The sequence below is a fragment of the Amphiprion ocellaris genome, chromosome 12 (genome assembly GCF_022539595.1).
Source record: "Amphiprion ocellaris isolate individual 3 ecotype Okinawa chromosome 12, ASM2253959v1, whole genome shotgun sequence".
NCBI lineage: Eukaryota > Metazoa > Chordata > Actinopteri > Pomacentridae > Amphiprion > Amphiprion ocellaris.
In genome coordinates this window covers 4,023,274-4,095,362 of record NC_072777.1, presented here as the reverse complement: position 1 = coordinate 4,095,362, position 72,089 = coordinate 4,023,274, and the positions used below count along the sequence as shown (strand labels likewise).

Here is a 72,089-nt window from a genome sequence, read left to right as displayed (position 1 = left end):
GGAACATCAATGTATACCTAAAGATAAATGGAGGAAAATGGTACATATCAATGAAAACAAAGTCTGATCCTGCAGTAAATACATCCCAAAATCCACAGAATTCATACTGGTTTCTAAGAAAGGCACTGTGAACAGGAACTTGAATTTGCTTCCAAACTTTTGGCTTGTAGTGTAATTTAATGATTTTAACACATAAGTAACACCAGACCTCTACTGGGAGACGCCTTTCTGCTTGGAATCTCACTCATGTCGCTCTGAGGCAGGTTGTCTGCTGATGAGGACTTTATAGCAATTAAAGGCCCCTTGACACGATGAGATTTTGGGCAAACTGAGACATAAGTTGGCAGTTGTCTCAGTGAGACGCATCCATCAACGGCTGATTTGGAGCTTTGGCAGAAACAGAAATTTAGGATCAAGTTATCACAAAGTACCGGCTGCTCTGATGCCTGTCTACAAATGATGCAAAATATGCTACATCTGAATAAAGTCTTGGGGAAAAAACACACACATAAACTAGCGTTCAAAAGTTTTGAGTCACCCAGATTCGAACACAGGCGTGATGGTTGCTGGAAATGTTCCTCTGTACCCCTATGTAGATATTCCATTAAAAATCAGCCGTTTCCAGCTAGAATAGTCATTTACCACATTAGCAATGTCTACACTGGATTTATGATTCATTTAATGTTATCTTCATTGAAAAAAGTTTTTTTTTTAATAAAATAAGGACATTTCTAAGTTACCCCAAACTTTTATATATATATATATATATATATATACAATTGCCTCATCTGCATACAGTTGACATGTTGCAGTGGAGCACATTAACAGCAGGTCATTAATGAAAAGGCTGAACAGTAAGGGACCAAGAATGCCTATGTGAGTATTTAAAAATGTAATAATTAGTTAATAACTATTATGAAATGTTCATATATTAGTTCATATATTAAGTTGCATTCGAAGGCCAATCGGTGTCAAAGGTCAAGACAGAAAAGGGAAATCAGCAACCCAGCAGTGACTCTAATACTGTTCATGTTCATTCCTCAAGATGCCACACACACTTCCATGCACTGCTGCTGCATGTTCCCATCACATGCTCTTGTCATGTTCGCTGAAAGTGAGAAGTAGCAACAGCTGGCTTCACCGCTGCGTCTGGACGGGCAAGATGGATCTGGAAGTGTGACTTTGTGTGTGCGCTTTGCTTACGCTAATGGTATCTTCGTCATCTACTTACGCCGTGTGTGTGTGTGTGTGAGCGCGTGTGCGGACGGATTCTAATCTGATGCATTTGTGTCATGCTTGAGTGTGTGAGTGGTGTGTGTCAGTGTAGGCGCCACTCGCCCTGATAAAAGCCCTTTGACACTCAGCTGTTTAACAGCTCAAACTGTCTTTGCCGGGCGGATTAATCTCACGTACACACTCACACAGCTCCAGTGACCTCCACAACACCTCAAATACGCCCCTCCCCAATCTAACAAGGAATAACTCGTGAGTGTGTGTGTGTATGTGTGTGCAAATCGAAGCACTTACACACATATCCACCAGCCTGCTGAGGGCGTCCTTCTCCGTTCAGCCCCTCTCCTCTGCATTTTAACACTGTGGCGACAGGTGCTGGTCCCAGAGACAATAGAGCTCCTCCAGAGCTGGCAGCAGAGAGACACAGGAACAGAAGAGGCATTTGTAATTGTGTAAAGAGAGACTTTTCAAATCCATTCTTTCTCAACAGTTTAGAACTTAAAGGTGAGAATAAGAGGGTTTTTTGGGGGGGAATGGAGGAGTTTAAGACACCGCAGAGATGAGAAATGGAGCAAGTGAGCGGCACAAAAGAAAAGGAGAGGTCAATAAAAAAGGAGCATGAAAGATATGGAGCTACACCCTTCTCACAGTTCTTTCAGCTCAAAAGAAGGACTAAAAAAGGCTGTTGAAAGTTTTCAGCGAGTCTTTGATTCCGCCAGTTTGCAATGTGACTCCTCATGAGCACAAAACACAAGATGTCAGAGCACTTCTCTTTTTTTTTCTTTTTTTGCACCAGCCACACAATACAAACCCCTGCTGCCAAATTGGATTGGATTCAACGTGTTTGGTGGGTTTGGGCAGTGTATTTATAGCAGTAGCGTAATGTATGTTTCCTGGGTGAGAGCATATACAAATAAAAAGTTCCCTTTGACCTGCGGTCTGTGTCTGAATAAAGTCCAGAGACATAAACGCCTCCCTCCAAATTCTTAGAAAGCATTGGCCAATCAATGCACCGGTGTGCTCGGTTTGTTCCCACAGGGGTTCGTAAGCGTTTTGCAATATTTTCCAAGGCAGATGATAAGTGTTTTTATTTATAGAATCACAACTCCTTCAGAGATTGGGCTGGTTTTGACTTCTGGTAAAGTCTTATTACCTGCATTCACCACTATCAGTTGAAAAGCACAGACCAGAATTGAGGTATTTTGGGAGTTCATCAACTCATAAAGGAAACATAAAACACTTGCACTTTACTGCACACACATTAAACACCACAATTGAAGGTGTGACCAACAATTTTTGCAATTTTTTTGTAACTTGACTCCTCATTTTTCATTTATTTTACTGTCATTGTATGCATGTCGGCCTTGACTATAGTTGTATTAACCCGCCTGTTGTCTTCATTTACAAAAAAAAATCAGCAAAAAAATTCCCCAAATTTCCAAAACTTTACAAAACTTTCAGGAAGAAAATTCCGATAATTCCTTAAAAGTTTCCCTTAAAAGTTATATTTTTTTAAAAATCCCCCAAATTTGGCAAGAAAATTCTTGTAAATATTTTCAAAAACGAGTAAAAATCTTTAAAAAAAAATCCTAAAAATATCTTAAGTGATTACATATATATCAGTAAAACTTCTAATATTTTCTTTAAGAACATTCACAAAAAAATCAACCAAAATCCAGTGAAATTCGCTGGATTTTGGCAGATTTTTATGTGAATGTTCTTAAGAAACATTTTTAACATCCACATGGTTGGCAGGACTCAAGGTTTCCAGCAGAACAATACCCAAAGCATCATACTGCCTCCACTGGTTTGCCTCTATGTTTCTACTAGAGCCCAGAACAGACAAACCAAACATTTATTGCTCTGTTCGAAAGCTCTTTTGGTCAGGGTTTGTTGTTTTAACCTTGAGATGTATAAGTGGGTCAAGAATGACCCGGTGAGGTCGTTTTCTTGGAATATCTTTGTACTGAAAAGTTTTTATCATTAAATATTCCAGCTATTCCTCAAAAAATGTTTTTGATATCATTCTATTTAAATGTTTAAGTTACCTTTATACTTTTAAAGAAATTGTAATATTTGTATGACTACCCCAAGCTCTTTATCACTGATAACATCATACAAGAGGTGATGGAGGGATGGAGAGCAGCAACAGTTGGAGGAAAAGTGGAAGAATGTCAACAAAATGGATGCTGACATTCTTCTATTGATGCTCTGTGTAATATTCTTCTTTTTCAATGATCAAAATGTTCAAAATATAACACAAAGTGAAAAATAAACATATTTCAAACATGAAATCATTCTTGTGTGGGCAAAAATATAATACAAACAATAATATAAAATTATTATTCTCAATCAAAGTGAAAAAAATGGCACAAAAGCACACTGATTCTTATATGGGTCATTTTTGACCCACTTATAGAAGAGTGTAGGGTCCACTCACTCGTGGATCTAAGGGTTAAACATGCTATACAATAGAGGGAATTTTTAGTTTTGACATTTGGTCACTGTAGAGTTGCCTTGGCAAGGGAGGAGTGAGTAAGATGGTTGCAATCTCAGTGCCATCACATGATGGTGCCTCTTTTATCTCAACTAAAGTTGCTCAGTGGTGCATATGCAAGAAAGTTTCCATGATTTCTGTAACAGGATACCTGGAGGTCACATCTTTACGGCATGTACGGTATATTAATCGTCCTCCATCAAGCCGTCTTCTAATGAAGCAATTTGCATTCGATTTTAGAGTGCCCCAGACTTTATCGCATGTTCCAGCTGCACCTGTAGAACCTCAGTTTAGAACAAACTATCGACTCCAGGGCAGGTACTTTTTAGCAGCTCTAGAGAACAGAGCTGGTCTTGAGGCTGATTGTTTAAACTTGAAGAAAACAAGCACCATTTTTTTCTGTTCTCTTAATGTCCTTGTGGAGCAGCAGTCGACCTCTCTCAACATCACCACAACTCACCATATAGCATACCAAACACGCCATGTTCACTTTCCTACATGTTCCTAGAACAGGAGCTACAGCCAGTAAATAATGTTTGCTGTTGATTTGACTGAATCTAAGTTCACTTCAGGGTAAAAGCTGCTAGATCCTGCACTGAATGGAAACAGAAAAGCTGAAAAGGCCAATTAAAGAGCCATTACTGTTAACGTTCACACCACCTGGAGTTTCTGCAGTGGAAAGAGCCCTCACACAAAAATAGGCTTAAACAAAAGAATCATGTGGTTATTTAAGATTTTCATTGGATCAAATGGATTCAATTTTGATAACTGTGGGATTTGTAACTATCTGAAAAACATTTTTGCCATTTTACAGCTGCTCTTTTTCCAGAGAATGTGTGTGGCAAAAATGGTTTTTAAACAAACATACATCACGTGATGAATGTGGAAAAAGCCGACTTTGCCAACATGGTAAAATTGCCTCACAGCACAGAGCTATTCCTGGGGATCCGTCAGCAATACTTCACACTAGTTTGTTCCAAACATAGTGCCTGCCGTTATGGAGGTTAACTTTCAGGGGTAGGAGCTAAAGAGTAAAGTGTACGAATGAAATAGATTTTTTTTTGTTAATTAAAAGGACCACCAGAGAAGCCAAAAATTCAGAGAAATACCTAAGTTTTTTCTCTGTTTTATCATTTATTCAGAACAACAGCATGACTTAGGATTGTACGCTCTACATATATAATATATACAGTATATTACATATTATAATATATAATAATAATAAACTAATATTTGCAGTTTTCTCTTCTTTTTTCAGGACTACATTGTTCAAGGAATATTTCAATCATTTCAGATGTTCTGTGGAAAGAACTGTGTCATTCAGTTGTAATTATTGGGAACATGGGAAACCACTTCTTTTCAAATTCAACATGGTCTCTATTTTCCATCATAATTAGCAACAAATTACATTATTATTTTCAGAACACTTACTGGAAATTAATAAGAAATTAGACTGAAATTTCAGACTTGTAACGTGTTACCTAAGAAGTTGAATACAGCATCAGAAATGATGTTTGGTGCTCATGTACACTGCCGTTCAAAAGTTTAGGATCACTTAGAAATGTATTTTTGAAAGAAAGGCATTTTTTTAATGAAGATGACATTAAATTAATCATAAATACAATCTAGACATTGTTAATGTGGTAAATGATTATTCTAGCTGGAAACGGCTGATTTTTAATGGAATATCTCCATAGAGGTACAGAGGAACATTTCCAGCAACCATCACTCCTGTGTTCTAATGCTACATTGTGTTAGCTAATGGTGTTGAAAGGCTCATTGATGATTAGAAAACCCTTGTGCAGTTATGTTAGCACATAGATAAAAGTGGGAGTTTTCATGGAAAACATGAAATTGTCTGTGTGACCCCAAAATTTTGAGTTTAAGTGTTTGAATGTCAGCGTTGCTTTAAGATTCTTGTGCATACGTTCTCAAAATCTACACTTCTTGATATGACCTGAATCCTGTGTGTGCATGTGTGCGTGTGCATGTGTGTGTGTGTGTGTGTGTGTGTGTGTGTGTGTGTGTGTGTGTGTGTGTGTGTGTGTGTGTGTGTGTGTGTGTGTGTGTGTGTGTACTTGGCATGTCAGCGGGGCCAGGTGCAAGGTTGGGTTGTAATCACGAGTTCGGGTTCTGCTCAGGATAAACAGGGTCTCTTTCTCGTCTCTCCAGGGGCCTCTGCTTCCTGGTACTCTTTGTAATGGGAGGAACACGACTTCACAACAACACAGAGGATCAAACGGTGGTCACTCGCTGAGTCAGGATTAAGAAAAACCGCCGGTCGACCCCAAAAACGTGCGTGGCTGAAGGAGGTAAGCAGATCACGCAAAAAGCAGGTGTCATGGCTGACGTATAAAGGCACTTTCTGCTCAGAGCATTTAAGGTTTATGTCTTGTAGCTTTTAAGGATTACTTTATGTCTCTTGATTTTGGCAAAAATTTATGCTGACTTCCAAAACAGATTGACTTGATTTGGCTTCTCTCACTCTGAAAAACATTTGGATGTGCCCTGATTCTCTTTCAATCATCCGTCTGACCGTCAAACACTACAGTCTTTATTTGTTTCTGTCCAGAATTCCCCCTTCAGATGGTGATAACCTGCCGTCCATCCCTGCCCCCCCTCCATCTGCCTTCTGGGGCAGGAAGCGCCGCCGCTCAGACGTACTGTACGGTCCCTCGCGTCTGGGCCGGAACCAGGATGTGTTGCTAGGCGCAGGGATGATTGTGTCAGCACTTGCTGGCCGCTTCGTTTCCTTACAGGTGATCTCCTGAATGGACAATGACAGATATACGTTTCCTGCTATTTTTCACTTCTGCAGGAGGGGGGATCAGAAAAACACAGGACTCTGTGAGCACGGGGGCCACCTCCGCCAGCAAGAAAGCAGCCTCCTAAAGTTAGCAGAGCTTCAGCCCGGCTGGGACAAAGACACAGTCAGCCAGTCGGCCACGAAACCTCCCGGTGACCCCGCGACCTCGGCCTGGAGGTGGGCGTTCGGTTCGGTCAGCGGTGGCTTCAAATCCGGGAGATGGAGGGTGGATGACGAGGAAATATTGAGGAAGCCGCTCTTGATTTCTGACGCGCTTGATGAACTCTGATGGGTAGAAGGTCGAGGAGGATGAAAGGGTGATGGTCTGGCAGGAGGGGAGCAGGGGACGAGTTGTGTGGGGGTGGAGGGGTGGTGGCGTGTGGCAGGATAGCTGAGGTCATTCATTTGATTTATGATTTTTCAACTTTTTCTAATGGCGGAGACTGCAGAGTGTACGCACGGCAGGGAAGGGGGGCAGCGTGAAGGAGGGATGCGACGGGGCGTTAAAGCAGAGGGATGGTCACGCTCTTTTGATTTATGGCTCGGGTGATTAATGCCCAAGGATATTACCGCTCGGAAAAAGTGCTGCCCCCTTGACTGAAGTTGTGTTTTGCTACATGTCTGACAGACGAGCGATTTGGCCTCCTTTTGTTTTGTGGCCACAGTTTGGAAAGGGGTCATCTCTTGTTCACAAGCCAGGAAATGTGATTTTGATTTGTAAGGTGTAGGAATGAGAAGTAAACAGGTTATATAATATATATGAGGCAGATGTTCGTGATTTCGTGGACGACATTAGTGGCAAAAATGTTAATTTGCTAAGATTGTCACTAAATTTGTTTACCTTCCAAATCCGTAAATCCACCAGTGTATTTGAATGCCAAGTTATCTTGTTATAAAATTGCCAAAATTACACCATTTATTAGAGCCAAAACCTGTAAAGACAAAAGGAATGGACCGTTTTTCAACTTTTTCCTTGATCTAATCATGTGTGACATTCACTACCATTCAAAAGTTTGAGGTCACTTAGAAACATCCTTATTTTTGAAAGAGTTTTTTTCAATGCAGATAACACTTAATGAATGATAAATCCAGTGTAGACATAGTTAATGTGGTAAATGACTATTGTAGCTGGAAACAGCTGATTTTTAATGGAATATCTCCATAGAGATACAGAGGAACATTTCCAGCAACCATCACTCCTGTGTTCTAATGCTACATTGTGTTAACTAATGGTGTTGAAAGGCTCATTGATGATTAGAAAACCCTTGTGCAGTTATGTTAGCACATGGAGAAAAGTGGGAGTTTTCATGGAAAACATGAAATTGCCTGGTTGACCCCAAACTTTTGAACAGGAGTGTATAGTTCCAAGTTTAAAATTGCGGTATTGCATCAAAATCACTTTATTCCACACGCTATATTTAAAAAGTTCGGCAAAAATACAGTGTTTGTGAAAGGCTGATTGTGTGAAAAACACAAAATTTTGCATTTCCTGGCACAACTGGAGAGCCATGATAGACAAAAATTCATGGACTTTTCAGCTGAACTGCAGGTTGTGTTTGCATAGAGCTGATAGACAAATATGAAAACTAATTATAATTGTAGCAAGTAGTAAAATATCAATCATATATAGATCCGTTTTCTCAGTATTTGTAGCATCTGTGGGTACTTGAAAAAAAGTTGTTTAAAACACATTGATTCCATGTTTTTTCAATTTTTGTACAACATTTTTTTCTCCCCCTTTTTTTGTGTCATACTGCAAATAAATACGTTTGTGAGTTCCCTCTACTTCTAACCATGGTTGTTGTGTTTCCATAGAGGTACAGGACTTTATATTGCAGTGAAAAGTGAGCCCACAGTGAGTAAAAATAAATAGAACTGCAATACCTTAACCTGTTGTAAAAGAAAATTCCCACAGTGATATGACATCTATTGCTGAAAGACTGTTTCTTAAGATTAACACAAGTCATTGAAATTACAGAAAAATCAACATGACAAAAGTTTTCTATATATAAACAGTTTCCCCTCATTCAGCTGCCTCACAGACAGTCAGTCTGGAGTCTCTAAATACAAACAATGCAGCAGATCTTAGGATTTCTCGCTCTTTAGACTAACTACGATCTCTGTATCTGCCGGTGCCACTTAAGAATAGCTGTGCCTTTTGACACAGTATAGTCATTTATGTACTTGTAGCGTGTTTTGCATACATTGACATATGAGGAGGAAACCCTGAGGTCAACTGTGGTCTGGGACCTCTGCTCGACCATCTTGTTTTCCGAGAACATAAATCACATGAAATCCACCGGTTCCTCTCTTCTTCAAAGGCCTTTGTTTTACAGCCTCGGCACAGAGGTTATCAGCAGGGCAGCAGCAATAGTGTGTATAATAGACCTACTTACGCTGCTGATAAGATACACCGAGAGTCCGCAGCTCTCACTTTAGGCTGTCAATAAAACAAGGGAATCGGGGTGTTTTTCCAGGCTTTAAATAATATCACATCAGTGTGACAGCGGCACCAATTTTTCAACTTGTCTGCCAACGCAAACTACGGAGGAATTGTTTGGGTTCCTGTCTGTGGGTTTTCTACCGCTGAACCTGTCTGGGTGATTAAATGGCTCGGTGCTGCTGCTTTCAGTGCCATCGTCCCTGGCAGGATCAGAAGGTTATACACGCGTACAGTAGATATTGATGTCGTCAATAAAAGTGTCTTGGAGTTATGTCAGCCGACTAGACGCTCCAAGGTTAAGCGGTGTTAAGCACACCTTCTCCTCCTCGTTAGACACTGTTTGTCTCAGTGTCAATGGTGCCATATGTCAGCCGCTTTTATGTTTGCTTGTTCGCTCGCAATGACAACTTTTCTTGCTCCCGCCGCCGCTTTGCCTCCTCCTCCTCCCCATGTAATCGTAGGTCACCCTCACGGTCCCGCATGTGTTGAACCAAGGAGCGCTGGTCGGGGAGGAGGGGTTGGGTCGGGGCGGGGGGGCATCAGCTATCGCTAATCACTAACACTGTGGCTAACAGTAGCCCCGTGGAAGCAGTAGCCTAGCAGCCGTGTGATCTCCAGCTAACCTTGCCCACGGGCCTCTTTTGTCTGCACGCCGCACACGGCTGGCTCCATCCTCTCTCTGTTATTGAGCGGGCCGGGGTGGGGGGGCCGGGCTAAATCAATGGCACATCGCTGGCACTGTTCTCAGGACAGTGACCGAAGCCCAGTCTGTTGGCCCCCTTTGCCTCCCTTCCACCGAACTCCCCCCTTTTTCCTCCTGCCTCCCTCAACCGGTCCTCCGCCCCCGCCCCTCCAGCCCCTCCTGTCTGATTGACACTTGAAAGGTGGCCGAGGACGGGGCCGGAGGCGATGTTCCACGCTCTGGAACCCTCCGTGCAGGGGAACAGCTGGTGACATCTGCAGAGAGGCCCACAAAAGGCAGTTGAAAGAGTGCAATCGCGCCCCCTCCTTCTCTTCTTCCCTCGTCTCGCTCGCTCTCTCCTTCTCTGCCTCACCCCTCGGTCTCTCTAACCCGCCTCACCCTCCTCGTTCTTTCTCTTTCATTCTGTCCTCCCCCTCTCTCTCCCTCTCTCTCCGCCTCAGATGTCCCCTCTATCTCCTAAGAGCGAGCCTCTTTTGTCGAACGCACTGATACAGGGACCCAAGCGCCTTTGAATCGCATGCTTTAAACTTGAAGAGCTTACGCCGGAGCATGTGTGTCTGAGCAAAAAGAAAGAGGGGGACAGAGGGGGGAGGAGGAGGGGAGGGAAAAAAAGAGAGAAAAATTGGTGGACAGAGAGTATGTTGTACAAAAGCAAAACAGAAACACTTTATGCTCTTTAAAACAAACTCCCTCTAGTCATTTTTATTTATTTATCCGTCTGCTTCTTCACTGAGGATTCACCCAGTGTCTCTGTGTTTGATCTTCTTACATGGAAAACTATCGGCTGTATTGATATCCACGTGAACATGCCCAGTTAAAAGCTGCCTTTTAAGAGGTCCCATTGTCCCTGTTCAATGGCATTACCCCGGCTCAGCTCACAGTGAGTGCTTGGGAAGCGGAAGGGGGTATCGACTCCCGTTAAAAGAATCCAAACGCGTTCACTGACGAGACACACATCGCCCACAGGAATGTCAAACTTCCGACCCGTTCCCTCTCTCTGTCCTCCCCCTCCACTCCCTCCCCCATCCATCTTTCTCTCTCATCCCTCCATTTCTCTGTCCTGGAGTCAAAGGCTAACTCTGTGCTATCTGTCCTCTAGTGAGGGTTTTTTCTTTGGGGGGGGGGAGTGGGAGATTTCACCATAGCATGGAGGAATTAAAATGCATAAACTTTTGGGGGTTTTTTTTGTGTGTGTGTCATTAGGAAAAACCTGTAAAAGCTTATTCTGGTCAGTCACACCCCAAACTTCCAGCCTCCTCCTGTAAGAATGTAAAGGTGAGGTCAAAAGGTCGGCGTGCTCCAGGTGCCCTCCTGGCATCAATATTTCAGAGCTGTGTGAATCCCTCCTTTCAGGGAGCCGCTCTCGCTGACTGAAGGTATCTTCAGGACCCAGGAGCTGGCTGACGGACGAGCACAAAGCACCCGTCAGGCTCCAAGCGGCGTCCGCGTTGTGTGTGTTGTGTTGTGTGTGTTGTGTTGTGTGTGTGTTGTGTGTAAGCGGAAGGCTCGGGCAGCTCCCCCACGGCCTCCTTTGTTGGGCGAACCTGCCGTCTGAATGGAGCGGGAGCTGTGAGTGACAGAGGAAAGTGTAGCTGGCGGTAAAGTGAGATATTGACCTCTCAATCGCCATGGAGGGCGAGCGGGGGGAGTTCAGCGGTCGGAGCCTGTGTGCCAGCGACAGAAAAAGGTGCGTGGATCCTATAAATACGATTTGCGGGTCGAGGAAGGAAAGCGAGGGGCAAAGATCCAACTGATTGGGCGTTTGCGTTAAACTTGCCTCTGGGTTTGTGAAAGCGAGCCGCTCCGGCCGGGCGGAGTGGCGGCACACCCGGCTAGCTGGACGGCTAGCAGGGTGCACAGTAACATGAAACAAGATTCCCCCCAATGATAATATTCAGTTTCAGCTCTGCCAGCGTGTCCTGTCTGCCCCTGTCCAGAGCCCCTCCAAGACAAAGGGGGAAGGAGCCTGGCGGGGGAACAGTAGCTTCTTGTTATTATGACATGTGGTAACATGAACTCCTTGGAAGACTTCTCCTGTCATCCCGACCTGAGGTCCTCTTTATTCCACAGGCAGGGGATGTGGAGGTCACAACCTCCCGGACAGATTATGTTGGAACATGCCGCACTGTGTTGAAACTGACTTGAATAAGTTTATTGGCTAAGCCGGTGACGGCCCTTTGTGCAAACTCCCTTGGGAGGCTGAATACAGATTAGTCCATGGATTGACTATTCATATCAGATTGTACTTAGCTGGAGTTTTATCTGACATCAGCCGACTCAGTGTCTTTCCTTTAGTTTGAGGAGTTTTTGCAGTAAAATCAGAGGACGACAGGATGCGGAAATGACATTTTTTTCATTCTCATCTGTTGTTTTAGAGCAAAATTAAAGTGGTGCACCTGTAGGTTTCTATAGTCTCTCTTTTTCGTTTGGAGTTAGGATGTAAAGGTTTCTACATTCTCTGTTTTTCACTGAGAGTTTTTAAATTAAAATCAAAGGGTTGTATGATGCGGAAATGACTATTTTCATTCTGGTATGTTGTTTTAGAGTAAATTTAAAATGGTGAGGACGTCAATGGGAGTTTTTGCATGAAATGAGAGGACTGTATGATGCAGAAATTACGCTTTCCATTGTGATTTATTATTATACAGAAAATTTAAAGGGAAACTCCTGCAGGTTTCTATATTATCTCTTTTTCAATGAGTTTGGATGTGAATGAGAGCTTTTTGCATTAAAATCAGAGGACTGTATGATGCAGATACGACTTTATTGATTCTAATTTGTTATTTTACAGCAAATTTAAAGTGGTACTCCTGTAGGTTTATGTGTTATTTCTTGTTAATAAGAAGTGAGGATATGAATGGCAGTTTTGCATGAAATGAGAGGATTGTATGATGCAGAAATTACGCTTTACATTCTGATTTGTTATTATACAGAAAATTTAAGGGATACATCTGCAGGTTTCCATATTCTGTCATTTTCATTAAGAGTTAGTACGTGAATGAGAGTTTTTGCATTAAAATCAAAAGGGTTGCATGGTGCAGAAATGATTTTTTTCATTCTGATCTGTTGTTATACAGCAATTTTAAAGTGGTGCACCTGCAGGTTTCTGTACTTTTTCTTATTAATTGAGAGTTTGGATGTGAATGAGAGTGTTTTCATTAAAAACAGAGGATTGTATGATGCGGAAATGACCTTTTTCCATTCTGATCTGTTGTTTTAAAGCAAAATTAAAGTGGTACTCCTGCAGGTTTCTAGATTCACTCTTTTTCATTGAGGGTTAGGATGTGAATGAGAGTTTTTGCATTATAATCAGAGAATTGCATGATGCAGAAATGACTTTTTTCATTCTGATTCGTTATTTTCCAGCAAATTTAAAGGGACACTCCTGCAGGTTTTGGTAGTTTTTCTTGTTAATTGAGAGTTGGGATGTAAATAAAACATGATTCAACTGGGTGACCAGGTAATGGACAGTGTCATACTTATAATTATAAAGTCAAACTATAAAAAAATGTAATTAATATATTTTATTGATGATTTGGCTGATTGTCAATGTCCACTGGAAAGCCAATAAAGACCCTTCTTTAACGCTTACACTCATGCATAAAAAGTCCGTTGGGGGATAAAATAAATGGATCATATGGATTATAAATGTTTTAAATGTACAGCTTGGTGATAAAAAGGAAAGCACTTGTTGTTTAGATGTTCACAGGTGATAATGACTTATGATTGCTTCCTTCTTAAGTCCTTGCAGACCTGTCATAGAGCATTTAACAAGTATTACGCCTCGACACTTTTCCTCCTACAGGTCAGTCTGCCAGACAAAAAGTGTCAGTGACACTTGGCCTCTGACAGAACGGCACTATTTTTAAAGTTGTGTTTGTTGCACTATTAACATTCTCACTCTGTAGTCCGTGGCAGGGTTCAAAGGCGCACGCCACGGTGTAGGAGATGACAAGTCTGCTGTGGCACCGAGCGAGCCAAAAAAGTGACAGCAACGTGGCCGCTCTCTCTTGTTAACGAAATAAATAAATGTGCTCTGAAAAGCCAATAAGCGGCGGGCGGGAAGCAGAGCCAAGGATCGCTGCGTCAAAAACAACTGCTCCAGCCATTAATCTCTCTAACTCTCTTAGCCTCACCCCCCCGCCTCTCCTCACTTTCTCTCCCACTCTCTCTCTCTTTCCTCTGAGAGAATTACTGCCATAGATGTATAATTCACGGTGGTTTGGCTTTAGAAGGCAGCGGTTCTGTTGGAAAACACGGTGACAGCCAAGTTAGCGCACCCTCTCATTCAACTCAGCCACCTGTTCACTGGGGAGGGGGCAGAGAGGGACGCTTGATTTATATTTCATCTTCCCTCCCAGTCTAATGACTTTGTTGCGCACTCGGGGCTGGAAATTGTCTCATGTATTAAAGATGACACCTTAAAGGAATCCTAAAGCCCTGACATGATTGAGCACTTAGGCGGACACTTTTGGTTGTAGTTTAGATTGCTTGTGTCAAGTTTAACTCGTCAGCTTTCTATTCCCCGAACCGGCTCGTCGCTTCAGGTCCAATCACTGTCACTGGGTTTAAAAGAAACCTTTGTGTGCACTAACCTCTCTTTTATTCAAACATGATTTCCTCCTCGCGAGCCTTAGCCGTACGTGTGTTTGCATCCGCCCAGCTGTACACATGCACGCCCGTGTCAGCGCCATTTATTAGCGTGGCTTCATTTTTGGAGGTGAGGAGGAATAACAAGTTAGAGCTTTGGCAGCCGCTCGCCCTCGCCCATCTGCGCAGCCCCTGCATCAGTCTCAGGGTTTCCTCGCCGATGATGAGGGCTGTCAGGGGCTTTTTAACCTCCTAACTGCTGCTCCCCACCGGCCCTAATCACACATTAATGACATCAGGAGGACCCCAGGGCTGGCCACGTTGCCGCCTGCGCAGACAGAGTACTGATGAAGAGGGCAATTACTGAGCAGCAAATAGCATAACCTCCACTGATCTGTACAGGGGTTATGGGCTATTAGCGCGCAGGTTACGCTCGCAAGATACAGCAGAGGCTTAAGGAAAGATCTGGCGCTGGGGGTAATTGGGGAGGTGATGTGTGTCTGTGTGCACACACGCGTGTTGGAGACGAGGTAGCCGAAAGGCCGGCGTGTCCGTCGGTTTCTTTCCTGGATATGTGGCCCAAGTCTTACCTTTGCCAAACGCATTATTATGCACAAGAAGCGTGGCACCTCTGAGTGGGAAAACTATTCATATTTCATCAAATAGCCTTTGATTTCTCCCAGACACGTGCACACACTTGCCCCCCTCGTGCGCGCACACACACTCACGCTGCGCCGTCCGCTTCCTCGCTCGGAGATGAGTGAGTGTTTGTATGAAATATTAACAGGCCATTTGCTCCTCTGCTCCTCTGTTTGAGAGCTGGATGTTGGCCCCGTGTCTCTGGTTCCTCTTTGAGGCCATCTGCTGGGTACAGGCACCAGGGAGGTTTCCAGGAGGGGGCCCCTGTCACCCGGGCAGGCCAGCCCAGAAAGCAGCACCGCCCTGGGGATCGATACGCCCGACCTGCTGGGTGACGGAGCATCAAAGCTCTCCAACCTGCCAGATCACTGTACATGCCACGAGGGCCACTGATATGTAAACACTGCTGCTTACCATCGGGGTCCTCAGGGAGCCGCCACAGTCTTTGTGGCACTTCTGAGGGGCTGATTTCAGTGCAGTTTATGTGCTATTTATGTTCGCCTTTGTAGAAGTGCGGTTTGGTCACAGAGCCCTTGACAAAATGCCCAGGATCCCTTTGGAGAGGTCTTCTTTTCCTTTAAAGGCTGCTTCCCTTGTTTCAAAACCCTCTTAGAAGAGCTTTTTTTATTCCCTCCCAATTATTTTTCCCTAAAAATGGAGCCACATTAGGAGCACATCTTAGAGTTGCGGTGGAGTTAAACGGCACATCTGAAGATGACCAGTGAAAGTGTACACACCGACAACTCCTCCACCTTCTCTCCAACAACTGGCATTAAATTAGAGTCTAATCACAGAGGCATGTCGGTAATTACTGCCACTGCCTTCTCCTCTCATACAGTAATCGCAGCGTTTCATAGTGATACTCTGCCTTCATGACATCAATCAGATACACTCTGGAGCAAGAATATACAATCTGCCTGTGTGTGTTTGCTGACATTTGATGTCCTTGTTTTGGGTAATGGATTTGTCAGCGGTAGTGAGAGGGGCTGGGCCACCGTCGGTCTTATGAGGCCCCTGGGTTAAGGAGGCTGCATTAGCCCACTGCTAACTGATTACTGATCAGACAGCTGGTACACCAACACAAACACACACAAACACACACACAGACATGCCGGCATGCATACATATGTGCAAACACATGCATACATGCACATCCACGTGCACTTGGAACTATTACTGTAATTAAATGCCCCCGAATCAAAAAGCACCAACGCTAACGGTGAGAGATAAACGCAGAAAAGTTATTTTACGAGGCTTTTTTGTTATTTCTTTACCCATCAGATAGATTCTTCAGCTGTTTGTGGCAATGACTGACTTATTTTAACAGGCATTATGAGCAGTGCATGACCTAAATAGTACGAAAGACCTTCGGGGAGAATATGACAAAGAGCAAAGATTAGATTTGTAACATAAAGAGATGGATTAGCATTAGTGTGGAGTATCATTATTATACTCATCTGCATTTCAGGCCAAACACTAGCCTCCTCACACACACCACCAGGACTTGTTTTTGCCATGCATATACACACACACACACTCTTTTTCTCTCTCAGGCACACAACACACACCGCATCTTGGCCCTTCTCTGGTTGGCCAGCGTTTGCCAGGACACTGGTGCCATGAGTGTCCATGTGTGACGCTGGCAGCACCTGGGGCCTCACAATAAAAATACAGCCATCATCAGAGGTCTTATTCACAGACCAGCACACCGTTACCTCTCAAACACAGAAGCGACCGCCGTGATCCTTCCTGTGAATTCAGAGCAGCATTTTATCAGTGCTTTACCCACAATAAAACTGATTTAATGTGAGGAAATGCTTGAAAGTAATGTACTTTTATGTTAATATCTTCTTTCTAAATTCAAACTCACGCAGTGTTTTGGATTTCAGAAATTCTTTATCCACGAAGACGGCGTCCTATTACCGTGAACTGTGAACCACATTAAAGCCAAAGCACTAAAGCCACAAATGGCTGGTGGAAGTGTGACACAGCAGAGAAGAATAGATGTGATAGTGTGTTAATGGATGATTTTAGTGTCCGATTACACCTCCTGGGAGCAGCTAGACTATATAGTGTATGCTCACAATAAGGCTCAAAGGCACTCGCTGGGTCTCACACACAAAGATTCTGGGGCTAAAAAATTGGGATCTAATTTGGAATATTTGGATTGGACTTAATTTCTAAAGAGATTTAGATTTCTGTGTGTGTAGCAGGAAGGGAGGGACAAATACAACAACTGTGCCTCCCTATGTGTGTGTGTGTGTGTGTGTGTGTGTGTGACGCCGTATGTAATGGTTAAATAAGGCAGATTGAGGTGTTAACATCATTATTGCACATTTCCTCCCATGAAATAAAGCATTGTTTCCTCTGCTGCCATCACGATGGGAATACCATAATCCCAGATTAAAAAGGATGGGTTAGCGGACACACAGCGACACACAATGAGCCTTTTGTGTTTGCATGTGTGTGTGTGTGTGCACAAAGCGTTTTTTTGTTTACTGTACAGCTTAAACACCTGCGAGAGGGAGAGAAATGTTCTCATGCATGCACTTTTGCAACGTGCAGCCCTCTATTCAGCACCAACGGCACCCGCAGATGTGCACACATGGCCACGAAAACCCACGACAGAAGTGTCATATGGCATTTTAATGAAATGATTTGCAACAGCAAAGAGCTGGAAGTTGTCGGCGTTTTTTGCAAACGCATAATAGACACGAACATGTGTAAATCGCAGCCTTCAAAGACGCTGATAAATATGCAAATGCTGCACAGATTCGGTGTTGTTCAGTATTATCAGTTTGAGTCGTATGATTTTACTGATCCAGATCCATATGGGGTCTCCCAGGCCGGGTGCAGGGGCCACGGCCCCCTCTAAAATGCTCATAGTTCTTGGTCAGTCATGCAAGAGAATCTGTGGGTCACACGGCGGGCTGGAAAAAAGCAGCTCACAAGTTGCTCACTGTGACAGATGTCCTCTGGAAGATTTCTCCATCTTTTCCTGCGACCCTCCCACCCCATGCACCTCCGTCACCCATCCCTCCCACCCGGGGGGAGAGCGGAGAGAGGTGATCCCGGCCCTGCTTAACCTACTTCCCAAGACCTGGTCTTAAAGTGGGCGTGAGTGTTTCTGTGTTTATGCATCAAGATAAACTCTGGATACTTGTCTGACACTGTGAGATATTTAACAGTAAGAACTAACAAAGTGCGTGTGATGGAAATGGCTTACAGTTTATACTCACTAATCTCAGGGCCATAAAGGGTTTTAATTATCTGCATTTATGAAAATAGAACATTTAAAAAATACATTTCTGCTTAATTTTTAAAATCGATTTATTAATCAGTTAATTTGTAAATCAGATATCCCTGATTTCAGCTTCTCAGATGAGAGAATTTGCTCACTTTTCCTGTCTTATGAGGTGGGAAATTTAATTTCATCTTCATTTTGGACTATTTAGAGAAAAACAGGGTATTTAATGAGGTCAATTTTGGCATTAGAAAAATGTAACTTATATTTTTGCTATTTTCTAACATTTTACAAGCCAAACAATTAATCAATTAATGGAAAAACAGATCGGCACATCCACCAATTGTTGAAATAATGATTATTTACTAGCATGGAAACTCATTAACACCTGTATTTTCTCAGTTTTTTAAAAAAATCTTTTGACTAATTCTGCATTTCTTTCAGGATCTGGGCCTCTGCTGGCAAAAAAAAGAATTAAAAACACTAAGAATGGAAATTAATTATCTTTATTTTATTTGTTAATAGTGACATTTATTACCTTGGGTGCTTTTCAATAATTCCAAAAAGGCAACATATATTAAAAAAAAGCACATACAGTAATCAGCAATAAGTAATTGTTGATATAAGGCTTTTTCTTTTTACTTTATTATATGATTTAGTTTAATATTGTTATTTAACTTAAGTTGGCGTTAGTAGACTGGACTTAGGTGTGACTTTGTCTTCTGTTTTGCTGCTTCATATATGATAGAAAACAAAGCTAAAAAAAGATAGAAAAGCATCATATCTGAGCAATCAAAGATCAAAACATGCATGTTTTAAATTACTGCCTTACTTGTGCTGTGTAACCTTTTCGAGAGACTCTGCGTTTAGCTAAAGCCTCCACTCAGTCGCAGAGGTTGGATCGGGGACCTTGCAGCGACTCGATGTCATTTGCAGCGAGACAAAGATCAATCAGTCAGATGAAGGGAGGGAGTCTTCAGATAAAGAGAAATTAAACAGTGGGAGGGAGCAGCGAAGGGCGGAGGGAGTCTCTTAAATAAAGAGAAATTAAACAGATGAAGGGGACGCTGTCTTTAAATACCGCTCAGCACTGTACAGCCTCCCTCATCCTTTAATGTAATGAGAAGAGGTGGAATAAAAGGCTTGGCCCTAGGATGAAAAGGTGATGGCGTTTTTTTTTTTTATTCTTTTCTTTTTTTTCCCCTGAGCGCTGAAAGCCTTATCCTAATGTAGATTAGATGTTAAATCTGACACACAGAAGGGCTGAAGCTTGGGTTAGAGTCTGTTCACCTCGTTTCACTTGGTCTGGGCCAAGGTTGTACAGGAGACTGTATGACGACCTGAACACGGAAAAAAGGGAGGGGAAAGTGATTCTATATTTAGATAAAACTTGTGGTCTACCAAAAAAAAGAAAAAAAAACTTGAGCAATTTCCTGAGATGATGCAAAAAGAAAAAAAATGGCCCTCATGCCCACACATATTAGTGTATCACAATGTCTGTCCGCCTCCCCTGCACTGAATTTGAGGATAAATACCATTTGTTGGTCAAGCAGGTCATTAGTGAGTGACGGAGAAGAAAACATCTCAAATCTGTGTGTGTGTGTGTGCGTGCTCGTGTGTGTGTGTGTGTGTGTGTGTGCAATTTCTCTGTAATAATAATCCCTCTGAAATCCAGATTTCTCAATCCAGTAGCTCAAGCTGACACTTTAAATAAAATCATTCTAATCCCACATGGTAAGAGAAATGAAAATGAGGAGATTAACATGGAGAGGAGAGGAGGTGGGGGGAGGTGGGGGTGAGGCCGGGGTGTCACCCTCCTCCTCACCCCTCTACCCCCTCCTCTCTCTCTCCCTCTCCATCATCCTTGAACCTCCTATTGCTTCCTACAATCCTCTCATCTGTGACAGAAAGATATAGACGCCCCTCATATTAAACTCTATTTTCAGCCCACAAGTCATTTATTTTTGGTTTTTGTTTTTGTTGATGGTGCAGGAAGTGGTGGCTGTAATATTTAGATAGTGTCCCCTGCAATAAGTGTGTGTTCAGTTGTTTGTATGACGCCTTCTCCACCAGGGGGATACAATAATTGGACCCTGGCAGGACCACTGATCCGATCAAATGATGGGGAATGATATCAGTCATCCCTCCACCTAAAAATAAAACAGTTCATTCACTCACACAGCATGAATGGGTGGACTTTGAATGTGTTGTGGATTTAAAAGCATTTCTGGTGATTTTTGCTGTCAGAAAGAAACACAACGAAAATCCAAGTGAGTGCAGTGGACGGCTAAACCACAGTGGAGTCCAAATATAATCCTGGCAAACACTAATTTATCCATGACACAAGAGAATTGAACATCAGGAAAAAACTTTTCTTCCTAATTGATAGTTATATTTCACAAGAAGAACAATGAAAAGCAGAAAAGGTACATTAAAAAGTGTGGAGGAACTAACAAAACAATGATGTTAAAGAAGAAATGTCATCTTAACTCATATCTAAAACCATTTATCACCTACTCAGCAGTATCTCGAAAACTAAATCCACTCATGCATGGGACTTTCTGGGTTTCTTCAATGTGCCACAGCCTCACACAAGTCAAACCCCAAGCTCCAGACTTTATCTCATATCTACTATAACTTAGCATTACCAGCACCAACCAGCAAAGTCCAGTTTACTATAGTTTAGGTCCTGTTTAAACATAACTCTGACTAGTTTCATTTACACTGTGACTGTCATGTAAATCGCGAAGATCTGAGAAAAGACTGCTAAAAAGTACAAGAAAAAACTGCAAGACAAATTTCAAGAGAACAATCAGTTTTTTTTTACCCATGTTGCCAAAGTTTGGGGATCAAATTTCTCATAGATTTTTCGATGCCTGTTTTCCATAGCAGGTTTTCAAGGACAGTGAGAGAAACATGACATTTGGAACTCCTTCCTTTGTTTTTTTAAATTGCCAAAAGTCATGTAGACGTCCCATGTGCTGCCATAAAACCTCCCGCCCATCGAGGCTTGGATGCTACAAGACCTATGAAGGTGTCCCATGGTATCAGGCACTGAGACGTTAACAGTTGTCCCTTCAGTTATGGGGTGGAGTCGTCTTGGGTGGATTTATTTTTACCAGCACATCCCACCGATGCTTGATTGGATTGCGATCTGGGGAATTTGGAAGCAAAGTCAACACCCGCCCACCGGCCTGCCTTTGTCTCACAGTAAATCCTACTACTCCATTCCCCAGATAAACAACACACCATCTACACCAGTCAGCCACAACATTGTGACCACTGACAGGTGAAGTGAATAACATTGATCCTGTTGGTACTATGTGGTGTTCTGCTGGAAAACCTTGGATTTTGGTATCTGTGTTGATGAGCCTTAGACACCCAAATAAACATTGTCCCAGAACAAATACACTCCTTCATACAAATGGAAATCCTAAATGTCACTGCAGGAAAATGCACCCCACCACATCACAAAAACACCAAACAATCAGGAACATCTTGAGGAACATGACAATCGCCCAAGATGTTGATTTGACCTCCAAACTTCCTAGACCCCATTCTGATCAAACATCAACAGGATGCAGCAGAGCAAGTTTGATTTCCAGAGACTCCACTGTACAACCCAGAGCACCCAAAAGATCCACTGCCAACATCCTGGTTCCAGACCCCATAGGACACCCTGAGAGATTCTCTGGTCCAGACCCAGAGGTTCAGAGCATTTCTGACCACTTAAGGGGGACCAGCACAATATTAGGCAGGTGGTCATAATGTTATACCTGATCGGTGTACATGTAAAAAAAAAAATATGATTCATCAGACCAAACCACCTTCTTCCATTGGTCTGTTGTCAACTTCTGATGTTTATGTGCCATCTGTAGGCACTTTCAGCAGTGGACCTGGGTAGACATGGGCGCTGTGACGAATTTGTAGCTTCACAGTTGAATACACAGCGAGCTGTGATGCTTTGTGATCTGACACCTGTCTATCAGAACCAGCATGAAGGGTTTTCTTCTGCAGTTCTTGTTTGCGATTGGACCAAATGGGTAACCCTAATCCATCAGTGAGCCTCAGGCGCTCGTGACACTGTCACCGTTTTAGCGTTGTTGTTCATTGGACCACTGATGGTAGGGACTAACCAACGGACACCAAATAAATGATAATGAGTACTTAAGCTACTGTTTGCTAACATGTTTGCTATACAAAGTTTATGTCGTGACAATACATCATTGTTGTGCTCGCAGCAAAAAACCCCACAATGCATAAAGGTTCAAATAAAGCGTTTTGAGCTAATCAAGGATAAAATGTTGGTTTGTTTATAACCTGTTTATTGTATGTAGGGGCATTACCACACCCCAGCAAACAGTAGAGTGAGGAAAATGTTACCATCCATCCATCCATCCATTAAAATACCCACTTCTATCCCAGCTGACTGTGGGCGAGAGGCAGCGTACTGACGACCAGCTACCAGTCCATTACATGACTAACACAAAGAGACAAACATTCACAACCACACCTATGGACTATTTAGAACCACCATTCAACCTATCCAGTATGGTGCAATGGGGAAAAAAGCAAACTCAACAGACAACACAGATTTAAACCAAAAACTTGCCTGCTATGAGGCAATGGTGCATCAAGGTGTCCTAAAAAGGTATTTGAATAACACAGCAACTCACTTCACGTGTTATCAGACTTGCATTTGTATTAACCTTAACAATTTCACGTGTTACTGTAACATCTTAAAATGGCACGTGAAAAGCTTGAAATGCTTCATAGATGGCACAATCAGGGATTACACTTTGAAAAAGTTCCCCAAAACAGAAAACATGTCATTCAAACAACCTCTAACTCTACACTGCACTTCCTTGAGAGACCAGTAACACCTGCATTAAGTTTCAAATAGATCAGATGAATGTTTGTCAAGATACTGAAAGAACAGACAGACACACATACAGACGGAGAATCCTTCATTATTTAGTGCAATTTGGACAAATCCACGACAAACTGAAGTTTAGTGGGTAAAGTGAGACAGAGAGCTGAGGCTTGAATTTGATCACTGAGACAAATTTCAGACATTGTGTGGTCTCATTTATGAGAGAATCAAGTTTTGTTTTGGATCCTTTAGTTAGTGAAAAAGCAGAAGACTTCATACAATTAAAGAATAGTGCAGCAAGAGAGAAAAACTAGAGCAATTGAAGATATTAAATTGGGATAAAATTAGAGAAAGGCAGTTGAGTTGAATTTGTTGCATTTCTCTGTTAAAAAATTGTCTTTAGCATACTATGTTAAGTGCTATTAAATAACACGTTGTAAAATAGCGGTATATGAATACAACTGAAAATGTCGAGAATCCCATTGAATTCTAGGAGAAATAGTCTAGGCTGAGAAGACATCTTATTTCTCCGCCAAGGAACGGTGGAGTAATGTGACGATCGGCATTGGTTCATCTGTCTGTCTGTTAGCAACATTACTCAAAAACAAACCAACAAATTTGGATGAAATTTTCAGGGAAGGTCAGAAATGACACAAGGACCAAGTGATTAGATTTTGGCAGTGATGCGGCTTATAGTCTGGATCCACGGATTTGTTAAAGATTTCTGTATCTTTGCGAGATAGTGGCACGGCATCACTGTAACTATGACAACAAGTGAACACTACGTCAGCTGCCTGCTGATGATCACAGGATTACGATCCTACTTCCAATTGACCACTGAGGACTTATTGGGACTTGTCTTTTGGAAATGATTCAAGGAACAATTGATTAAATTGTGGGGGTGTTTCTGAGTTCCATCAATTCCCGCCACCTGCTACATGTTTAGGTCACGTGATTCGGTATCAGTACATAACGTACACATGCATAACACACGCCTGCGCTCAGTGCAATGTCATTTTGATTATGGGTACATCTATATTAAATGGACACATTCTATGCTGCAGGGATTTCTGCCACAAATCTTTTCAAGGTTTCAGCCATCGGAAATGATATAATGACTGAGTAGCCTTGGCGGAGTACTATGCTCTTTGAGTGCTTTTCTTGTTTTGAATTTAGCTTTCCTCTGGGTGTTACCAATAGAAATGATTCGCAAAACAAGCTTTTTCGTACTCTGCCCCCTCAACCTAGAACTCCCTACAGCAGAGTCTGAAGCTGTCCAACTTGATTCCCCTGGTGGACTTCAAACATCTCTTAAATACTATGGAAACATCATTTTTTAGGACTTGTTCTTGTTCTTAGTGTTTTTACATTTTAACTTTATTGCTTGGCACTTTGCACATCCATTTTGATGTCTATGTTGTGTTTTGTCATGAACCTCAGTGTTGTATTGTTACATTGTCTAGTAAAGGTCCCTGAGTGTTGTTTGTCAGTGACTCTGTTGTTTTGTTATGCTATAAAGGACAGGTCTCTGTTGAGAATGAGACCCCGTGTCTCAAAGACATTACCTATATAAATAAAAGGTAAATAAAATAAATAAACATGATGATAAGATTAATTAAAATAAAGAATCATTATCCATTAGGTGACAAACTTGAAAAGGCATTACGCGTGGAGGCTCACAAACTTTGTAAGACAAAGTGTACGCTGCTGAAATATTTCAGTAAAATCAATCCTGGAAGTGAAGCAGATTCTACTTACATTGCTAACGTCTGACATAAGTTGGCTTATACACCCCGTTACCCAAAAAAAGCCTTTCAAACTGCATTCAGTTTGGATGGCGAACACTTCACAATCGCTGTTTTTACGGCTTAATCCGGCTCTTGTCCTCATCCTTCCTGCTTCCCCATTACTTTATCTCTCCATCTCTGCCTCTCTGTTGGCCTTCCTCCGCTCTCCCTCACTCAGTCACCTAACCTCCATCTCAGCTTTTCATTTAGACGTTTCCCTCGATGCCGTATTTCTCTCCTCGCTTGTTTTTTTTTTTTGGTTTAACCCTCTCCCACACACACTTTATCTCCATATGATTCATTTGCCCTCTCTCTATATCTCTGACTGTCCTCACAATCTCTCCCTCCATCCACCCCCTCTACATCCACCTCTTAAGCACATCCTTTTTTTTCCTCCTTCTCCTCTCCATCTCCACCGCCATCCCTTCCTTTTAAAGGATAATCTTCAGCTAAGTGGACAGCACTTCGCTCTATCTCTCGCTCCCTCTTAAGTGACCATCCGATAATCTCAGGACTCTCGGTTGAACTGCCGCACAGAAGGGAGGGAGGCCGGGACGGCGAGCCCAGAATGAAGCCCTAAACTGGGTCAAGACAAGGCCAGAGCCTGGGTCCGCTGGGAGCTGATGGGACCATAGTGGGATGGAGAAAAGGCTGATGCCAGACAAAGTTGGAGAGAGATCATCAGAGCAGATGGACCTCATCTTTCCACCCTTCTATCCCTCTAGTTTGTTCCCTCTTCAAGGCTGCATGGCCTCGACTTTGAGGTGGACAGAATCAAAAATGTAAATTATGAACTGGTTTGATTGTTTAAAGCTCAGATAAAAGGGCACGACTTAGCCATTACAAAGACTTAACCGGGCACATAAAGTCGGCTCAAAGAGGGCGGTGGGGGGAGGGAAGATGCATTTATGCTGGCAGGGTCGGGTAAAGGACGCGACATGAACACATGACACACAAGTGCAGAGGTTGTGCTGATTGTACAAGATTCATGTTGCCTCCTTACTGGAGAGAAAAGAAACCCTTAGTCAGGTTACACACACACACACACACACACACACACACACTTGTCTGTTGTTTTTTTTCTTCCTCTGTCCTCTTCACAGGTCAGCGGGTGAATAAAGCCGCTGTCACTTTCCTTTGGGAAGCATCAGTGACAGGCAGGCTTACCACAATAAACTTCCATACAGGAAGAGGAGATTCCTGCAAGGAAAAGGCCAGGAGGATCAGGAACAGCCCTGGGCATCACTTGTCCTCTGGCTTAGCTAAAGACACTGTAAAAAAGCAGCGTTAGTGTGTGTTTGTGTGTGTGTGTAGGAGGCATGTTGGGGTTGTGGGTGAGTCATTCAACCATCACTATGCCACTTACAAAGAATGAACTAATAATGTGTAGTGGAACATGCTCGGCTCTAGTGAGAGTGCACCACTGTGGACACCTAAAAGTGCTTGTTGCCTGGTTTCTATACGTCTACAGCTGCTTTAATCGTGATCAAACTGTTAAAATGGAAATATACTGGCAACTTTATGTCCATCTGTGATAACAGCAAAACTATATGAAACTGCAATCTTTTTTGTAACCAAATAGTCAAAGCCAAAGAAGCATTTATTCTGTAATCAGGCATGTCATTTGCTGCTTATTACTCTGCCGAGGAAAGCAGTGGAGTTATGTGACGATCGGTGTTGATTTGTCTGTCTGTCTGTCTGTCTGTCTGTCTGTCTGTCTGTCTGTCTGTCTGTCTGTTTGCAACATTACTCAAAAACAGACTAACAGATTTGGATGAAATTTTCAGGGAAGGTCAGAAATGACACAAGGACCAAGTGATTAGATTTAGGCAGTGATGCAGCTTATAGTCTGGATCCATGGATTTGATAAAGATTTCTGTTTCACTACTTAAATCCCCTTTCTTCCCCATTCTGATGCTCAGTCTGAAATTCAGCAAGTTGTCTTGACCATGTCTACATGCCTGAATGCACTGAGTTGCTGACATGTGATTGGCTGATTAGATATTTGTGTTTGCAAGTAGTTGAACAGGTGTACCTAATAAAGTGGCTGGTGAGTGTATATGGATCTTATCTGTCTATACACCTCTTCCCATCCATGACAGATGATCAATAAATGGGTGTGTTGACATCTGTCTTTTTTTATCTACATTATGGATGGATGAGCTGCTATATCCGTACAGGTCTATTTATTCATCTATTGGTCTATCATTGATTAATATTAAAATGGATGAACGTACGGATGTAGATAGAAGGAGTATGTTCTCAATACATTCTAGATCCAAACATATTTATGAATATTATTATGACAAGAGGCCACGTGTCAGATATTAATACGTTTATTTTGACTGAACGGTAGGCAGTACACATGAAAATAGTGTAATAAAAACACCTTTGTGAGTCACAACATTGTTTGGGAAACAAAAGTTTCATGAAGTTCAGTTTTAGAAATTGATGTGTCATTTTGTGTGTGTGTGTGTGGGGGGGGATGAGAATGAGCTCTATTCACTTCAATACTGTTGTACATTGCCCACCTATGTTATCTTTGAACGTTCTCTTGAAGTTCTGCAAATTTCTAGTCATGTCTTCAGGGGAAAGACTTTTTGTTGTTGCGGAATATTCTGCTTAAAGATGGTATAACGTGTTTTAAACACATTATTAAAACGTCAGACCATCACTCCCCAGCAATCATCGTAAAACATTTTCTAAATGTTGTACTGGATCGTCCATCCTTTGTTACCATTGAACACTGTGGATACTTTTCAGAAAAGTGAGTCTTAAAACCTCAACACCCTCAGAAATTTGCAGGCAAAATGTTCTGCATTTGGTAACATCTCACATTATAGGAATGTTTTTCTTTTTGAAAAAGTTCTATCTTCTGAGGCCTAGAAAACACTTTTTTAAATTTTGGTTTGACAGCATCTTTCTCATTATGAAACATAATCTGTCATCTTAATGAACTTTTAGCCTCATAGTAACATTATTTGAAATGATAAATATCCTTTAAAATTTGTTTGAACATTAAATTAATACATCAATAGAACTTGTAGGTAACATTAGAAAATAAGGGAGGTATAATAATTATACACACACACACACACACACACACACACACACACACACACACACACACACACACACACACACACACACACACACACACTACTTGATTCTTGGACCCTGTGAGCATTTACAGCCCCACTGCATTGTAAAATCTCATATATACACTACTGTTCATAAGTTTGGGCTCACTTAGAAATGTCCTTATTTTTTTCAATGAAGATAACATTAAATGAATCATAAATCCAGTGTAGATATTATTAATGTGGTAAATGACTATTGTAGCTGGAAACAGCTGATTTTTAATGGAATATCTCCATAGAGGTACAGAGGAACATTTCCAGCAACCATCACTCCTGTGTTCTAATGCTACATTGTGTTAGCTAATGGTGTTGAAAGGCTAATTGATGATTAGAAAACCTTTGTGCAGTTATGTTAGCACATGAATGAAAGTGTGAGTTTTCATGGAAAACATGGAATTGCCTGAATGACCCCAAACTTTTGAACAGGAGTGTAAATATATATATACATACAGGTAGTAAGTAAGATATTTTTGCGCAAATAATTAGATAAATTATCCACTAATCTGTATTTTTTTTCCTGCCTCATACCAATCCCACAGGTACATTTTGCACCACAAGCTGCACCTGAAGATGCACATCTCAGATAATTTTTCCAGGACAGAGGAGGAGACGTTATTCTCAGAATAAGCCGAACAAAAGAGTCGGGACTTTCCTTTGTCCTAACACTGGATCTGTACTGACACAGGTGCCACCGCTGCTCATTTATAGTCAGGTTAGGCCATGGTGAAGGCATGGAGCTGTGGTGTGGCACTGACACACACACACACACACACACACACACATGCGCACACACACACACACACGGACACGCACGCACACATACACACACACACACACACATGCACGCACACACTGCATGCAACAGAGTGAAAGAGGCTGCTTGTGAGTGTATAAAAAGAAAATTACTCGACAGCCTCTTCTAGGAACTGCCTCGCCTGCACTCTGTGTGTGTGTGTTATTGTGTGTGTGTGTGTTATTGTGTGTGTGTGTTTCTGTGTACACATGCATAGGTGCATATTTTATAGTTATATTTCTATGCAGTAGTTTTTGAGGTTGTACCTCATGGTCCTGACAAGTGTGTATCACTAAATATTTCCCCTTTTGGCCGCATGTTTTTTAATGAGCATAGTGCATGGTTGCTCATGCATGTGTGTGTGTGCGTTTGTGTGCAATCGTGTGTGTGCAAGTAACAGCGAGATCTTTTATCTGTGTGACAATGAAGCCACAAATAGGCACATGCCTCACTATTCTCGTCCTCTCAAGGCTCCTCTGGCGTTGTGGTGGATGTACCGAGTCACAGAAGGGTTTAGGAGCAGATTAGAACCTATGTGTGAACACGTGCACGTCCACATGCAAATACATTAACTGTGTTTGCTCACGCGTGTATGTGTGAAGCAGCGGTTTTCTTCCAAAATTACAATTCCGACATCTAAAACATGTTTCTCTCACAAAATGGCTTGTGAAATTAAAACACACTGTTGCATATCAGTGGATTTACTGGCAAATTCTGAGAGTTTTTTACTTAGAAATTAAATTCTAGAGGAAGTAATCATTGGGGTGGTTACGTGCCAAGCAACACACGGCAGAATTCTTTCTTTTCCAACACGGGTTTTGTCTATAATAAGACCTCCAAGTGGAATGCCAAGAGCCAACCGCTGTGTGGATTGTTTGCTTTAGCTTCTCCCTCTGCTGCAGTAAAAATCAAGGGAAATAATCAGCAGATAACTCAACACTTCACACGTTCTTTGTTCACTTTTATGTGTCTGTTTGGTACCTGCCTATTCACTTGGCTCCCCTGACCGGCCTTTAAAATCCTCTCCTTCTTTCCAGAAACGTTATACTTCCTCCAGAGAGGGTCATAAAGGAAAAGGTGCTCCTCCTCAGCCAAATTCGGCACACCCTGAGGTAAGTGGAACGTAGGGAGCTGATTGGCTCAGAACACCTGTGCCAAGCAGGCACACGACAGGATGAGGGTGTCGGCATCCTCCTGGTAAACGCTTGCTTCCTGCTGTTTTGCTCTTCTCCCTGTCTCCTTCTCCCATTTTTTTCTTTCTCTCTCTCATCCCTCCCTTCAAGCAGGAAGTCATTGGAATGGAAAAAAAAAGTGTTAAATGAAGATGGAGGGGAGATGAGGGGCGGGGGGGGTGTATTGTTCCAAACAAACTGAGCCCTGCCCAAAAAGTCCCCGGCAGCGGTTAAAATTCCTAAAGATAGAAAAGTTAGAGCGAAGAGGAGGAGGAACAATGACGGGGATGGAGCGAGGAGGAGGAGGCCAGACGAGGGCATCCAGCGGGGAGGGGGTCTTCTCCAGGGTCGTGCTCGGAGGGCGTCGGGCAGCACGAGAGGCAGGATGTTATAGTTTATTCAGCCCAGGAGTGGGGGCGACGTGGACAAGGTGCGCCTTGCCCTCAGCACCAGCTTCAACGTGATTTATAGCAGCGCTGGCAGACGCCTCTGTCCACGGGGAAGTCTTTGAAAACGCCGGGAGTGTGTGTGTGTGTGTGTGTGTGTGTGTGTGTGTGTGTGTGTGTGCATAGGTGTAGGCCTGTGTATATGCAGAGTTTGACTGACTGTGTGCATTCACTAGTGTACGGGATCACGGTATAGGATGCTGGTTTTTAACCTGTGGTTGGAGCATGTTCATGCATGAGCCCAACAGAGGATAGATGGTGAAGCTGCTCTGATTAATTACACGCATACATCAAACACCTGTATCCTATAGGAAATGTGCAGCAGTGTAAACAAGAAACGGACTCAGAGAGCGCAGTACTCCACTAAGGCTGTCCATTCCCCCATATGGCATTGTCAGAAATGCAGCATTTGTTTACTAATTAATGAGCAAGGCAACGGACAGCTCCACGTAGCTCAACTGGTTGAGTGGGCGACCCATTAACAGGGGGTATAGTCCCCGACACAGTGGCCTGGGTTCGACTCCAGCTCACGGCCCTTTACTGCAGGTCTTCCCCTCTCTCTACTAACCTGTGTAATAAAGTCAACAAAAGGCCAAAAAAATAACTTTACTAGAAATCACAGCAGCATAGAATGTGGCCATTTCATATAGATGTACCCACATACAAAATGATGCTGCGTTGACCACAAGCATGTGCATGTTCTGTACGAATACTGAATCACATGACCTAAATATGCAGCGGGCGGCGGGAATTGATGGGACTCAGAAACACCCTCAGAATGTAATCAATTGTTCCTTGAATCATTTCTGATGGATAAGTTTGATAAGTCCACAGCGGTGGATTTGTAGTAGGATCACAATCATGTGATCATCAGCAGGCAGCTGATGTAGTGTTCACTTGTTGTCATAGTTACAGTGACGCTGTGCCTCTATCTCGCAATGATACAGAAATCTTCTACAAATCCGTGGATCCAGACTATAAGCTGCATCACTGCCAAAATCTAATCACGTCGTCCTTGTGTCATTTCTGACCTTCCCTGAAAATTTCATCCAAATCTGTTAGGTAATTTTTGAGTAATGTTGCTAACAGACAGACAGACACACAGACAAAAGTACGCTGATCATCACATTACTCCATCATTCCTTGGTCGAGTAATAAATGAGGGGGTTACAAACAGAGTGGTCTAACCCACAAAAAATCCAAACTGAGTTATATATGATTTCTGTAATATTTTATGGTCTAGATTTTAGTGATAAAATGGTCTAACCCACAACCCAAACATAGCATTACAGTGGAATGTCAGACCATTCTTGAAAACACAAAACTTTGAACCCATTTTTCTCAAAAACTACAGAAAGTGGGTTAGACCACTCTGCTTCTAAACCCTTCTTATAGTATAGAAAAACACTGGACAGATAAAGTCATACTGAAAACACAGTGATGAAAAAGTTGCTGCATCCTTTGCGTACAGAGCAAGTTACAAGTCAGCGACACCAGTGAATTCATTTGTAAAATTGTGAATTAAGAAAAAAAAGTGTCTATATCTGCAATACAATTACATTTAGAGTAGTTTTTGTAGCAGAGTTTAATGTCTGCCTAAGAAAACACCACTTGGTTGAGACATCACAAAAGGGACAGCAGCCAAGTTTAACAATAAGAAAGATGGATTCTTATGGCAGTTTGGACACTGAAGAGGTGAAGAATCAATCTTCATATGACAGACAACAGGTTTGTAATTATGATGTTAGAGGAAATAACAGCCACCAGGGAGGTATTTATACTTGTTAACACTGGCAAAAGAATAAATCGCTAATGTGTTGAGTATAAGCTGGTGTCTGGAGCTGTCTATTTTAGAATCTATTGGTACCAGAATGTGAGTGCGTTAAGGTGGAACAAAAGCTGTTCTCAGGTTCAAACATATACTACCGTTCAAAAGTTTGGGGTCATTTAGCGTTAAATGTCCTTATTTTTGAAAGAAAAGCAGTTTCTTTTCAATGAAGATAACATTAAATGAATCAGAAATGCAGTGTAGACATTGTTAATGTGGTAAATGACTATTCTAGCTGGAAACAGCTGATTTTTAATGGAATATCTCCATAGAGGTACAGAGGAACATTTCCAGCAACCATCACTCCTGTGTTCTAATGCTACATTGTGTTAGCTAATGGTGTTGAAAGGCTAACTGATGACTAGAAAACCCTTGTGCTATTATGTTAGCACATGAATAGAAGTATGTTTCCATGGAAAACATGAAATTGTCTGGATGACCCCAAACTTTTGAACAGTCGTATAGGTCAACTTGAACTCATTTAGAGCAACTTTAACTAATATGGAGCAACTTTAATGAATAATATCAACTTTAGCTAATATAGAGCAACTTTAATTCACATACACTACCATTCAAAAGTTTGGGGTTACTTAGAAATATCATCATTTTTGAAAGTTTTTTTTTTTTTAACCAAAATGGCAAAAATAAGACAAAAGCAAGACAAAACAGAAACACAAAACGACAAAAACAAGAAACAAAATGACAAAAACATGAGACAAAATGACAAAAGTCGGACAAAAACAACACAAAATGTTACAAAAATAAGACATAAAATGACAAAAGCAAGAAACAAAATGACAAAAAAATGATACAAACAACATGACACAACAAAAAAGAGACAAAAGTTGATTAAAAAGTTACAAAGCGACAAAAAAATGGACAAAAATGAGACAAGAAATTACACAAATAAAAGAACAATGAACAATCTAGTATGTTACTTTATGATCAAAACAGCTTGTCATGGTGTAGAAATTATTTCAAATTTAGCTTTACAAATTTACAATCTGCAGTTAATGTCTTCTGTGGAATTTTTACACTTTACAAAGTCGCCCTGTGGGCGGGATTGGACCCTCTGGAGGGCCGGTTTTGGCCCCTGGGCCGCATGTTTGACACCTCTGCTTTAACGCATCAAATTTGAAATGGCTTAAACAATTATAAAGCAATAAAGCACTGAGGATTCGGTGCAATATTTCCTGATTTGAGTAAATTCTACTTTTACCACCTGGAAACATGAACTCAGTTTGTGTTTGATAAACTGCAGAAAACCAGAAAACAACCCTCTGCTCTGTCTGTCTGTGTGTCTGTCTGTGTTTACAGGCCAATTATAACTGTTACCCTCCCCCTGACCTCCCCCGAGGCAGCCGAATATCTTCTGGTGTGAAAAGGTCGGCTGGCGGTCTCCGGAGAGAGGCCAAAAAACACCAGAGGTCAGAGGTCACGCAGATACATAAACCAGACAAGAGGGTGCCAACAGGTACAAGAAGTGTGAATGTCCACAGCTGTAACAGGAGAGCAGAGCATTGCAGGGAGCTAAACTTATAACCGGAGACTATGTGTGGTGAGAGAAGCACTTTAAAGCTACTTAAGCCTTGTTCGTGTCACTTCAAACCCTATAGACGCCTCTTTTATAGGATTTGGGGGGTAGCTGATCACTAATTATGCTTAAATGCCTGGTAGGGGGAAAGCTGTGTGTGTGTGTGTGTGTGTGTGTGCGTGTTAACCAACCATATAGTCGTAGGAGCTATTAAAACCTCATTAACCTGCGTTTTATTTGAAGCTCCCTGCCCTTGTCCATCACAGCTCTAATGTATTTTCCGTGAGTTTTTTTTCTCTCTCCTCTCCTTTCAGATTTAATTTAGCCACTCTTTGATTTTACGACTCGCCCCTGTTATTGTAGCATATCTTCTCCTTTCCTTGTAATTTTATTTTATGACATGGAGTGAGTGGAGTACAATGCGCCCCCCAGGGAGGACCACTTACCTCCACGCCAACAAATATAATTACCGCTGATCAGAGGACCGAAAACAGACCGCCGCTTATCTGCTGCAGCCCTTGCTCTCTCTCGCTCTGTTTTCTTTTTTTTCAGCTCTAAATTCAGACTGGCTGGCTGGCTGGCTATGGAAATATAAAAAAGAAAAGACCTGCGTTAACACCGTTTGGCTGCCGCACCAAACTCCATTGAAGAAATCTAGAAATTAATGCCAATTTGCGTCTGGGCACTAAATCTCAATCTTTGACAAACGTACTCATCAATAAAACGAATCAGGATGAGCTATTCTTAAATTCGGCATTCGTTAAAAATGCACAATAACGCTTATTTTAACGCTATTACAGTCTTTCTAACTGTTCACCCATTACTCGCTCGTTGCAGCCATCCAAGCAGCCCACACCGTCTAGCGGCAGCGAGCATCACAAAACCTTCATCTAGAAGCCAATTTGATCCAGTCAAGCCAACTTGGACGTATGCCGAATATAGCCTACAGATATAGTGCACACACTCGTGAAGTAATTTTAAAAATACATCATGCCAGGCAGCAACCGCATTAAAATCACCACATTATTGAACGAAGCTCGGCGCGGGTCTGAGCGCGCAGCGGCCTCGCAGTGGATAAAACAAGCAAACAGATAAAGTCCTTTCGTGTTTACCAAGTAAAGTCCTCTGCTTCGTGTTGACAGGTGAGAGTTCATAGGAGCAAAGTTGCTCCCCACGGAGCTGCGAGTGTTTAACCCCCAAGAAATGGAGTGCGTGCGTGTGTGCGTGCGTGTGTCAGACAGAGGCAGAGATAAACAGGGAGAGTTGCTGAGGGGGCTCTTTGACTTTGAGCGCATAAGCCCTTATTTCATGGTGCCATTGTTTGTTTTAAGGACGTCAGGCTTAATACAGTTCCAGGCGATTTCCCAGCATGTCTGTGCGCCCAAGCACCTCCAAGGCGCTGCGTGTGCGTGCATGTGCGTGTGTGTGTGTGTGTGTGTGTGTGTGTGCGCGCCCTTTCGTTCCTGTTGACTTTCGTCACAGGCAGCGGTTTTAAAAAGGAAAAAAAAAATGCTTCCAAGGTTGTTCATAAGACACAGTGAATTAACTTCTGGGTGATATTACAGCTTGACTGACGTTTAGAATATATATGTGAGCTTTTAATGAGTCTGACTGCAGCCATATTCCCCATCAGCCTCACTGAGCAGCATTCTTTTAATTGCCTCTTCCATCCAGAGAGGCCTGGTTAATGCTGGAGCTGCAGGTCTGGTCTAAATGTTGGGGTCTGTTCATATCTAAAGGTGTGTTTTACACCCCTCACACTTTACAGGGGTTACTGAAGAAACAGCACGGATGGGAAAAAGAGTGTAGAAATGCTGCATGATTGTTTCTCATTAGGGTGTTTGCTTTGGACGCGCTCTCTCATATTTCACCGTCTTTACATTGTGTCATACATTTGCTTCTGCAGCAGTGGCCAATAGCCATTCATGCAAATAAAGCATATTTGAATTTGCGTGTGAGTGTGTGTGAGTGTGTGTGTGTGTGTGTGTGCTCATTCAATGGACTGCCGTAAAACAGGCCACTGAGGATGACCCCCCTACCCCCCCTTCTAGGCTCTCCGTCTCTCTCTCGTGCACACGCACGCGCCCCCATAATCACCACTACTTGTAGCCTAGAAAGATGGGATGTGGGTCATGGGGGGCCACACTGTGCCAGTTATCACAGCCCTGGTAGCCAAGAAGTAAAATCACCGCTAATGCTGCTATTTCACCACAGCACTCGTGGAGATTTCTTACATCACATTCAGGGATTTCATGTTTGTATACATTATTTAAATAAATGGGTTTTGCCTTGACCACAAAAAAACAAGTGCGCATTTTCCTCCAGCATCCTCATCTTTGTCACGGATGGTGAAAGCTTGAATACATTAAGTCCTGGACATGAGGCCCAGCAGGGACTTCAGACTCCTACTCACTTATTACTCTCCAATCCTGCATCCTACTCTCCTCTGCTCTGTCCTGTCTCCTAAACCTTTTTATTCAGGGACCCAGAGACCTCTCCGGAACAAAACAGCTTTTAGCGCAACCATCTCTCTCTCTCTGCTTCTGATTTCGCAAATCTCTCTCTCTCTCTCTCTCACACACACTCGGTCTCTCGCTCGTTCTCATTTCTCAAAAAAAAAACTCTCTGAAAAGAAATAGAGCTGTTGTAGGAGCTCATCAAGTCATTATCTGATTAAGGCCATTTTATAACTGCTGCTGCTACTCAAGAGATCGCCTCTTATGCCGAATACTATTCATTACCTCAATAATTCTTCGAACTTCAATTCAGGTTTCTTATTTTTGCTGATTTCCTGTCTTTAATTTCCACCTAAAATTAGAACATTGTAATAATAATTAATATTATTATAAAACTAACAACAACAACAATAATAATGGAATATAGTTGACCCGTCGTTGATCCAAATTAATCCGGAGGAAAAACGCACTGGCGCACGTCCACCACCGACATACCACCACCGCGTGCGCGCCCTTATTACCCCTCACAATGAGATAAAAATGCACCTTTATAACACCTCTGGGAGAAATATTGTTTTCACCGCCTCCCTCCTTCTGCGTTTGGGCACAGCTCTAATAAATATGTCAATAAATTCAGCCATCAGCGCGCAATGTCAGAGCGCTTTATCAGTCTTGGGCATCGAGGTGTGTCGAAAGAGAGAAAAGAGGGGGAGGAAAAGTGAAATAAATCCCCGGCTTGATCCACCTGGACCCGGGCCGCGATAAGAGCAGCCAGTGTTAACCGGCACGTTTCCTCTACACCTCATCCGAATCTTCCTTTCCCAAACACGCGCTTCTTTAATGTTCCCGGCCTGTTTTTCCAGCCTGTGTGCGCACCAACGTGGCACCCAGGGGAGCCGAGGCCAAATCAGCCACAGGCCAGTTACAGGGAGCGGCGGAGAGGAGGGGAGGAGGCCGGGGACACCTGCTTTGGAAAAGCCACTCCAGACACGAAAAAAAAAAAAGTTTTGCTGACTTGGTTGCAATTCGTTGGTCCTAAAAAACACTTGCTTGCGACATGGAAAAGAGACTCGCCTTTTCCTTTTTGGCACCTGACGCACGGAGCTGGGGGCTGCATATGGAAAATAAGATTTCTCGTTAAGCACTTTGGGATCCTGTTTGTGCAGAGAATGTTTAAAAAGAGAGAGAGAAAAAAAACAACAAATGAATCCAAAGAGAAAAGCTGGAGATAAAAAGCATCTGATGGAAATAGAGCAACAAAAGCTTTTCTTTTTTCGTTTCTGCAAATTAACCGATCGAAAACCTAAATTCAGATTTATCTCTTATGATGAAAATAATTATTCTAACTCTAAAAATAACAATAGATGTTTCTTTTCTCTTCCATGCCTAATCCGAGGCTTAGCTTTCTCCAAACGCGAGCTGAATGTGACCTGAACCACGAAGCCTCAATTTAAAGAGAATTCTCGTGCCTAAAGATTCATTGAAATTACACGAAAAACGCGCAATTTACCTTCTACTAATAAAAAGCAGTTTTCTAAATATCACCTGTTGTAAATGTCCAACCCTAAAACATTTCGTTTGACAGCGTGCAAAAGACAAAAAAACCCCTTCATTGTAATTTATAAGTGTCCAATTTGTCAGAATACAAGAGCATGAAGAGAAAAAAGCAGCCGTTATCATTTCATAAATCTGAAGCGTCAAACAGGTTTTTTCTGTGGATCAAATGTCACCGTCTGCAGGCTTCAGTGTTACAGGTGGGGAAAAAATCTAATTATTCACTGAAAATCTTCTGCTTTTCAAACACACGCAGGTGGATTATTATTTTAAATTATTCTGAGGTTTCCATTAGTTTTACTCCTACAAACATTTCTTTATTTTGGGTGACAGTGCTGCCTTTTACGCACGGGGGGATGTTTCAGTGGCAGCAGGCTGTGGATCCGACTGACAGACGTTTCATGATGACATTCGGCTCTAAACTGAGCATTTCACAAAGGAGACGTTTAGCGCTCGTCACATATTGGCTTCTCTGGATAATCTGAATTCCAAAGCAAAGCTGTAAGCCCTTCTGTGCTGCCCTGCTTGTTCATTAATCAGACTTTGCTGCATCCAATGAGAAAACTCTGCGCGTAAAATATCTATACATGTCACCTCGGAGAAACAGAGAAAAAATGCATGTAGGACGCCTGCAATTTAAATTCGCATCTTTAGACGTGTGAAATAATCAAATTATAAAGTAGGCAATCATTAAAAATATCTGTGCCTTGAAGGAAGCTTTAAATAAAGTCTCAAATATGTTGGAAAAAGTCGTTCGGATTGTCTGATCTATAGAAGAAAAGCTCCAACATTTGCGTAAAAGCGGTGCCAAATTTATCATCTTTACAATTTATGTTTCATTTATGCTCAAAACACAATTGTTTTATTCATTTTCTTAATATTTATCCCTGTGAAACACTTTATTCAAAATCTCCTGGGACCAAAAAGCACTTTATCACACACACACTTTCTATTCCACGGCTGGAATATGGCAATAAATGACTTAATAATGTGTATTTTGTGTGTTTTCTTGCTGTTAAAAAGTGTAATGGAACGATTCTTACTCGCGTAGTCGCTGATTTGGGAAGAAAGAGATTAGTAAGAGTAGGTATTTCCTTTTTTCTCTCCCCTCTCTCTCTCTCTCTCTCTCTCTCTGTGCTTGCATGCTCAAGTCCCATTCTCTGGTCAAGTTCAGTGCGTTGTTCTCCGGCCCGGACGGACGCTTCTTATTGGTAGGTTGCGACGGTTACATCACGCCGTTCGTGACGCGCACGTCTTCCTGTTTCCTTCAGCCGCGTCTTAAAGTGAATCTTAGTGGCGGAGGAGCGCTCCAGCAGCATCCAGTCCTCTGCATCCAGTACTGCGCGCCTCGGAGACGCACAGACGCACAGTCTCTCTCTCTCTCCCTTTCTCTCTCTCTCTCTCCCGCTTCTCTCGCACTCTCTATGTCTCTCACTCTTGTAGCCACAGCAGAGGATAGAGGGAGAGACCGACGCGCAGGAGCTCTTTTCATCTTCTATATTCCCCCCGTTTTGTTCTTTTCGCTCGCGTCGCCGACTTTATTCCAGCTTCTCTGAGAAATTTGTTACATCCCAGCGAATCCTGCGGTGCCCTGCGTAGATTCTCTTCTTCTTTTTTTGTTTCATCCGTAGGAGTTCAGGTTGTCCCCCTCTTCATCTAAAGGGTAAGTAACCTTGTCCTTGGATACCTCCCTCTCTTGCTCTCGCTCTGCCTTTTCGCCTGCGCACGGTGGGCGGTTTTTAGGAGAAAAAAAATAAACAAACCAAACACCATTAACGGGCGAATTTATTCTGGTAATCAACGGCTAATCATTTCGATACGACTCTTATTTGTCTCCCGTTTCGTTCCCTCATCTTGATCTGTGGTGAGAGTTGCGTGAGCAGCCAGTGTGTGTGTGTGTGTGTGTGTGTGTGTGTGTGTGTGTGTTGTGTTTTTTGGCGAGGATGATTTGGTAGCCCAGCCTTCCTCATCAAAGCGCAGATCAAGTTGATTTGCAACTTTGCGGAGTAAGTTTGAGAAGCGTGTTTGACTTTTCTCTGCTTGTCTTTTTCTCTCACTCCGGGATGTTTAACGTGAGTTGATTTCATCCATAAACTTGGATCCGCTTGTATTCGGATCTCCTGTGCGCTTGTGGAGAGCTGTGACCTCACATTGCCTTTGTCCCGTGGGTTAAAATCTCATTTTAATGCCTTTTATTCACATAAAATCACAGTAAAGTAAGTTACGAAGCGTTTCTCTCATCTGCGGCTGCACTTCAGGACAGATGTGAGAAAGCTGCGCTGCCGGTCTGGTTTCATAACTTTGATATTTTAGTCTGTCCAAATACGCAAAGAAACTCGTCAGTTGTGGAGCCAGTGCTATCGGAGTTTCAGTCAAACTTCTAAAAGTTGTGCTCGTTTTGGCCAAATGGCACTTTTACGCACTAATTTACCAAAACTTTTTCTTGTCATCTGAGAGGTTTAAAGGTCCAGTTCGGGGTTTAAAATAAGAATATAAGATTTCCATTGAGCAAAAACGGAGCGTTAAAGTTGCAGTGAATGTCTTTATGTGTATTTGATAGTTGGTTGAAATTGCTTTTTTTACGAGAGGGAGAGAAAGAGAGAGAGAAAGTGAGAGTGCGCATGGGCAGTAGAGGACAGGTGTGCCGTCGGAAAAGACAGGTGCTGGTGACTATTTCAAGCTCATTGTTAAGATCCTGAGGCAAGTTTTTTTCCCCTCCCTTGTAGATGTATCACTTCTTGTCTGAACTGCTGGATATCAAGGCTGGAGCCAAAGTCATTTATCAAAGTGCTTTTATTTGAGAAGACCGCTGTTCCTTCAACAGGAAGGGTTTTTTTTAAATTTAGAGAAAATATTAAGCTCAAATCTTGCAGCTGTTTTCCCAAGAAATCTGGATTTCTGCAGTTTTATCAAACTAGTTTTTGGTTTGTTTTTTTTAGCGCAAATAACTAAGCGATGTGTGTCACTGGTGTGGTGCATCACAATGCAGTGTGTAACACAGCCAGCAGTGAAGTTGTGTGTGTGTCCATCTATGTGTGAATGTGTGAGGCTCAGTGACAAGTCTTTAAAAAAGGCTTTTCACATGCAGCGAGAATGCAAAGACGACACAGTTTCTTTTAGATCAAGCAAGCAATTAATCAGTTCCCTAGAATGTTTTTAAATCTCACAGGGGTTCAATTTCTTTTTGTTTTCGAATATCCTCTGAAAACTAAACAGAGATCAGATTTTGTCATGAGATATTTGTGTGTTTAAAATTATCCATATTGCTTTGTTCCACATTTATCTAAAAGTCAACCTGAATCATGTTTAAGTATATTTTCAAACTGGTAATATTAAGTAAAGTCTGGATTGTATTTCTATTTCTTATATTTTGCTACTTTTGACGCAGCCACTTTGAGTCGTAATAAGGGCTGGGGTTTTTCTGAAGAGTGTAAAAACAGAAAATGTCATTTGTTGCACTGCTTCTGCCACTTTTATGCCGTGAAGAAAACGCTGAAATTGGTAAATTTACAAAACTCTTAAATATACATTTTTTCCACACAGAGACATAGACGTTAAATAGTGTCTGATAAATATCTTTACATTTGAGAGTGGATGCATGGCTCCGACTGAGACACTGCCACTGCTGCTTACATAGCATTACTGATGCAGCCCTGTACTGACAAAACGTTTTGCTTTCACAGGGGCATTAGGGTTTTTGTAAGAGCGCTTTAAGTTGCTCCTTGCCAGAGTTGACCCTTGCGACCTATTCATTTGAGCAGAATTAACTGCCCTTGCCAGATGAAAAGACAAACAAAAAACACAGAAGTGAGCTCACGCTGGCACCAAAATCAATAGGCCTATTTTGTGTTTCTTTTTTTGTGTCACCCTCCCCACTGAGTAAGGTATGATGGCCATATTGATTAATGTGAGCACAGGACTTGTGTTTTGAAATTACACAATGTGTAAACACGGTTTTAAAATGTTTCAAAATATTATTTTGTTAGTTTGACAAAGCTCACCGACTGAACCAGATTTAGTATGTAAAAGAGCATGTAATGACGTGTAAAAATGAGCATCGCCTCCTCCTGTTGTGCAATTTTTAAAAATAAATAATAGAAAATTAAGATAATCTAACCCTATTTCTTTCTATTTGATGTTGTGAGCTCCTGGCTCCTATGTTGGCTCATGCTGCACAATCATGGAAATGAGGACAAGTACTTAAGTAATTATCATAATTTTATGCAGCTTTGTGTTCCGTGGGAACTGGTTCAGTGTCGCGCGGCATGTAACAGGGGACAGGATAAAATGTAGGACTTTGCCCTGGAATGTCAAGCCAAGGCCTAATTCTGACCTCATCTCTTCTGTTTCCTTTACCCCTCTGTCACTGGTCCTTACTGCTTAAATGTAATCATGGATGCCACTGTCCTTGTAGAAACATACGAGGAGAGATGAGCGGCTGGTTTTAGATGCAAATCTCAAGTTTTATATCACCTAATCCAGTTCTACAGAGGCCGACAGATTTTCCTCAAAAACTTTCGAGCTTTTCTCTCTGATGTAGATTTAGTTCTGATATTGAAGTGGTGCCAGAAAGAGTGATTGAGTAAGATCCTGAAAATATTTTCCACTTTGGTGAGTCATGCATCTGTAAATTTTTTTCCCCTCCACAGGTACTCGGAGGCTTTGATCCTAGAGGACTGGGTTTGTGGGATATGGCCCAATAGCAGCAGCCCGTGATGCCGGACCATGACAGCGACTCCCTCCTGAACAGACAGACCAAGCGAAGACGTGTGGACATTGGTGTTAAGAGGACCGTGGGCAGCACAGCCTCCTCCACAGCAGCAGCCACAGCAGCAACCACTGATAACATTGCTCGCGCCAAAGCAGCCATTTTCAGTGCCATGAACTCTCTGAGCTCCCATTCTCACCACGGATCAGACACCGACTCCATGGAGTGCTCTGTAGTGCAGCCACATGGTGGGCCTGGCGTTGTATCAGCCAGTGATAGTGAGTCCAAGTCCAATGTACTCCGAAAGCTTCTGAAGAGGGCCAACTCATACGAGGACACCATGATGCCCTTCCCTGGCACCACCATTATCTCTCAGCTTCTCAAGAATAACATTGCTAAAAATGGAGGAGGTCTCGAGAGGGGAGAAAGAGGGGACAGGGGTGATAGAGGGGAGTCAGGCTTCCCGGGTTCAGGGCTCTCCAATGCAAGTTCAGATGCTCCCCAGGAGGATGCCTGCAGTAACTCCTCCCAGGACAGCACCCCTCAAGAGTGTTTGTCGCCATTTGGCCGTCCTCCTGGCCTGGCCACCTTCGACATCGAACGTCTCAATGATGAACACCTGCGTGCCAAGCGAGCCCGTGTGGAGAACATTATACGTGGCATGAGCCACTCGCCCAGCGTGGTGGTACCTGCTGCTTCCCGTCATGAGCGTGACCATGAGATGGATGGAGAGCGTGAGATGGAGCTGGACTGCGCACCTCCTCAGTCTCAGCAGCAGGCCCCCAGCAGCCCACGGGGAGGCGAGGTGTGCAGCAGCAGCAGAGAGAACAAGCGAAAACAGCGTCTGCCTCAGCAGCAGCAGCAGAGCTTCACCCAGCTGGTGTGCCAGAGAAAGGAGCAGAAGCAGGAGGAGCGACGACAACTGAAGCTGCAGCTGGAGGACATGCAGAAACAGTTACGGCAGCTGCAGGAGAAGTTCTTTCAGATCTATGATTCGACTGATGACTCAGAACACAATGACCTCCACAATGACATAGGAAACATGTCAGAGGACAGCCCAGCCAGGTCTGACACAGGAGGCGACGACCGGGGAGGAGATGACTTGCGCTCTGACAATGAGATGTCTGACCTGGACCCAGGCCATTTCCTAGACAGGGCGCGGGCACTGCTTCAGGAGCAGGCCCTGCTGGCCGACGGAGAGAAGCCAAGAAGAGAGGGTCTTGGCCGGAGCAAAGGACAGGGAGGTCCAGGCTCCTCCATGCATGCTGAAGGTAAACAGCTGGCAGAAACGCTGAAGCAGGAACTGAATTCAGCCATGACCCAGGTGGTGGACACAGTGGTGAAGGTGTTTGCCAAGCCTCCACGCCCTACACCTCAGCAGGCCTTCCCTCCACTTTCCATACCTCCTGAAAGATTTCCAACCACTGTCAATGGAGACAACCCCAACTTCCACACCACAAACCAGAGGCTGCAGTGCTTCGGTGATGTCATCATTCCCAATCCACTAGACTCCTTTGCCAGCATGCCCGGGATCCCCGGCACCACCAACGACCAAACCGAGGCACTGCCGTTAGTAGTGAGGAAGACGCCCAGTGAGCACCACCACCAGTCCTCAGCTGTGGGCGCCCACGGTGGTCACCACCACCCCGCCCTTCACCCCTCCTCACTCTCTGCCTCTATGGGCTTCAGCCCCCCATCCTTTAGACACCCCTTTCCCCTGCCTCTCATGGGCTACCCTTTCCAGAGTCCCCTTGGAGCACCCACAGGTGGTTACCCAGGCAAGGACCGTTCCTCACCAGACTCCATGGACCTGTCCAGGGAGACCACCAGCCTGAGGACCAAGATGGCATCGGGACACCACCTGCCGCATCACCATCGCTCTTGTTCACCAGCACACCCTGGCAGCACAGCCGAGGGACTCTCCCTGTCCCTCATCAAGTCTGAGTGCAGTGATCTCCAGGACATGGCCGACATCTCGCCCTACTCAGGCAGCAATGTATCCTTTAAAAAAAAAAAAATCAAGGTGGGTTGTGTGTGTGTGTGTGTGTGTGTGTGTTCTCATGGGTTTGAAAGGCGATAAAGGTAAATGTGTATGACGGTCTATACTGATGTTTTAATACTGCACAAACCAGCTCAGACCAGCTTATGCCTGTGTACGCTCAGAAAAATCTGATTTCAGGTGGTAATTCCCCGTAGACAGGTGCGAAACATTGCATCTGAGCCATAAAGAGTTAAAAATCAAATCTTTTTGAGTCCGTTTGAAAGTAGCCTAAGAAACTGAGAAATTGTTGATGAATCACTTTTCCTCCCACTGCTGTTCTCCTCTCCATTGTACTGTATTGTTGTATTTATTTTTACACTCATACCTCTTCCTTCTCACAGCACCATGCAGCCTTTTCTTCCATCTTCAAACCTAAGTGCTTTAAAAGCTTTCTTGTCGCATATCACTTACCCGCAAAGATTAGGTCCCCGCGACATTTACTGCCCCAATTCTTTTTTATAGAAAAAAATGGGCTGAAAGAACAAGGAGGGAGATAGCATCCTGAAACTTGGCACACAATGGTGTTATATAGCCTGCCTTATAGTTTAACCCCAGTGTGCCCCAATCGTGCCCTGCGGATAAAGAGGCTATCCCCTATGGGAGGCTCAAATTGAATCCCCTGGGGACTCGGGACTAATAGCTTAAACAGATACATTCAGTCCCTTCTCTGTTTCCCCTATACCTCCTTAGTCCCTAAGTAGTCCCTCAATCCTTATGAAAGTTTGATTTGTGTCACTCCAGCTGTCCTGAGGAAGCTTTGTCTTCCACTCATTAACATTCATTACATGCGTAAGAAATTAATCCTACGTCTTTTTACCTGTTGTGGATATATTAGTCGAGTGAACATGTATACTTAACAATTTGGATCCCTTGTTTTTTGCTATTGTGTGCACCTGAGTGCCAAGCCTTTTCTATGGGTGTGTGTGTGTGTGTGTGTGTCTTTTTGTGTGTGCATGTCACAAAAGGTTTGCCTGAGGACTCGGGAAAGATGTATATTTATGATTGCTTGTGTTTTCTCTTGTGTTCCTCTTATCATCCATCGCTGTTGTAAAAAGCCCACAATCATTGTCGTTTCTTTTCTCTTTTTTTCATTTCATAAAGATCTGTCAACAGCCCGGGGGGCCCTTCGGCTGTTGCTTGGCAGCCAAATACTTCTTTTTTTGTTTTCCCTCCCTGCAAACCCCCCTCCTCTCTGTCTTTTCTTTGAAGCGGACGTTAACAGGTGTTTGCAGCGAGCTGTTTATCTTTCATTACCTCGCCTTGTCTTGTCTTCTGACCCAAGGGTGAACGCTTTCCAGAGATCCATAATCCTTTGCTTCTACAGGCTCCCGATGGAGGGATGAAAAGAGAAAAGGGAGAGAGACATACAGAGACTGAGAGAAAGTGGAAAACAATCAAACAATAACCACATATGCCAGATGCTGTGGCTTTCATTGTAGCATTTATAAATTCAGGGCATTAGCAGATGTACTCCCCTAAATGGAAAGAATAGACAGAACAACATGTCCACATGTGTTGGTTTGTTTCATCTTTTATCTTCCATTTCCACAATTTATTCCGCAGATTTGGGAACAAAAGTTGGCATTTACACGATACACTTTAGTACAATGTTGATTATCATTTTTTTTCCATTCGTGCTCAATTGATCTGGAATTTTAGATGTTCCTGTAGCTATTTTTTTTTCCGAGCTTCAGAAGTCAGCGACAGCTTGTCAGACATTTTCCGAGGTGTGTTCAAGTTCACCAGCTCTCGGCAGCGTTGTGGAGCAGATGGCCGCTATCAAATTCCTCATTTGTTCACAGTCCGACTCCAAATTTTCTTGTCCTTACACCTGGAATTAGGAAGTGGAGCAGCTATTTTCCTCTCATGACTTTGGGCTTTGGGGAAGTGTTGTGAGAATGATGATGTCTTGTCAGATGTGGCAGGCGAACAGTGGGCCAGCTGGTATGAGTGCACCATCATGACAAAATAATAGCCTTGCACGCCACCCCTAAGTCCAATCACAATTACATTTGCAAGCTGTGAGTGAATTGGAGATGAAAATGTCTCATTAGGAAATATGAAGCTTTTTAATTGGTGGCTGAAGGGAGGTGATATTGTGTTTATGGCTGGAGAGGTAAAACCTCAACGTCTTTGTCTTAAAATAATTTTTAATTCCAATGATAAGGGGCGAAAGCGATGCTAATCCTAATTGAAAAAGCAAAAACAAATTAATCTAGGTGTAAGTGCGCAGTTTTCGCAGCAAACAAATCCCACCTTGCCTTATTGAAAAAGAGCTCTCTTTTGCTGTCTCTGCCTCTCCCTCGCTCTGTCTGAGGATCCATTGTATCCCCTCCACTTGGAGCAGATGGTGTGGTGTGGAAAGTGAAGTGCTGCTCTTTTGGCCAGGCCTGACAGAGTAACACCAGTCTGCCAGGGTTTCCCCCACAAGACCCTCGCTGCGTATACAACTAACTCTCTCCCTCTCCCTCTCTCTTACTGAATCAGACAAAGTAGACGGGGTCTTTAAGGAGCCAATCCAGCGTGGTTCAGCATTTGCTGGCTTTGCTGTGTAACCCCGAGGCCAAGGGCAATCCAATCTAGCAGCTGATGCCTTCTTCCCACTCCATAGTTACAGCTACATCTGGACACTTGACTGATTTTAACGACCACCGCCACTCCTGTACACCATAAATAATGTCAGGCAATGTATTTTGTCCGCTCGAGTGTAAACAGTCTTCATGAAAACTTAGTGCTGCGTCTTCTGCGCAATTTAAATCCCCGTCTTGCTCCTGCCTGATGAAAACCCTTGTTGAAACGGCCCGAGGTTTTAGCAGGCACCCCTCCTCCCTCCATCCCTCCCTGTTCCCCTTTTCAATGTCTTATCCTCCAGATTGATATTATCAGATGCATTATACGGCCGTTAATTCACCATGGAAATGGCTTGGGCCGTTCGGTGGCGCAGATGTGTTTCATTCTCCCCATCGCTGGCTGAGTCCAAAGCCTCCGAGCCCCTCTTCTCCTTCTCCTCCTCCTTCTATTGCTCCTCCAAGGGTTTGGCAGCGACAGAGAAAGCTGGGGGGCAGGGGTGGAGCAGAGGGAGGAGGAGGGGGATGTAATTGAAGGCTGGAACCATGCTATCCCTCAAGGTGCCCCCACCAGCCCATCTCCATCCTCGCCGTGGCTCAATCCAGGCGATCCATTAGGAAGACAAGGCCTCTGACATGTATTTGAATATGGCCTATGTTGAGTGTGAGGAGGTTTTTCATGTTGCTTGGGCCAGTGTTTGGGACTATCTCCTAGACCTTGTTTTGTCACTGATATGAAGCCAGCATCAGACAGTCATATTCAGGCTTGGCATGTGCCACCGCCAAGCCATTAGGCCTTCTTGCCCGTCACTGGCGTTAACTGCTGTCTTTGTCTGTGATATGCAAATGCCTCCTTTTTTCTTCTTCCTTTTTTTTTGGGTGGAGGTTAGCACGGGGTGTAGGCAAAGGCGTTTGCTTGCTTTGACTGTGAAATGAGTCTCCTTATGTAAAAGCATCGGCTGCAGTGCTGGCCAGCGCTTTATTTACCGTGACGCTCTCACACCTGATACGGACGATGCTAATTGCAAGCAAATGGTTTCGCTTTGGTGCACCGTCTTCAGCCCCCACCCTCCAGCAGCCTTGCGTTCATGCCTAAAAGGAAATTTGATTTGCCATCATCCAACGATTATTTCTTGCCAAACTTACTGATTCTTTTGTGATAATATGTGTACCTGCTATATGTGTGCTCCATGTACCAGATGCTTTTTTTCCTTCCAGACAACGGTTATTGTCCTTAATGTCAGCTACTTTCAGATCCAAGAAGGTCTCTCTCCAAATCACCTGAAGAAGGCCAAGCTCATGTTTTTCTACACCCGCTACCCGAGCTCCAATATGCTCAAGATGTTTTTCTCTGATGTCAAGGTGAGTCCAAACAACACAATTTGCTAATTTAGGCAAATATTACTGTCTGCTTTGGTATTTTCAGCTTTCACCTCAGTTGTTCTGTCTTTTGCCGCATTTCTTCCTTCATATTTATTTCAATGCCCAGGTTGGAAAAGAGGAAGTTTGATTTAATAATTGCGATATGCCAGCTTCAGTTGTGGTTGAACAATGTACACTTGTCTGCCTTCAAACGAGGTCCTTTCTCTCGCTAACTTATGGTTTTATGCAAAAGATGAAAGAAGAGGAAGTTGAATGGGTTTACATGAGGGAGCTGGAGAGCCTATGAGTATTCTAAAGATAAAGAGTGGGATGAGTAATGGAGGGGTGGAGAGGGCAGAGAGGAGGATGGAGCCTGGAGACGGAGGAGTGGTTATACGAGCAGGTGTAGGGAGGATGGTTGGATGGAGGGAGGGGCGAAGGGAAAGAGCCGGTTTAGGGAACATGGCAAGGATGAGCACTGGCTCCACTGGGAGTTTAATGAAGGAAATTTTGGAAAACAAAGCACAATATGTAAGCCGAGGGGGGAAAAAATGAGACCAACAACACAATGGCCGTCGATCGAGTTTGTTGTTGTTGTTTTGTGTGCCCCTTTTGAACCATACGGAGGGGTAAACATTGTGACAGATCCAGGCCATCTTATTCAAATCAGAAGATAAAGGTTCCCATTTCTCCCAGCTGCTCCCTCTTGTATGCAACAACCACGGCTCGCGGCTCTCAGGACTTTCACTGAGCATCAAACAAGCTGCAAATCTTACCAAATGGCACCTGTAAACGTTTTTTTAAAAAAGTATCCTCATTATTACAATATTTTACTAATTTGGCATAATTTTTGTTCTTGAAAACTGGCACCAACAGCTAGTATGATTGGTTTTCACCAGTTTGGTTCACTGATTAATCACCCCCATGTAGGTGGCCTCGTCGTGAACTCTCTTCAGATACTTAAACAGGGTCAAGATAGTTAAGGGGATTATGGGTGACACTGTTTTGTTTATGTTTATGGTGGAGGACAATGGACTCAAGCTATAAGTTAGCAGACATGTATGGGAATGAGACTGACTATCTAATTAGATTCTGCTAACATGGCCTCTTAGTGAGTGGCTGTCCTTAGACAAAAGTCTTTAAGACTAATCGGGTCTTGACTAATCAGGTCTGGACTGTCAAGGACCTAATGAACGTGGGAAGTGGGTTGCCCTAACAACTGGGGGACGCTGTAGCTGTTGTTCCCCTTCATTAAGCTTCTTGTAAGACAATTGTCTTACAAGACTGACTTTTTTGCTGACTTTTGGTGTCTTGAAAATGTTTTGACAGATGCATAACAATACCATTGTTGGCGATGTTAATCACGGCCTATAATATCATTCCACTAGCTTTAAGACGTCTCATTATTATCGCGGATGAAGGGTGAATAAGTATAACAGATTAATTAACAGATTAGATAAACATATTCAGTTAATTAATAAAGTCAGTGAAAGTTCTTGCCTTTGAAAAAAGATACAGATTTGCTGTAGTCTTTCCTGTATAGATTTATTCATACATTTTTAAGCAGCCACAACCTGACACACACACAGACACACAGCTTGTTTTTTTGTCCGTCTCTCTGTGGATACAAGCCTCAGTATTTGGGCCAATCATGTGTTGTGGAGTGGCCGAGGTCAGGAGGGTTTTCCCTTTTCTATATGTCATTCCTTCTCTTTTCTTTTTTTCGCTGATGGTGTGGCATGGTATGTGTGCCTCGGCGGGGCCGGGGAGAAAGAAAAGCCAGCGGCTGGATTTTGAGTCGCCGCAGTAACAAAAGCCCGCTTTCCAGGGCCGCTTTTTGTGTGCAGTCAGCCAATAGGCAGCCAGAGATTATCTCCCACAATTCACTCCTGCGAAAACAGGAAACGTTGGAAAGCCCTGATGACTGTGAAGGGGCTTACGAGAGAGAGAGGGAGAAAGAGAGGGAGGCCCGCACAGGCTTCTCTGTCTTTCTGCTCTCCTCTCCGGTTGTTCTGGATGTCGCTTAGCACTCTGAGGTCATCTGTGTGCTTTCTGCCTCCATTGCTGACCACTATGTCAGAGAAAGTGTTGGCCAGAGACACAGTTTGGCTTTTCATCCAAATGCCTTTCAGCTGAACATTCTCACCGACCAAAACCGCAAAAGCAGTTTCACTAACAATATATTCTCTGAAGTTTGGGACAGACAGTCAAAACACCTGAATAATTTTGGCCCTAGCGGCTAATACAGTTGAGACTGAAGCGTACTTTAGTGTTTTCCAGTTCTGGTCTTAAGTATGTGTCTGTGCATGAGCAGAACATGTGTGTGTGTGTGTGTGTGTGTGTGTGTGTCAGTGTGTGTGCGCCACTTTCTATCTTGTGCTGTTAGCACTAAGCGCTGACCTTTCACAGGCTCTTGAGTGTGAGTGTGAGAAACATGCTTTCACTGTCTCTCTCTCAACTGCCTCTCAGCCAGGCGCGCGCGCACACACACACACACACACACACACACACACACACACACGCACACACACACACACACACACACACACACACACACACACGTTTTCCTCACTGCATCTCATGTCTGTGCTGGCTGACCCCTGCCAGCTCTGATTAAGGAGCTGCAGTGATGTGCTCCTTTGAACCGATTCCCTCCTTTTACGCTGAACACACTTGTCCTTAGCTGCTATCAGGGGGTCTCTTGTCCCCCCACCAGCAACTTAATGAACCACGACTGCTGGAAGCTGTAGGGGGACTTGCCAAAATTGAATCCCCGAGTGAGCTGATTGCAGTTAATGCGGATGTAATATAATTTAGTGTATTTACATGCGCTTACAGTAAATATTGTATCTTTTTTCATTCTGAGCCACAGCAAAGTTGCCCTAATACATCTTCCCCCCAGCTGTCGGGGATAATAAAGTAATCTTTGTCCAAAGTGACAAATGTCTCCGTCACTCGGCTGTAGTGACACCAAAGGTCTCCTGCGTGAGCGATGGTAACTCTTTGGCTGACTTTAATCTCGGTATGTAGCGCTCTCCGCCTCGCACGCGCTCAGTACGCACGCTTGCACGGATCAATTCGCTAATGTCCGAAATTCACAAGAGGACAGGTTTGTGCCACAACTTGGGTGGAGTGGCGTGTTTGTGCTCTGTCACACTCCTACTGTCTGCTGCATTGTGTGTGTTTAAGAATAGCCCCGTGCAGCCGATGTATTTGTAAGTGTCAGTAGTTTGTTTGTTTGACACTCCGATGTCACGACCCCAGCTTGCTGACTGCTCACGTTCCGACCCTCTACCCCGCCCTCCCCACCGGCGAAACGCCATTGTCCGACGGCGCTGCTGACCTGCACCCATCCTCCTCCTCCCTCCCTCTTTTCCCCATTTATGCTCACCCTGCACTTTAGGACAAGCCACCATGCTAACCCCCTCCTCCCCCCACCACCATCACCACCACCCTCCCAAACCCCTGCCAAACAATGTCAAGCGGACTTATTCTTTTCCACCACTCCACCATTATGTCATCCGTTGATCATTCCAGAAAAGGCACGGCCCACTCCTTTTAGCCAGAGTCCCACCTTGGGCCAAACGCCTCCTCTGATTCGCCCCAACTGTTACCTCACTCCCTTTTCCCGTCTTCATGTGCTTGCATGTGTTGGACTGCCATCCCAGATCGCGAAGTGTGTGTGCGTCTGTGTTGCCGAACAATGGCCAGCGTCTAATCTCCATGTCAAAACCGCTCTGCCTCCCCAGCGAGCAGTCCGCTCAGCGTTTAGTAGCGTTTTGTCTCCCCATTCTTCCAGCGCCACAGAAAGAGCAGAGGGGAGGGCGGAGTGAAGGCCTCATGTGTGTGAGGGGTGATGGTCAGGCAGCTTTCAGAAGCCACAGTTTTGAGTCATTTCGAAGATTCCGAGTGAGGGAAATAATGTTACTCGGGGTTCGATTTGAACTTTCAGGAGAGCACTTCTAAGCTTAGGCTGCTACCCTGAGCTGTCCTTATCTGGTGGTGTGGATGTTTGGACAGTGTGTTTTCACTGCTGAGACTGGGCAGAAAAAAGAAAAAAAAGAAAGAGCCAGGACCAGCCGAGGCTCTTAATAGGTTTACCTCGCCCTATTGAATCCAGCCGAGCGGCACAGATCAGATAGCCACAGTCTTCTCCGCAGCGCTTATCATCTTCTTTTTCCTTCTTGCTTTCTTCTCTGCGTGGGAGGTGCGGAGAGGGGAGGAGAATCCGGGTGTAATTGGTGAACGGGGTTAAGTACATGTTTGAGCCCCCTGCGGGCCGGGGCGCTTCAGATGATGACTTAATCGTTTTTCTGGTCAATTATGTGTTTGCGGTCTCACCCCCTCTCTCCCACCTCTCCCTCCACTCTCAGGGTTATGATAGGGGGGAGGTCTGCTCCCAGTGGGGAAGATGAACCACACACACTCTCTCCCACTCTTTCTCTTTTCTCTTCCCTCACCCGCCTCCTTCCTGCTTGCTGTCTTACTTAATATCTCTATTATCTTCCACAACCTGTGTTCTCGCCTGCTCTTGTCTTTTTTCTTTCTCTGTTTCTTCCTGTAGTGGCTCCCTGATGTGAATCCGTCACTCCTCTCTTTAAATCCAGCGGCTTAAGGGGGTTTAAACACGACAATGCTCTCTCCATAATGTTTGCATTCGAAATGTCTTTGGATTTTCAGAATAAAAGCACACAGACTGCTATATTAAACACCATCTCTGTGTCTGATTCCAGTTTAACCGCTGCATAACCTCCCAGCTGATCAAGTGGTTCAGCAACTTCAGGGAGTTCTACTACATCCAGATGGAGAAGTTCGCCCGCCAGGCTATAAACGACGGCGTCACCGGAGTCGAGGAGCTGAGCGTCAGCCGCGACTGCGAGCTCTTCCGAGCCCTCAACATGCACTACAACAAGGCCAACGACTTCGAGGTAAACAGTTTTGGCAGCTTAGCGCAGGTGAAATTGTAAAAGTGAGAGGAAGAGCTGAGAGCGAATGTATGAAAAGGGGGGAAAAAAACAGCAATTCACCCGATACCTGGTGATGCAGACGGGTAGTGTGACACCGTCTCACTGTGTCCTCTCTGACCGACTGTTCCCAACGCTGAGTTCAAGTCTCTCTCACATCCTGCAACACTATATATATATATATATATATATATATATATATATATATATATATATATATATATATATATATATATCACAGATTTTTAGGTTTTTGACAGTGTATTTTCACCGAAGGAGAATTTATCAGCGTTTTCTTAACAATTTCATCTGAAAAATTCCAAATTCCATGTTTTCGGTTTGTTTTTCAAAGACCTGTGAGGAACTCGAGCGTAATGAGGAAGAAGCCGTGCTTATTTTTGCCTCTTCCTCACCTCTAATTTCCTCTCTCAACGCTGCCTGTGTTTGTGCGAGTGTGTGTGGGCGGCTGCGCTTTTTCAAAAACCACATTTTTACTTCCCCGTCCTCATTTACCTATCATCCGCGGTGAGGTGTTTATGTGTGTCTTCCAGTGCGTTGTGATCATAAATTCTCAGCAGGCAACTTCACCTTTAATACGTTTCATTTTACACACTTCTCCTTTTGCCACCTTTCGTGTGTGTGTGTGTGTGTGTGTGTGTGAAACGTTTCAGGATCGCCAGTGCTCTCTCAATGTCAGCTGACAAAAGACCTTTAAAAGGCTTGTGTTAAGAAGGACCTGGAGTGAGCTGGATATTTGTGTGTGTGTGTGTGTGTCGGTCTGTGTGTGTTGTTGCTTCGAGAGATGGAGTCCGTTCGTGTATGTGTGTGAGTGTTTTGTTGTTGCTGCATTTCCCAGTGTCCTGTTCACCTCGAAGGGTACAGCCGTCCCTTGGACCGGCCTGGCATGCTGGCAAAGCACTTCTCCTGTGTGTGTGTGTGTGTGTGTGTGTGTGTGTGTGTGTGTGTGTGTGTGTGTGTGTGTGTGTGTGTGTGTGTGTGTGTGTGTGTGTGTGTGTGTGTCACTTTGAGGGGGGAAAAAATCTCACTGTTATCAAGGTTAAGCGTCCTACTGTTTTAGTGAGAGGAAGGGGAGAGAAAGAGGAGGAGAGGGTGGAAGAGGGAGATGGATAGATAGGGGATAGAGGGTGAGAGCTTGGAGACAAAGGAGAAAGCGATGAAGGGAGGGAACAGAGGGGGGAATGTGGAAAAGGGGGGAGAAAGAAGGGGAGAAGGGGTAGAAAAAGAGAGATGACGTGCAGGAGCGAAGTGCCCTTGCGAGCGGTGGGAGTTTTAGCGAGTGCTCACATTTAAAGTGCTTCACTCTCTTTCTCTGCCTTTCCGTCTATCTCTCTCTGTCGTTATTTGTCCACTGGGGCTCCTCTGTGTGCACCCGAACACACCACACACACTTCCCCACATCCATCTTCAACTCTCTTAAGGCAGGCTTTGAAAGACTCTGGCAGGCAGGAGGCACTTGTATATATGGAGGTCTCAATAAGCCCATCAGAGCACAGCAATGAGAGCATTTTCCTTCCATTCAGCTGCTCATAATTAGAGCAGGAATTATTGTTTGCTGAGTCTAAACCAAGATTCTTTCAAAACGTCCTCTGAACTGTCCAAAACTAGCAGGTTGGGTTTAAATTCATGTTATCTTCATCTAAAAATCAATCAATTAAACCATTTATCAAAGACTGGAACTGTAAAAACAGAAAGAATCTTAACCCTAACCCAAAAAATGTTACCAAATCTAAACCTAGAATAGTGATATTTCATTAAAATCACTTTAATTGACATGTCTCGTCAAAAATCAACTGTTTGTACAAAAAATTCTGTGCTCATCGCCACAACCGTGGAGCCGGTACTACTTTAGACCTACAGTCAAATAACAAAAATTCAGAGATTGCAAAGTCTAGTTGAACTGCAGGCTGTGTATTAATAAAACAAATAGCAGACAGCAAGACAAAGAATTTAAAAGTATAAGCATTAAACCATCCATAGTATGTAGAGTTACCAGTGTTGGTAACACCTGTGGGCTTCTGAAAAAAATGTTGTATATGTTGATTACATGCCTTTTTTTTCCAATTTTAATGAAACAAATAATATCAACTTTTTTTTATGATTTATGACATTCTGCACGAATTACATTTTTGAATTCTCTCACTTTGCAGAGAGGTACAGGACTTTATTTTGCAGTGAGAATAAGCCCACAGTGAATAAAAATAGCCCAAAAAGTGCCCAAGGGGTTCAGAGCATTAAACCACCGACTTTAAAATCTAATCCTTTAGTTTATTCTGATCATTTCTGTTTCATTATTCCAAATTTTCTTTGCTTCCAGAAGAGCCGTTCTGTTTTCATATCAAATTATGCTCTCTTTATGGCAAATCACCCGACACCCCCAACAGGAAATGATCTCCCAAAAACATCCGATATACAGTATCCGTGTCTTTGTATTCAGGCTGACATTGTTAGTCAGAAGTTAAAGATGATGCAAAAATGCTTGCATTTCTAATTCGATTTTAAAAAAGTAAAATCTCCATTTCCTTTAATTTATGAATATGTAATGTTACGTTTTAACATCACACAAGTTGCACATTACAGGTCTGACTTTCTTCTTTAAACATAAGCAAATGTTGGACTTAAGCACCACTATGTTTCACTGTAAAGCAAACTAAATTAGATTCTTCGACAGGTTTGAGTGAAACTAAAGTCACGGCAGCCTCTAGGAAGAGAATTCTACACTACTGTTCAGAAGTTTGGGGTCACCCAGACAATTTCATGTTTTCCATGAAAACTCACACTTTTATCCATGTGCTAACATAACTGTACAAGGGTTTTATAATCATCAATGAGCCTTTCAACACTATCAGCTAATACAATGTAGCATTTGAACACAGGAGTGATGGTTGCTGGAAATGTTCCTCTGTACCTCTATGGAGATATACTATTAAAAATTTCCAGCTAGAATAGTAATTTACCACATTAACAATGTCTAGATTGGATTTCTGAGTCATTTAATGTTAATTTCATTGAAAAAACTGCTTTTCTTTAAAAAAATGCAGACATTTCTAAGTGACCCCAGACTTTTAAACGGTAGTGAACACGCAGCGTGACGGATACGTGCTGTCTTCTACCCCTGTCTTCCTGAACTTCCCGTCACACTTTTGGACAAGACTGTCATTCTTTTCCCGGCACCAGGAAGTTACTGTTGGCTGAAGGGGAACAGCCCCATTTGCATGCATAAATGTAAAAATTTGCAAGAAGACAGACGCGAGAGGAAAAGAGTGAGCGAGGCCAGGTGAATAAGTCTTCTGTTGGCCGAGGAGCTGCAGCGGTGGCGGAGGAGGGAGGGGAGATGTTTTGCATATTAAGGTTTTTTTTGCTGGGCAGGTGTCTGAGAGATACAGGAGCTGATTAGAGTTTAGCACAAGGAAAATTTGCCCAGCCATGCAAATTCTAACCCCCCTGACAAAACCAACCGCCTTGGTGAGCACGAAGACTCTGCACGTTTTCTGTGTGTGTGTGTGTGTGTGTGTGTGTGTGTGTGTGTGGGTGTTATTTATACGTGTGATAATGTGTGTGTGACTGCGTGGGTTGTGTGTCTTCTGCTGTTTGATGTTTGTGTGGGAATGATGTGTTTGTGTGTGTTACATATGTGCACGTTTGTTATGTTTTTTTTTTCCCTTCCCGTCTTATATGTGTGTGTGTGTGTGTGTGTGTGTGTGTGTGTGTGTGAGTCATAGAGGTAATGTGGAGATGGAAATGTACTGGATGTGTATCAGGATGCCCCCAAGGCCCTTTTCTGTGGATCTCTCCCCTTTCTCCTCCACCACCACCACCACCTCCTCCTACCTCCTCCTCCTCCTCCTCTTCCTCCCCTACCTGCCTGCACCACCACTTGAAACAGGAGCCTACGCAGATTCAGCAAGCGCACACACACACACACTCTCTCACACACACTCACACACACAGAGTGAGTTTTCCCTTTGCCAGATTCTGCATCATCAAAGTTCCATCCACCTTGGTGGCGTCTTTGGAATGAATATGTCCTCTGTTTCAGTGATCGCACACACACACACACACACACACACACACACACACACACACACACACACACACACACACACACACACACACACACACACACACACACACACGTCTGTGGCCTTTCTTGTTTGATGCTAATCTGCTCTGTCACTGTGCTGGCCTAATACGCTCCCCATCTCCCTCCCAGCTCCTCTTTTGTCGCGATTGTTTTCCCCCTTTTTTTTTTCCTCCTTCTTCTCCTCCTCTCTCCCCCTTTCATATCCCCTCCTCCCTCGTTCGCTCTCTCTCTTCCTTCTGTTCCCTCCTTCCCTCTTCATTCTTTCATCCTCCTTTTTTTGCATGTCTTCCGTTATCTCCCCTCCTCCTCCCTCCTCCCTCGCTTTTTTCCCCCCATTAGGAAGTTTTAATGGCATAATTGTCACATTCCTTCTGGCACAATGAACACCAGCAGTAATTAAAGAGCTTGCCGTTAATTACCTAGACCCCGGCTCTACTTTTTCCTCTTTTCTCAGCCCCCCTCCTGATCCCCTCTCTTCTTCCCTTTCTTCTCCGCTTCTCATTCGCTCTGTCCGTCGCCCATCAAAGTCTTCCGAAAAACACACCCGGCCTCCCAAAGCCTTGACTTTGAGCGAGCGGCGGCTTTCATGTGAGGACTCAAGTGAAAATTCTCACTTAGTGTCCTTTTCTTTTTTCTTTTTTTTACTCCGCAGCCCCCCTCTGTCTGTCTTTGAACCCCCAATGACAACACACATCATCTTTCATAAGACAGGAATGTGTGTGACCTGGTAATGGGTTAGAGAATGAGAGGGGGGAGAGAGAGAGAGTGAGGCAGGGTCTCATAAAGAGGCAGTTTTTATGATGGCTCTGGGAAACTCTCAGATTTCCATAAGACAGACTAGGCCAAGTTTTCTCTGTCAGTGACCACTCCTCCCACACACACACACACACACACACACACACACACACACACACACACACACACACACACACACACACACACACACACACACACACACACACACACACACACACACACACACACACACACACACGGCATTTAAAGAGGAAGTCCTTATGATCTCTATGTGAGCAAAAAGCGGTGAGAAGCCTTCGACTGCGTGCACACACTTGGGTATCATGTGTCCTCCCTTATCAGCTGCTCTTTCTCCTATTGCAAAGATGTGTCACCCCTTTTGTCTCTCTTCCTCTTTTGTCTGTCTATCCGTCTGTCATCTCTGTATTTGAATTGATAACATCCTTCCATTGGGTGTTTTTTGTTTTAGTGGTTTTTCACCCAAAGTGACAGAAAACTTCCCCAAGTATAACCTCCTCCTATGCCTTTTTTCCCATTCCCTCTTCCTTTTACCCAACTTTTCCTCCCTCCTTGCCGTGCTCCCGGTGTCTCTCCGGCTCTCCATCCATTACCGGAGCCACAGAGAGCCGAGAGCAGATGCTGTCTGTCCAACCGCCGTGCCCCATAGCATTGTGTGCTTCACCTCTCCTTCCCCCCTCTCTCCCTGGTTCCTCCTCTTCACGTCCCTCTCGGGGCTCCATTTGTTCTCCACCCAGAGAAGCTAATGTCTGTTTTCTCCTCCTCCTCCTGCTGCTGCTGCTGCTTTTCCCCTCCCTGTCTTACGCTCCTTCATTCCCGGTTCTCTCACTACGTAGTGTGTTCGTTGGAGGGGTGGGGGGTGCGTCTTTGACCGGGGCTCGACCTCAGGGAATTTGAGGTGAAAAGGTCAGAGCCACTGCACTGGATGCACAGGCAAAGATTTAAACATGCAGAAACATACGTAGAAAAAACAACAAAAAAAAAAACACTTGCACACAGGTGTGGTGCTTTTACTGAAGGGCTCTAGGGTTCTCTTTGAAGAGCGATTGAAGACAAAAAGAGGTAGAAGATAGAGGGAGAGAGATGAAAAGCTGGCGCTATAGATTTAAGTTCAGACCTGCCAAAAATACAACCAATACAATTTGCCAGTGGGTTTATGTCAACACACACCTCCCCTCCGACTCGTCTTCTCCCCCCTCGAATCTACAGCATCTTGTGTCGTTTTCTTTCACTCAAGTGCAACAAACTCCCCAAGTGCACGTTACACCTGCACAGCAACAAATCAGTACAAGTATCTGCTGTTCACACACTGGATAAAACCAACAGAACCAACGGACACGTGCCAGCCAGAATTTTTTTTGTCATAAATGTTCAGAGAAGGTTCTGCAAAGTTCCTCTAATGTTTTGAGTGGGAAGTTTTCTTTTAAGTTCCCTGAATGTTCTTTAAAGATGGGATAACCGCAGATAGTCTAAAAATGTTTGGTGATAACATTGTCACGCCCCAAACTGAATGTTGCACTGAGAATGTTCTTCCTTTGTTGTCAAGCTTCTGTAATGTGTTCCATCAACCACATCTCTAGAACGTTACAGGCACGAGGTTCCACATTTGTTAAACAATAAATTCTGCCATCTGAGGTCCCAACAATGCTTCAACATTTTCAGAATGTTACACTGAGAACATCCTGCATTTGTTATCACTGGGTAAACATTTTACAGTACAAAGTTCTATAATGGTGTTCCATTGCAATATTCCAAAAACAACCCATAGAACGTTCTTATTAATATGTCACAATGCAAATAATATGTTATTAAAATACAAAAGCCCCACATCTGAGCTGTAATAACATGTTGGTTTGACAACATTCTTCCTTTGTATCATTGTTAGAACATGAGATTACCTTGATAGGAATTTATTGGAAATGAAAATATTCTTGAAACATTCTTAGAACACTTTGATTGAAATGTTTCATTTAAAAAAATGACTAGAACTTGTAGGTAATGTTAGCTAATGTTGTGGGAACATCCCATGCTAGCTGGGTTGCTTTTCACACAGAAGATGCAAAAAGGCTTTAGGGCTAATGATGACATGAGGGCAGGAAATGCTTTATATTGTGCATTTATCATGACTGTTTTAAACATGAACAGGGTCACAGACTTGATACAGACAGACGCAGAGTTACACAACTAAATATGATACACTACCTATGTTACTGAAGTTGTGAGACTGTTAGAGGTAGCAAGTTTGTTATAACAGGTTTAAAAGGTTCAGCCAAAATTTTCTAAAACAAATTCTGCCAAACCTAATTTTATCCTAATCATATTAGTTGATCAAAATTACTTTAAAAATTGTCAAAAAGAAATTATTTGCACTACCCAGATTTTGTAAAAACACAAAAAATCTACACTCTTCAGGGCAACTGAGAAGCTATTAGTGACCATTAGTGTCACATGACAAAAATTCAGGGTCTTTTCAGCTGAATTGGACTGAACTGCAGGCTGTGTAGACAGTTTAGATTGGAGAAAAGTAAGAAAAAATGTGACAAGTTAAATATCTATAGTCTTCCAGTATTGTTAACACCTGTGGACACATTTGGAAAAATATTCCAGGCTTTTAAAATATTTTAAAAAGAATAAATGAAAGAAATTCAACTTTCATTTGGCATTCTAACTTTAGTATACTGCACAAAATACACTTCTGAGTTCTCTCACGTTCTAGCTATGGTTGTGCTGTTTCCATTGAGGTGCAGGACTTTATATTATAGTAAAAACAATTCACCCACAGTGAGTAAAAAAAACTAAACACCCAGAAACTTCTTGGGCTTCTGAGGGTTAAGAGAAGCCGGCAATAACATTAACAAGAATGCTGTCGGTACTTCGCCTTTTTGTGTCCGCTGGCAGAAGTAAATCTATCTACAAAAGATCTTAAATGAAATATTCAAACAAATCTTCACACATTAGCCCAGACCTCCGCTGCTCCACGAGTGCTGCGAGTGTCATTTCCAACTTGTCTTATGGCTTTTTAATTCTCTTAGTGAGAAGAGTTCGAGAACGAGGAGTATAGAGCGCGCCATCATCTGCTTCTCGGTGAATGGCTGGGGGCTATTAAGGACCCCCGTTTGACGTAGCCTGACAGGTCTTTTCTTCACCGTGCACAGTGTGTGTGTGCATGTTTTAGAGATTTATTCAGTGCGCCGATTAAATGACCAGAGCCGTGTGTAGAGCCTGGGGCAACAGGGCTAGCAAGGAATCACTTAAACATAAAGAAGTACATGATCCCCCCCTCTCTCATTTCCTCACCTGCTCACACAAACATATCAGCTCACTGCGCTAGCTTGCTTTTCCAGCAGTACACCCACCACCACCACCACCACCACCTCCTCCTCCTCCTCCCTTCTTCTCCCCTCTCCTCCCCCTTTCTTCCCCTCCTCCTTCTGTCCCTGGTCACCTTGTGAGGGGCAGCCTGCTCTGTGGCACAGCTGCTGATTATGTCATTATTTCTGGACCATTTTGGTCTCCGTCCGTGTGTGTGTGTGTGTGTGTGTGTGTGTGTGTGTGTGTGCGAGACTAATGAAGCGTGGCAAAGGGACGCATGCCAAAATGACCAGGGCGTGCATCAGAGCTGCAGATGTGTCAAAGCAACCCCCCCATTTTCTCACACACACACACACACACACACACACACTTGCACAAACACACACGTGCACAAACACACACACACACTCGCCCTGCCGATGCCAAAGTCTCGCTCCTTCAATCCAATATGCAGTTTATTATTTTTTCTTTCTTCTCCTGCCATCTTGTTCCCTCACTTGCCCTTCCGTTCTATCTCCTTCTATCCATCCATCCATCTTCCATCCTCCCTCTGTCGCTGCAGCTCCTTGCCCTCCATCCCTTTATTGTTTGCCCCCCCACCCACCCTCCTATTCTTCCTCCCCCTCTCCCTCCCCACCCCCCCACTCTCCTCCTCTCCAGATGTCCTGTTCCTATCTTCCAGACTCCCTTTTTGCTCCTTTCTTTTCCCGTTCTGCCTCCTGCGCTCTCAGCTTCTCAAAGCTGGGCTGACTTCCTGACCTCCAGAGGCCCCCCCCCATGACCCCCTCCCCTTCGTTTCCCTCGGCCATACAAGCTGAGGCGATGAATTTTTGAGTACCGGACTGTGATTTCTGGCTTGTCGCGTCTATTGTAGCCGCGCCACAACCCCCAATTTCTATAAACCGAGGGGAAGATGAAAGGAAAGAGATGCCAAAAGGGCCCGTGATATGATATGAATTGTCAGCCTGTGTGTCTAAGGGTGGGTGTGGGGGGTTTGGGTAAGAAGGGGAGGAGATGCGATAGAGCAACTTCATCAGCGTCTTTGACCCTGTCCTGTCCTTGACTCCTCTGTGGAGGTGCACCTTGAGAAGAGCCCATGTGACGCTAATGCTCATGCACACGCAGACACACCAGACAGCTAGATATACACGCTCGTGCACGTATACACGGCAGCCCCTCAAGGCTCCACGTTCTCAAGGCTATCAGCCCAGCGAGGGTGGCTGGTGTTTGCTCAGCTTTGAGGCCCGCTTCCCGTCCCAGCGGTCTCCCTAAAGCACTGATCCAAACCCCACAAACGAGAGATGTGAGGAGGTACATACTGGAAAAGGTTGAAGGGAAATAACTTGCACTTGAGAAAGAAATGTTAAAGCTAAGGACCAAGCGTGACTTTGCCCTTTCTTTTCCCCGGTTGGTTGGACTCTTGAGCCATGGCACAGTCTTATCAGCAGGAGAGGGGGGTTGGGGACAAGCATGGTGAGGGGTAGGAAGAGAGGGGACATGGGTTGTGTTTGCCTAAAGTGACAGTGCGGGCCAAGGGCTTATCAAGGCCTTTGTAGATTATTGATTGGAGCAGATATGTGAGGGACAGGGGCCTATGTGAGAGCGTGTGTTCGAAGGTTCGGAAAGCTCTGGATTGACTCACTGAAATGTCACAGACTCCTGTTTCGACTCTTGTTTTTTTTAAAGTGGCAGAAGACATCCAACTGTCCCTACACTTAAAAAAAAAGACACATCGGTGCCAGAGGGCAACATCTACGGCATTACAAAACCTGCAACATCCCTGTCACGCACCAATACAGTGACCAAAATGCATGGGAAGTGTTGGTATTCCCAGGCCCGGTTGGGGTTAGGAATTAACCTGGCCAGCAGTGGGGGCTTATGTTGTGTCCCTGCATTTCATCCTTCAAGGCAACAGCTTGCTAGCACACACACTCACTTGCGCACACACGGCCTTATCTTCCAGGGTCTTGTCTTGTTTGGCTAACACTGTGCAAATAGAAGGTGCAATACATCTCCTGACAGTTCCCAAAAGCAACGGGGAGAAACACATTGGTCAAACAAACAGCCAACCCTGAGTCACCGAGAGAGAAGAGATTTCTCAGGCTTTAGCGAAACACATACACACATGCATGCACTTGTGCATGGTTGTGTGTAACAGTAGCCTTTATTTGAGGGCTTGGGCCTCTGGCTACCTTTTTTTAAACGTTTGTCTAAGCAGTCTTAAGACGGGGGTGCTGCTGCCGGACTGAATAGCTCCCAGCAAGCCATCCACAGGCTCCTATTGTCCTCCGTCATATTTTATTATCTCATCAAAAAGCAGGAAATCCGATTCCCTCTCTCTGAAAAAGAGCTTATCCTTCTGTCTCAAAGCAACCTGTCACGAGAGAGAGAGATGGAGAGAATGGGGGACAGAGTTGTGAGGGAGAGAGGGGGGAAGTCGGTGAAAAAGAGTGATTAACTGCCTCATTGCGATCAGTCCTGCTTTCTTTTTTCTTGCTTGCTTTACGTCCTCCTTGATTGGTATTTATCCAATACACAACACAATGCAAAGGTTGGGGAAAAGCAGCTTTATCTCCTTTGCTCATTTCTTTCTCTGTTTTCCCCTCCCCGTCTTCCTCTTCATATTGTGTTACACAAAGCGGGGGCAACAGTAATATCCCTTTTCATGAAAGCTTTTGGTTGTTTTTTTGAACCCCCGTGCCACACACACTTCCATCCCTTCCGTCTTTCTTGCACCATCTGCCATAAGACTTACAGACACAAAATCACAGAAGTTTTTCTGCCATTGTTGCCCAAAGGATTTTAATCTAAAACCAGCATTTTCAGATTTTTTGAAATGTGGCACTCGACCAAAAGTCCAAGAGGAAAAAGATGCATTTTCACGTTTGTCCTACTTCGTGTTGATGCACTCTCAGTCACCTCTTTTGCACACCTCTTCCTCCATCCTTCCCTCTCTCCTCCCCTCTTCATACATCTGTCCTTTAATTTTGGGCTCTGTTGAGAAGTTGTTAAAAAGCCCTATGAAATATGTATGAAGGATTGTGAGCCACGCGATTGGCCCCATTTACCGGACAGCCGAGCGAATGAACGGCCACACTGGATAATCCCCCACAATGCCTCTGGAACAAAGGCCCAACAGCTGACCCTGGAGAGAGAAAGATGAAGAGAGAGCGAGGGGAGGGAGGACTGAATGGGACATGGGAGGCGGTGGAGGCGGTGGGGTGCAAATAGTTAAGGCTCACTGCTGGTCAGGAGGCAGCTCGCTCACATACACAACTCATAGCATGTTACTCGCAAAACAAAGGCTTGTGGGACAGGAATAACTCCCTCTGTTCTCTCTCTCCTTAGACTCTTCTCAGCCCCTCCTTCTCTCGCCATCTCCCTCCCCTCTCCTCCCCTCCCTCCCATTCTCACTCTCTCTCGCTCTCTCAGTCAAGAGGATCTGAAATACCAATACCCTTTTCTCCTTGACATTGCTTTCTCCTTGCAGTCAGCGTTTTGCTGTCCTTTTATAGTCAAAACGTCAGGAGAAATTCCATGCAGGAATATTCTTAGTAATGCGGCACTCCCCTGCATCTAACGGCCGGGACGCTGCACCGCCGAGGTCTTCTGGAGAAAGGCGAGCACTCACTTACTTTAGCGCACCAAGTTGCCCCTCACACCGGGGTCATTGTGCCAGTGTTCCAGCAAAGACAAGCAGCCCAAACAATGAATTATACTCCCTTCAATCCCACCGGACTGGAATTCAATATTTGGGGAATTGGGTTAGGCTGTGTTTTCTTTTTTCTGTCAAGTGCACAAGCTCCTTATTCACGACTCACCTTTTCACTCCAGCAATGGACAGAGATATGCACACACAAACACACACACACACACACACACACACACACACACACACACACACACACACACACACTAGACACACAGGCATCTTAGCCTCCATTCATCACCCCGAGGGGGGGCGGGTGGCCGTCCCATGTGTGTATAAGTGTGTATGCGAGGAGGCCAGTGTGTGTGGATGTGTGTGTGTTCCAGTGGCCACTAACCTTGCTGTGTCCTGACACTCCTGATGAGTATCTGCAGGACACTGGAGGAGAGGAGCGGAGTGCGCACTGTCAGGCATTTGGGCAAGCTGCTTCTGTGCATGTGTGTGAGTGTGTGTTTGTGTGCGAGCATCAAGGGAGGCGGGCAGGGAGACAGTCAGCATTATCCAAGCAGGTGACCCCTGAAGGCTGCGTCGCCCTGGAGCTTCGAGTCGAGGAAAGAGACTCAGCCAAATACACCGGGGTGGCTACTGTGTGTGTGTGTGTGTGTGTGTGTGTGTGTGTGTGTGTGTGTGTGTGTGTGTGCATTATGTAGAGCTCTGTCACAGTACAGGATGTGTCATCTCCTTGGCACAAGGAGGTGTGTGCGGTGGTGTGTGTGCTCACGCCTGCATAAACGTGTGTGTGTGTGTGTGTGTGTGTGTGTGACAGAGTGTTGGCTTGGGGGAAGGTGTCACAGATCTTTGCCAGACTAATCATCTCCATGGTGTCGGTGAGCGCTGCTGTCAGGGACACTAAAGAGGCGGCGTGTCTCCCCGTTCCCAAAGCATTTAGTACTTCCTCTTTCGCCAGCAACCTCTCCGCCGCTCTTCAGCGCAGCTCCACTCTCTTGTTTGGTCACAGATTTACAGAGGGACTCATAAACATGTCACGCTCGCTACGTTGCCAGGAGGGAAGTGAGAAACCTGAGAATTCGCAAGAAAAGACTTTTTCTCAGGCCGACAACCTCAGTCGGTTTTTAAGGAAGTGGATGCTCACGAGACGGGAGATTTATGGTTTTACATCCACAGTGAAAATATGAACTCAGCGTTGAGGACAATGCAAAGGCACTGTAACTGCATGGTGACATGAGAGGGGTGATTTGTGTTTTTGGAAGCAAGTCAACTCTCATCCGTGTTTTATAGTTGACAATGATTGAAGCATTTTAAAGACTTAGATCAAAACTGCTTGCTATAAAGTTAAACAATTACGTCATGACAAGGAGAGCTCGGGAAGCACCACCTTTAAAATTCCCTTTGCAATGCATGAAATGAACTGTGCATTTAAAAATAATGAGGTGGGATGATCAAACAAGTCCACATAAGTAACCGTCTCCTTCCTTTCTGTGTCCCTGAAGGTCCCTGATCGCTTCCTGGAAGTGGCCGAGATCACGCTGAGAGAGTTCTTCAATGCCATCGTGGCCGGCAAAGACGTGGACCCGTCCTGGAAGAAGGCCATCTACAAGGTCATCTGCAAACTAGACAGCGAGGTCCCCGAGATCTTCAAGTCCCCCAACTGTCTCCAAGAGCTTCTACACGAGTAAATCTCTCCTCCTCCTCTTCCTCGCTCACCGCTTTGCGCTTTTGTTTTCTCTGATTTCATAGAATTTCAAAATGATATTCTCTTTTTTTTTCTCCCTTTTCTCCAACTTTGATTTCTTGTTTTTTTTTTTTTTTTTGAATGTATGAAAGTTATGGAGTAGCATTCCCAATCTGAAGCCTTTGTGGCAGTTCCTAAATGACCTAGCTATTGTATTGTTGTTCTTATATTACGATGGTTATTATGTTTTTTTTCTATGATTCTGAATTGAAGAGACTCTGATCGCGCTGGGTGTTTTACTGGACCGTGTGAACCCTCATCCGTTTGGCCTGATTTATGATCAACACTAACTAAAAAGCCCTCTGAGTGTGGAAGGAGTTCCAGAGTTTCCATTTACACCACTAAGAACATAGGCTGGGTTCTCTTAAAGACTTTACTCGTGGCACCCATGGGTGCGCCTCCAGTCCTGGGGGTTTTCAAATGAACTGTCAGTGCAAAGTGGGTGCCTGATAGACTGAGCACAGCCACATGTACACAAAAACAAGGCCTCTTCAGGTTATTGACTGGTCTAAAACTAGACTCTTGGTACTGGTCTGTTCTGGTTTGTGGGACTCGGACCGGTTTCAAATAGCTACTGAGCTCTACCATTGTTTTTTTTTGTTTTTTTTGAAGTGTGTTTTTCCCTGCAAGTAGGGCATTGTGTTTATTGGGTGTACATTATTATTTTGATTACTATTCTTCTTCTTGTTGTTTATGATTATTTGTCACTACTGCTTGCTGAAGATTGGCACTTCAAGATTTGTTTGTCCCTTGATGCCGTTGCAGAAAAAAATAAATTATTGCTATTAATATTATTCCAAAAGATTTTTTAGATTTTGAAATATTTCCCCTCCACACACACACACACACACACACACCCACACCCACACACACACACACACACACACACACACACACACACACAGACACACACACACAGACACACACACACACACATTTCCCCCACCCTCCTCCTAAACTCACTTTGGTTTAGTTTGTCCTTTACTGGAGCGGACTTTGGTTTTGTTGTTTGTTTTGTAGTTTTGGTGGTTGGGGCCTGGGGCAGCTTTGCTGGATTTGGGTTTTAATCAAAGGGACATTGAAGTGGGCTTTTCTATTCACCTATAGTTCATCCAACACTAGACTAGTCCAGTGCTGTTGCTGGGGAAAATAAACAGGCTGCAGAAACACATGAAGTAAATAATGCCGAAATAATGAAGTAATCAGAAGAAGTGTGGCTTTTTGTTTCAGCTGGGTTTTTTTAAACAGCTGTATTTCCATTGCTGCTCCACCTTTGAGAACTAACCTGCTGAAAGAACACTCGTTCATTTTCTCACAATGTTTCATCAATTTTAAGGATTAATGAACACGAACATGTTACAACAGCTGCATAGTTTTCTTTGTCTTTTTATAGCACTGTACACTAAATAGCTCGTTTGAAATGAAGTCAGCCTGTTTACGTGGCAGGCTTTTATTACGATTAGCCTATACATGGTGCAAATGACATTATGAAGTTACTTCAACTGCAGATGATACTTGAATATATTAGAATATCGTGGCAATTTAAAGTGCAGTGAAACAACAGTCAAGCAAATACGCAAGAACAGATGCATCACGGAGAGGGAGATAACTCAAGGAGGGTTAAAGAAAGAAGTGTATATGAGCTGAAACGCATTAATTCTACTTCGAGTGAACTTCCCCCACAAACCACACACACACACACACACACACACACATCGCTGCTTCTCTCCATGTTCACCTGCCTGTGAGTGATTGAGCTCCTCTCTTAGAGCAACAATACGAGGTCGGAGGTGAGCACTCACCCCAGGGGTAGACAGAGAAGCTCTCAGCACTACAAAGAGCAGGGACAAAGGCACAGAGCGAGGAAGAACATGCACCTGAAGCCCTCCGCTCTGTCTTGCCATCCCACACTGGCAGCTTTTAAAGACCCTAAGTGTGATTCTGTCGAAGCCACTGTGCCCAGGTTGTTAAACGGCATTCCTTTCACTTTCACCTGAGATTCTAATCCCAGATTTTCCACTTGAGCTGTGTATCTATTTAGTTTTTTTTTTAACTTTCATCCACCCTCTCAGGCTTTTAAGATTTTTATGAAGCACTTAGTGTTAGCTGCCCTTTTGATGAGGTAAGTTTGAAGCAGAGTGAATACTTTCTAGGGTGCGTGCGAGCTATCTGCTGATCTCACCTTGGCGACATTAGCTTATAGTGTGTCTGTGTGTGTGTGTGTGTGTGTGTGTGTGTGTGTGTGTGTCACAAAAGATCAAACAGGGCAGGTTGCTTAACCTGCTGACTTGTCTAAGCGAGACAAAGCGCCTGACAAAAGGAGGCAGAGAAAGACAGAGCTACTCCCTTCATTATATGTCCCACCTCTCCTCCTCCTCTCCTCCAGTGTTCTTCTACTTAAGATCCAGAGTCCTGAGAGAGCGAGCCGGACACATTTCTCACTGAAGGATGGGCTCGGCCCTGCATGTCTCAGAGTCTCAAAGCACCAGCCAAGGGCTCTAAAGCGCCACAGACAAAGGAGAAAGGAGGGGACACTTTTATCTGATGCACAGATTATCATCGTCCCCCCTCCTTCCTGCAACTCCACCCTAAAGTTAAAGAGTTCCTGCGCCTAAAAAGATTAATTCAGGATAATGAAGACTTATGTGCAAAAAAGAGAAGAAAAAAAGAAGGATTAGCAAGACCTTAATACCGTGTCGAGAATATTTTTGTCAAGTTTTCCTTTTCTGGGGTCTCATTTGATTTTTAGGAGAACATTATTAAAATACATATATAGTCTTTTTTAATAATTGTAAAATATAAATCTATGGGAAAAAATATATACAGTAGTGGAAGTTCTTGGAAGGCGCTGTTAGAAATTGTTTCATAAAAGAAAATCTCGAGGGTATTTTTAGTGACAGCTTTTGTTTGAATCTGTATTCTGAACAAGTGAGTTGTTGGTAGATTAGGAGCAATAGTGGTAGGGTTTTATTTTTTGCAGGTTTTTGTGACCAGTTTTCTTCCTTTTTTGGTTTCTTTACCACTTTTTTTTGTATTGTGCTGAATGGCTGTCTTCTTGAGATCCGAAAATTAAAAGTTGGAATACAATTTTCAGAGTATGAGATATTGTTGCTACTGTAAATACTGTCAGGATGAAACAAAGAATAGCTGTACAGTTTTTTTCTATTATCACTCAGAGTGCTGAGGGGAGGACGGTGAAAAGAAAGGGTATAAAAAAAATCTCTCTCCAACTGGACTCATTTTTGTTGTTTTGTTCCCCTGCCATGCCTTTAACGGGAGTCTGTTTCCCATCGGCAGTGCCCTTGAAGTTGCACCAGCATCCATTTCTTTAATTTTTCTGACATGCATTAGACTAGCGGTGGGGTAACGTTGGCAGCGCATGGACCCCGTCATCCTGAAAAAAAAAAAAAAACAAGGGCAGACCGCCGCCAATGTAGCTCTAGATTTGACCTGGGACAGAGACAGGAACTCATTGTCATCAGGAGTCTAGTGCCATGGAAGGGGAACATGCTGTATAGTTAAAAAAATAAAATAAAAAGAAAGAGCGGGGCAGAAAAAAAAGTCATTTGTACAATTTTTTTTACAGTCGGGATACAGTTTGTGGAATTCCTGTGTGCTCTGCATTATGTGTACATGTGTGTGTGTGTGTGTGTGTGTATAGACGTACTGTACATGAGTGTGTGTCTGTGAGAGAGAAAAGACCGATTATGAGAACCTGTGAACCAGCGAGTGACACAATTCTCAACACTGTGGCCCCTCCCCCAGCCCTGGGAGTACCATCCTGACATGTAAATGATTCTCATTAAGCGTTGGCAACATGTGTTTGGTGTGTGCGTGCGTGTCGCGATAATTTCCTCTGATCTGTTTTCTGACCTGTTTGAAAGAGGTTTTTGTTTCTCTATGCTTTCAGTAGTAATTCCTACTTCTTCTTCAATTTTTTTTATTATTTTCATTATTATTATTATTATTATTATTACACTGCTCCTCTTTTATTGTAAATATCAATGATGATGTGGACTTAAGGTGATAAATACTGCCTTTGTATAACTTAGCAATATGTTATGTAAATAGTGTTTTGTTGATGCTTTTTGTATGACATTATTATTCGATTCTAGTGCAGTAATTCCAACTGGAACAGCCATGTTTAAATACAGTCTGAATAGTTACACAGGTTGTAAAAATAAAACCCATGACATGGCTGCTTTTTTTCCTGTTATTGGTGTCTATTTGTCTTGCAAATTTTGTGTAATTTATTGGTTTAATTTATCCTAATTTATTTGATGTTTTATTTTTGTTTTTGTTTTTTTTCAAACAGGGAAGGCTGTACTGCATTTGAACAAGTAGAACCAACTTAAAAGATTTAATCCTCATCTACTTTAAAAGTGAATTTTAAAAAAAAATTAATCTAACGCGCTCGCTCATTGACAGAAATGATGACTGGAGATCCTGGCAGCTAAATGGAACTGGACAGGGTTTTTTTTTCCTTTAAAAAAACTAAATGAATAAATAAAAGGTTTGACAGGACAGAGGGTGGACTAGAAAGCTGAAACTAGTTTGAAGCAGTTTTGTATTTTCTCTTGAGATTTTATTCCCCTGTATTGCTTTGGCCCAGCCCAAGAAACAACCAGTAGTCAAATTGCCTTTCGTGCCTTCACCCTCTATGAACTGAATGTATGTGCAGTATATATGCAAGCTTGTGCAAAATGAATAAAAAATTGAAATAAAAATGAAAAAGAGAGTGGAAATTGTCGACTGTTTGTATCGCTTGTTCCACTGAGAGTGTGTGTGCAGCTGTGTGATGGGTGTGAATCATTAAAGAAACTCCTATCTTGCATTCAACTTTTTCACGATGTGTGGATTTACTGTTTAGCGAGCAAAGCCTCTGCTCTTTTAAATGCAATAATGAAGTCTCTCTGCAGGCTCCACACACAACTGCAGGTGCCTCACCAGCCAATAGTCTTGTTGCTCAGGTACACAAACACACAACGAAATAATCTCCTCAAGCGACAACATTCAAAGTGATTCAAGGAAATTAACTGCATGATCTTATAAAGGCTGAGATAAAAGTTTGAGGAAAAATGACAGAAAGACAAATCTCTTGAGAATTGTTCTAACCAAA

General features: G+C 43.6%; 1 protein-coding gene across 1 annotated transcript; it reads left to right on the top strand.

Annotated features, from left to right (window-relative positions):
• The first annotated feature begins 38,901 nt into the window (after window positions 1–38,901).
• LOC111581384 (prospero homeobox protein 1) lies at window positions 38,902–71,708 on the top strand. The gene is made up of 5 exons (XM_023289527.3): window positions 38,902–39,401; window positions 42,388–44,442; window positions 48,309–48,416; window positions 53,150–53,344; window positions 66,729–71,708. Exons 2-5 carry the CDS (start codon window positions 42,454–42,456, stop codon window positions 66,912–66,914), a joined length of 2,478 nt encoding a protein of 825 aa, XP_023145295.1. The 5' UTR covers window positions 38,902–39,401; window positions 42,388–42,453; the 3' UTR covers window positions 66,915–71,708.
• Window positions 71,709–72,089: the final 381 nt, after the last annotated feature.

Bases quoted from the DNA above. Each gene is read 5' to 3' on its own strand.
- LOC111581384 (XM_023289527.3), top strand. From the start codon at position 42,454: ATGCCGGACCATGACAGCGACTCCCTCCTGAACAGACAGACCAAGCGA. The intron at 48,417-53,149 runs GTGAGTCCAAAC...GTCTGATTCCAG, and splicing joins TGTTTTTCTCTGATGTCAAG to TTTAACCGCTGCATAACCTC. The intron at 53,345-66,728 runs GTAAACAGTTTT...GTGTCCCTGAAG, and splicing joins ACAAGGCCAACGACTTCGAG to GTCCCTGATCGCTTCCTGGA.